The 72089-nt window shown below is 41.1% G+C and overlaps 1 long non-coding RNA gene across 1 annotated transcript; it reads right to left on the reverse strand.

The window, feature by feature from the left end:
- Positions 1-18215: 18215 nt before the first annotated feature.
- LOC123344207 lies at positions 18216-42070 on the reverse strand. The gene is made up of 4 exons (XR_006572488.1): positions 41481-42070; positions 37853-38003; positions 20596-20677; positions 18216-20467 (listed from the first exon to the last, which is right to left on the reverse strand). It is a non-coding gene; the product is annotated as an uncharacterized LOC123344207 (long non-coding RNA).
- Positions 42071-72089: the final 30019 nt, after the last annotated feature.

A 72089-nucleotide genomic window follows, 5' to 3' on the forward strand; every position in this document is an offset into this window, starting at 1 on the left:
TTCACTGAAGTCAACAGGGTGCCTCATGTCAGTAAAGCAATCAGGATTCAGTCGTTATTATTTTGTTAGTTTCTCAACATCTTAGTGGCAATTTGGTTTTTTTAAAGGTGACATTTTTATTGGGGAAGGAGGTTTCCTATCTGATTATGATAATTTTTAAATAAAAGAACTTGGACTAAGTCATTGATACTATATCTTTTAGGATATTTGACAGAATGTGTTACTAGCTAGTTCATGGAGGCATTTCTATACCCTTTCTCTGTCTACAGTAGGCAAAAAGTCACATTTGATCAGGGAAATAAATTCTGAGAGCTTTCACCTTGTTTTTGTTGCTAAGGAAACCACTTCCTTGGCATCAGTGCATTCATCAGGTCTGTCTTACTTTCCACCCAGCTTTAACAGAGGCAGCATTGTGGAGTGGCATTGGGAAAAAAAGCAGAGATAAACAAGGGGGAAAAGATCAACAAAAGTAACTGCAAGTTAATACAAGGATATCTGCTTGTTAAATTGAATTAACTCTTGTTTCTGTGAGAGCAGACTAGAGAGCTATGTGTACGGGTGAGGATTTAAGGCTCCAACCAGGCTAAGGCTAAGTGCCAAAGAAGAACATCAGAAAGGTCAACCCCGCCCCCAGTGTATAACACACACAAAATCCTGGAGGAGGAAGGTAGAACTATGTGATCAGTAGACAAAATCTGAAGACAAATGTTGGATTTCCACACTTCTATTATACTTAAATAACATTACCATTTTAAGATGAGTCCTTTATTCCACTCCCCCCCGACCACAGAATTTGCACAGTGCCATATCAGATGGGGTGTTCCATGAGAATTTGGTAATTATGTGTACTTAGCACTGTAAATGCACTTTTTTGTTGGGGTTTTAGCAAGGGTAACTCAGTTCTTATTCCATGTTTGCACTGTATCAGAAATCTAACCGCTGACACAAAGGAGATAAGTGGTACTGGTAACTGCAGTTGTTGGCTGCCCGTACAATGCCTCAGCTCTTTCCTTTGCCAACTTTATCCCTCACAACTAACTTAGATTTCTCTAAAAATGAAGTGAGAAACAAAACAGGATACACCAAACACCACATTTGGCAAAAAGCTGGGTGACAGATGCAAACTTGTCAAGCAAGCTATACTACTAAAACCAATGGAAAACTGGCTGGATCTGGGGCAAAGAGAAGTGATGGGATACAACCCCTTTTCCTTCTAAGTTGCTTGTATGAATCCACTCCAGGGCAATAGTGACCAAAAATCATTATCATCCTATTGTTTCCCAATGGCCTACGATAAGTTACATGGGTCAATGGTCTCAGTACCATTCCTAGAGGAAGTGTCAAAATCAGATAGGCTACCACCACATTTGGCACTTCTTGCCATTCCTACTGGAAATCTTAGAAAAGTCAAGGACTGAATGAGAATGGAGAAGGAATTGTAAATTCACCACTGAAAGCAGCCCCTCAAAGTCTAGGGTGAGACATATAGTCAATATGATGTGCTGAATTACTGCTGCATGCACTGGACCTGTTCTGTGCAGATAGAAGATTCTGACTTGTGCTTTCACTACAGTGCCTTTCAGGCACAATAGCAATTTCACATTAAAAATATAGAAAATACTGCTTTACTTGGGTGTTCTGTCAGCACAGGGAGAAGACAATAGATTTTGAGCATCAGTTTCTATTAATTCTTAGTAGGAAATACCTTTCACTTAGCTTCCCATATTTTCATACTTCATCACAGTGTCATTTATCCCACATGATGCCTGAGCAAGTGCACTTCAAGAGTGTCTCTTTCTGCCCCCACCTGTACGGGGTAGACAGGCAAGCCTCATGTTGGGATAGCAATGAATTTGCAGAGTCTTCACTTTGCTGTTTTTATATCGTTTAATCCGTAGTCAGTTGTTCTGATGATCTCCAATTCCTACAACTTTGTCCTCTTCATTTTCAAGGTCAAGCACTTAGCAACCTGATCCCTAAAGCTTTTTACTTGATAAAACTATCGTATCATGACATGTACACAAATGTTTCGGAACTTCAACATTCCATGAAAGCATGTTGAAAGCCTTCTTAAGTAGGTCTTCAGAATGGCGGCCTGAATAATTTAAGCATCTTTGTTTTTATGCAGAGTGTTGTGCCTTCTTGTCGAAGACTCTCAAAGCATGTTGAAAACTCAATGTATTAAATATTAATAGTTAAAAAAACGGGGCTAACAAGTGACTTGCTCAAGATCTTACACACATCCTTGATTCCTGATTTCTCTGCTCAGTTATACCACTATACCTGGGTGTATACATACAGTATATTAAAAATATTTTGATTATTTTATAGATCAGGGATCGGCAACCTTTGGCATGCGGTCCACCAGGGTAAGCTCCCTGGTGGGCCAGGCCGGTTTGTTTACCTGCCGTGTACGCAGGTTCGGCCAATCGCGGCTCCCACTGGCCACTGTTCGCCGCTCCAGGCCAATGGGGACTGCGGAAAGTGGTATGGGCTGAAGAATGTGCTGGCCGCTGCTTCCCACAGCCCTCATTGGTCTGGAGCGGTGAACCATGGCCAGTGGGAGACACGATCAGCCGAACCTGCGGACACAGCAGGTAAACAAACTGGCCCGGCCTGCCAGGATGCTTACCCTGGCGGACCACGTGCCAAAGGTTGCCGATCCCTATTATATACACAAGAGATGCATAAGGCTCTATGGGATTAATGTATTATGCTACCATTATTGGACACCCAAGCAATTACTTTATTAGCTGACTTTGACATGTGGCTTATCAGCAATAAGCCAATTTCATGTCTAGTGTAACTCCACTGAACTCACTGGTTTAATTTGTCCTCACTGAAGGAGAACACATTGAGCCTCTGGAGACAACCATAATTCTCCTTTCAAGATGTAACCTGAAAGGAGGACAGCAATAGAAACATCACCTACACTAGAGCACCAGTGATCTTACTGACACAAAGAGGTATAATTTGCACCCTTTCACAAGCCAGGAAGAACCTGTCCTGAACTGCTACATTCTATGGGATCCTATTGAAGTTAATCCCAATGAGAAATGTTTAGTAAGGCTGGGTACATAGATTGGATAAAATATGAACAGACCTTCAAAACCCAAACCCAAAGTGAACCATTTTCGATAACAAAGAAGTAGGGGCACTCTGAGCTATCTTCAACATCCATAAACGTCTGTACTTTCTCTACCAAAACCGGTAATGCCAATATATCATGAGAAGTGCTGTTCTTACAATATTCCTTGCTCAACAATAAATTGAAAAACTGATATTGCATGAAGAATTAGTGTTCTTGCAAGACTGAGTCCGGTTTTTTGTATTCAAGATATTCAAATAGGGATTCCAAAGACAAGGTTAGGATGTTTATCCGAATGGATCAGAACAGATATCCAAACAACAGATTTGTCCGTCACTAGTTTGTAGCCACTGCATTCTGCTGGCTGAGAATAATGTTTCAGCCCTAGTTCAACTCCAAATTTAACTCACTATTTGTTACAAATACTATTAATTTTTAGTCATGGGTCTTATTTTTGACAGGAGATGCTTTTCTTAGATAAGCAAGGAGACCCATTGATCTATCAGTGGGGGAATATCGTATTAGTTGATTTAACAAGCTCAAAATGGATACAGACTAAGTGATTTCAGCTAGATACTCTTAGTTTTAAAGAAAGAGAAAACTGAAAGAAATAACCAAGACAGCATGAAATAAGCTAGATTGTTATTTAAAGTCCTCATAATGTCAGAATACAAAGTGTACAAAACACATGCAGTGAGGGAAAAAAAATCCCTTCTTTTTGATGGAAATTACACTCAGTGGGTGACTAATGTTTACTGTGTAATTAGGCAGCACGAAGCCCTTATTGACCAGTGGATAGATGATCAATTTATGTTCTTTTGGAGATGCATTAGAGCTTATATAAAATACCACATAAAATAATACATATTAAGGAAACCTAATCTCATTGTTGCTTGAATTTGTAGCCTGAATTTGTAGTGCTTTATTGTCTTTGTGATAACCAGTGGGCTCTGATTCAATAGAAAAAAAATATCTTGACTTTTTGTTTTGAGGATTTTTTATTTAAATGCAAATTAAAAGCAAAATATAAAGTTAACTTACTAGAGCCTGAGGTCTGTGTCTTGCAAATGAATTATGTTTTATAGTTCGGGGCATGTTTTCAATAACTAAAACCATTTTTCATCTCATATTTAATCAATTTATAAAAAAAATTGACTAAAACCCAAATATCTGAGAGAAACTTAAGACATGATTCAGCAAAAAAAAGCATCTAGTTTCTATGCAAACAGGACATCCATGAAAGATCATTCAAGCTGATCTTCCAAGAGCTTCTTCAGTCATACCCTGATTCTAATCTCACTTAAATATATTTAATTCTCGTTGATTTATGTAGGCACTACACCCTTGTAACTCAGTCAAAGAGAGCCAGTCCCATGTTCTAAGCAACTGAGAATTTTGGAAGTATGAATATTTACAAATGGAACCATCAATGACTCCAAGATCAAATCGAAGAATGCCCCCTGCAACATAGGAATGACAAAAATCCCCAGTCCCACACCACTGCTACCCACCACCCATCTCCTCACAGGCAAGGGAGGAAAGATGAGCCTTGAAGTGAGCCCTGAAGGCTAATGAACAGGCTGCTTTGAACCAAAGGGAAGTTTAATATGCTCTTCCTGCTAAAGGACAATATGTTGTATTTTAATTAGGCAGGCCCAATGTTTTCCTGAGGAAAAGATGTTCTCCAAGAGATTCATCACATTTAAGGGCTACCCTAACAAAAAAGCAGGCGGGTGTAAGATAAAACAAAGAGGGCCTATTTTATCTCAGACTTTCCTAATAGTTGCTTTTCCTGCTACGCCTCCTTTCACTCTCTTGATCTGCACGTTATGCCCAGTTTGCTCATCAGCTGAATGGTGCAAGACTTATCTCCAGGTTTTGACCAACTTCTTCTTGATGTGTCCCTTTCAATCACACTTACATTTGGCCCTTCATTTACAACAGTCTCCTTGCTCAGGCATCTGCTATGAAGCAACCAGGGGCTAAATTCTGCACCTGTGTAACCCCATTGAACCAAATTTACATCACTATTTTTGTTTCGCATATGAAGATTTGTATGAAAAGAGAAGGAAGACAGCCCTTTCCTGGCCCCATGAAATCATCCCGTTAGCTAGCTTTTACTTAGAAATTTACAGAGCTAAACACTGGAGCTTTGAGCCTGATATGTGTTGCTATTACTTGAAGAGATGGGAAAATAGGCTTTTCTAAATGAAAACTGAAGCTAATTTGATAGATTGAGAATGATTTGAATGAGAGATAAACATCTTTATTAGTACCATTCATAGGTTACAATAACTCAAAATATGAATTTAGAAATGAGACATTTAGTATAAAGAAAATCCAATGTCTTCCACATCTCTGCAACACTGACAATTAAGGTAAATGTTTTTCATCAAGTCTGCAGTTTACTAGCAATCAGCCTACATTCCGGGTCTCTGGGGTAGTTATTAATGCCAGCGCATTGTGCATTCATCACATAACAGACAATGGAGCAATTATCTTCATAATACAATTTTTGTGTGAAAATTAAAATGCGAGAGGCAGTCCCATATTCATCCTGACCTGTCACATGAGAATGGGACTTGGCTTATCGAGAAGAAGCAAAAGTCTTGCTACAGAATCCATTCTGTGCTGTCACACCAAAACAGTATCCCCAAAAGGTTCTAGTAATAATCTCTTTCATGGCACCAACCTCCAAGAAGCAGAGTGAGTTTTAAAAGGCATAATTTAAAGATCTCCTTGCCCATAGATGGGTTTGCTGAGAGGATTTTTTGCTTCAGCTCCAGCACGTATTCTGTATTCTAAAGCCCTTCAATAAGCTCTGAAAGTCTGCATTAGATGCAGGCAGTGACAAGTATCTCGTTTTGTGGGAGCAGACTTTAACTTTAAAAAAGAAAAAGATTCAGGGAAGCCTGAGATAAATAAAAGTTTAAATTCTTACTGTTAAAGCTCTTTTACTAAAACTTTCTCTGCAGTCTTCATGAGGAGAATTGTAAAGCATTCCAGAGTCTCTTGTGAAAATATCACCCCCTCCAATACATACCACTTCCACAGTACTTTCAAACCAAATGTACGGCTGTTTGTTCTGGTAAATATATGATACTAAAAAAAATGTTGCTATGTGCTGTGTATGAATATATTAAGATGCCTAGGTTACAGAGACTGGTTAGGAAAATTGGTGCATTTGTAGAGCAGATCATGGATAGAGTCACCTTGATACATCAGGAAAAAGAATATAGTAGGAAAAAAGTAAGTTTGACTAAGTGCTGTTCCCTTTTTTATAATTTCATTCATTGAATCAGAAAGAAGAAAAATATATAGTATCGCTTTAGTGACCAAACACACACCATGATTATTAAATTTGAATAAATTAACTATCAGTTTACAAATAACTCATAGACTGCACAGTATTCATAAGTTGGTCACATAATTATGAATAATGACTAAATTTGTGAAAATCAGATTCCATTTGGAAATAGTTTGTGAACAAGAAAAAGAACAAAGAAAAGTTTTTCCAGAACTAGTTATAGGGTGAAGCCAGTGGGAGCCTTGCCATTTTCTGTGGATCCAGGATTTCCACCCATGGATATTCCACTCTCCCATTCTCAGCTTATTTCCTGGATAAGCAGGGGGGAAGGAATTGATCTCTACAGAGGTAACATATATTACTTGTGATGTTAAAGCAGAATCTTTAGTACATCTTAGAGAGACTTTGCCACTGTAACACATGGAAACAAACTTAATGCCAGACCATGTTATTCTAAACCATTAATAGGAACTTGCATGTCATTAGCACAATGAACTTAATTGTTCACGAATCGGTACCTAGGTCCATAAATGCCCAATTGTCCTACCTAAAAGCCAATGTGAGAATCTGTATGGTGTATTTGGCCATTCTGCTGAAGATCTATATACTTGACAATTAGGTCCACTATCTTGGACAAGGGATTTCCAGTAATGACAGCAGGGTGATTCAGAAGCATATGAATTTGAAATATTTGTTACATGTTTCTACCTGTTCTTTAGGTCTGTCTTAATAAGTGCAGTGTGAGCCCACTTGTTTCAGTCCGCACATTTTGTATTATGCTTTGCATGAGTTATATTTACTGAGGTAAATATCAACTTCAAACAAAGTGAGAAAACACAGCACTGTACCCTTTCTATACATCTTGCTTACAGGATTACCTTTGATACAATCACTGCATCCAAGTCTCCAACTCCATGTTTTTTACTGTAAGTGCAAAACTGTTCTTCCTCCATACTATTCACCATCTTCTATATTGGCGTATCTTCTTTAAGAATGGTCATAAAGTGGTGCACTTTATTTAAGGACTATCAATTCCGATTTGTTTTGAGCTGTGGAAGGCCTTACCAAATGGTGCCATCATGCCGAGATATCAAAGGAGGGCAAAAAGCATGGTGTACTTTATGCAAACACTATTCTCATTGAAATGTTCCATGCGGCTCCTAGTGATTTGATTATGAGACACTTCACTATTGATCACCTGACTGCCTGTATGCCGCAAAAAACCCACTTGTACCAGTTTGTAATTTAGCTTCCACGTGATCTGAAGCCACACAACTGAAACTAGCAACAGGAATGGAGGGGAGGTTGTTAGACAAACTCAGGAGTCGGAATCTCACTCCTACTCTGGCCACTTTATATTAGGTAAGAGGGTCAGGGCAGTGTAAAGGGGCTGTAAAAACCCTTGATCTTTCTGGGAGATAATTTTCCCCCAGTACAGGAAGTGGAGGAGACAGCTGCAGGCTGTTCTCCAAGGACCTCCGCACAAGTCCCAGCATAAGGGACATGCGAGGTGTGGGGCCACAGCAGGTAACACTGCAGAGAAAGCCAGGCACATGCTGCTGCAATGTAGCCCTGGCGACCCCTCTAAGTTACACTACAAGCCACTTTAGACCCTCCCCCAAAGCCCAGAATCAGGAGGTGCAAAGATGGTTGAAAGCCACCTGTGGCCTTTCACCTTCCCCTGGTCTCAGAGATTTTGCTGTGCCTATTAGACAGCACAAAATCTCATGCCATAGAGGTAAAGACATATATCTGACTGGAATTTGGTATGGTATAAAAACTGAATCAGCATGAGTATACTGAAACTGGATTAAATGTAACTTCTAGGGATATGTTATCTATGTATAACGAAAAAACACAGAGCCACCACAAAGATACTATAAGCCTGCCTGTAACAGAAAAATGTGTTTGGCAACTTCTTTGTTTGTTTGTTTTTAATATTGTATTGAAGTGGGTATGTCCCCATAAAGCAATAGTTATGGAGACAGGAAGTTATCGTGTCCTTACTCCATTGAGCTAATGCACATGTTGGTAAATTCTGCTGGAGGGAACACACTGAGGTCACAGCCTCACCACAACTACAGGGAGCCCGAGGATGAAGAAAATGAGGTGAAGAAAAGCAGCTGCTGTTGAAAATGTTGTGCGGTAACCACATGACTGAGCCATAATACACACTACACGAAGGGCGAACAGGTCTGAGCATAATGAAGTCTTAGAGTGAATGGCCCTTTCACAACTGGGTGGTCCCTCTGGGATAAGAAGTTAGTAATCTAAACTATACCTTACTATTAAAATGGCTCATGCTTTAAATAAGTTGTTGTCTTAGTCATTAATTAAATCATAAGACCACTAAATAAACTAACTGACAGCTTTGTCAAATAGGGATTTAATTATAAAGCTTTAATCTTGGCAATGCCACTTGAAAAGAAACTTTAAACTGTGACCATAAGTGTATAGACTCAATAAAACTCAGCCTTTCCACTTATTAATAACACTTCCCGTACTTAAGGGGTTTCCTTTCTTAAGCTGTTTGCACATTTGACCCATTATCCATTTTGTATGTACTTAAGAGAAATATGCACTCCCCAGGACCTGATCCAAAGCCCTATCGAAGTCAAGCTGAGTTTTTCCATTAACTTCAGTGGGCTTTGGATCAGGCTCTAAACAAAGTTGTTCAATATCACTCGTTTTCTAATGGGGGGAAATAAAGAACAGTAGTGTGACTGCTTTTCAGGGAACAACACTCTATGTACGCTTGACCACGAAGTCTTCATATCCATCTAAAAAGTATGCTTAGTCTGTGGAATGGCTGAAACAGCGAGATAGTAGAATGCCTCCAAGTAGTCTCCCTTTATCTTTGCTTCCTGACTCTTTTCTTTTAATTTGCTCATCTCTGAGATTTATATTTCAAACCTTATTTTGTATACAGTATTTAGTGGTGGCTAAGCCACCTTCAGTCATGTGGAGTGAGACAGAATCTTTAATAGAAGCTGATAGTTTGATCTTTTAAATGTTTTTTTGATGTTTTTAATGCCATTCTAATTTATTATTTTCAGCTTCAAACAAGAAGAGTTGTTCAAAAGGCAATTAAATAGGAGTCTGACCATGTTTTGCGCTAAAGATGTTCTAGCGGATGATAAAAGATTTGACAATGCTGAACTTTTTATTCACATATTTATTGTTGAGTGTAATTAGCCTACAGGCTAGAAATTATAAGACTACATAGGTTTTTATCCAAATTCTCAGAAAGGCTCTGTAGCTATATCTTGGCTGAGCATTTATTGATTTAGTTAACAGGACAATTTTCAAAACAGAATGGAGATTCCTCTTCAGCTCAATTGGTGGGGATATTCTAATTTTAGAGGTCCCTATTTAATCCTTAGATATGGCCTCAGAATGGAAATTCAAACCAGGTATGTTATGGAATTTTTTTTTCACACTCCTACTTCATACCTTCTAGAAGGCTATTCTAGAACCATCATTATGTACGAGGTACATTCAGCTGTGCCACATACTCAGTAATCTTTAATGAAAATTCCCCATCGATATAAATTGGGGATGCCCACAACTTCTTTTCTTACAGGACATTCTTTGCAACCAGAGCATTTTACTTGCCATAAACCACAAAGCTCCATGAGTCTGGGAAAGAACCTGGTAATGTCACAGGTAGAACTGTGTGAATAAGTGAGTTTTTAGGCAGTGGCCAAACTGAAAAAAAAATCCAAAAAAGATTGTTTAAGGTCAAACCAAAGGGAACTTTTTTTTTTGTTTTCTCAATTAAAAAAAATTGCTTTGGTCAACCCCAAATGAAATGTGTTTTTTTGGAGTGGATAACCCTATTTAAAAATTAAGTGTGGGCAAGTTTCAAAATGAAATAAAAATGTTTTATTTTAAAAGTATCAAAAATAAAACACTTTGCTTCTTTCCCCCAAAATGAAAAAAAGAAATGGACTGAAATTATAAGCCAAATTGAACATGAATTTACTCAATTTCCGTCAACCCAAAATTATATTTTCCAATGAATACAATATTTGTCCAAAAAAAACATCTCACCCAACTGTAGTCACAGGTTTCATTGTACAAGGACAGAGCTAATGGGACAAATATCAGCTTTGTTTTAGCAGCTTTCCATCAGTAAATCATAGACTCAATCATGGAAAGGACTGTGTAAGCTGGGACACCATAGATCTTGGCTACTTAAAAGGAATTGGAGGTTTAAAAGCAGCACTTTACTGAATTCTCTCTCTTTAGTTGCTCTGATGCATCTGCTGGAATCAGAATCCTCCTATGTGGAAAGTGGTTTGATGAATATGAATGGAGATGAGTGAATCTTGGGAGCTGTGGAGAATATGACTGACTGGTGAAGCAGTGTCTGGTCTGATACAGGTTTTTAAGTGGCCCTGTTGAAGACTCTCTCCCTCTCTCTGGATTGGACCAGTGAGGATCAATGATCATCGCCAGACATTCTGGTATAAGAAGACAGCTTTGCTCTTCTATCTTTGCATAATTTTAAGAGAGTCCTGAGCTAGGGCAATTTAGAAGACAGGGTCTGCTACTTTTAAACAGAGCTCCACCAGCTCATCAACTTTGTCCTGTAGGAACAGGCAATTTGAGTCATTGGAGTTGGACAGGTCTGACATTATTCTTGAGAGTTTCCAGTCTTCCACTGATGATAAGCTGAGTGTTCAGAAGTGGCTGGCTGGGATTTTCTCTTCCTAGAATCTTCTCCATTCTTGAGACAGTTTGGACAGAGGGAAGTGTTGTAGGACCTTCTGAAAGTAACATGAGATGTTGGTCTTCTATGGGAGCCTGGGGAGGATGGACGGGGGAACATTATCTGAATTAACTAGAGAACAAGCTAGTTTTCAGGACTGTGTGAAAGTTGGGGCTGCCTCTCATTGTGACCCCTCCTAGATGGGGGGAGGGATAGCTCAGTGGTTTGAGCATTGGCCTACTAAACCCAGGGCTGTGAGCTCAATCCTTGAGGGGGGTCATTGGGGCAAAATCAGTACTTGGTCCTACTAGTGAAGGCAGGGGGCTGGACTTGATGACCTTTCAGGGTCCCTTCCAGCTCTATGAGATAGGTATATCTCCATATATATGATCTGAAAAGAGCAGTTGGGCAGCAGGTGATAAGACTTAGAATGAGATAAGGACTGGGCACTGGGGCTTTTGCGCTCTCTGGTACATTTGGACAAAAAGAGCCTGCCACAAAAGCAGTCAGGGTGCAGGGTAGGGCATGGCTGCACACCTTGAATATGGTCATTCATATGGCTAATAAGAATATCCTGAGTTATTATTGCTATTTCTATTTTTTTTTAAACCTCCTGTTTCAGGGCTTAAGCCTATAGCTGTTAGAGCTCAGGATGAAATCTACTATGAATAGCAGATCAACCCACATTTTCCTACTGAAGAGTTCTTACATCTTGCTCTGAAGTATCTGGTGTTGGCCACCGTCAGAGACAGGATACTGGACTAGATGGACCTCTCATCTGATCCAGTCTGACAATTTGTATAATACTGGGATACTGAAGCCTAGTTTATTCTTATGGGGAAAAAAGCATGAGAAATTGCCTATTGGTATCTGCAAAGACAGATGCTGCTTCAGAAGATAGGTCATAAAGCCTTGCAGACAAACATACTGGAGGGCTGGAGGAAAAGAAAAGGCCAAGAAACCTGAATGGGAAAGAGGGCCCCCGCAATGGAACCTGTCTGCCTTTCAGAGACAGAAGGCTAGGTTCTAAATGAGGCTTCTCCACTTCCAAGTCATGGAATCAAGATCAGGGCTCCATTGTGTTAGCTGTTGTTGAGACACAGAGCTGCTTAAGAAATTAACTTTTCCAATCTAAAATTAAGTATCTGAAAGAAACTTCTTAAATTAAATTTTGGAAAAATGATTTAAGAATCTTCAAACAACTGTAGACAGTTCCGCACATCCACATATTTGCATGATATTTGAAACAAAAAAGTGATATATGAACAAACTTCTGCAATACCTTTCCCCACACTGACAGACTGGTTTACACAAACAGGAAAAAAACCCCACAGACTCTTTGAAACTCTAAAGGATGGAGATCTGAAAAGTACTTTGATTTTTCCCCTCCTTTCTTTGAAGTTTTTGGCAATGACTGGGTGGCCAACTCAGACTGATGCATGACGACCTTGACCTGACTCTGAGGCTCTAGATAGACATCTTTTTTCTGCAGCCCTTTGGCATAGCTTTATGAAAAGTTATGCTCTTCAGTATTTAATTTATCATCCACAGTTAGATATCTAGGAAACCCCTTGCAGAACCTTTCTACTTCAGATCTACAGATTTCCTCTGCAGTGAGTCACTTCCTAAGCAAGTCTGAATTTTGCTGATATTGAAGCTGGCCTTAGCATGTTAAAACAGTTGCAGTGCCTTGCCTGGAGTATCATAGTTGTAAAAGTAATCACATCATGTTTGTTGAAATATTTATTAACTGTCTACTGATAATGACTGGGCTGGAGGCATGATAGAGATTCAATATCTAAATATCTTGCTTGTTTAACTCCTGATCTTGCAACTGGTGGTGCATGGGAACCCCTCTGCTTGTTCACAGATCTTCACTGACATCAGTGGGACTCTGCAATGGTGCAGGAATCCCTTGCAGTCATCTGCGAGACTGGAATCTTATATATTGAGAAAAAGAAAATGTAAAGCCTAACTATGTGAGCAGTCTTGTTGATTTCAGTGAACTATTCATGTGCTGAAAGCTAGACGTATGCTTGAGTTCCTTGAGGAAGCAGGCCTTAGTTTGTAAGTTCTTTGGGTCTTTTATGACAGGTTTGTACAGTTCCTAACTCCCACGGGGTCACTATCCTTATCAGAGGTCTATGAACTGCTGTAATATAAGTGATTGATTTTTGTTCCTCATGCTCCTATGCTAAAACCTCCCTTCTTCCCTTTCCAACATTCAGACCTACAAAGAGCTTTCAAAAGGCCGCGCAAGATTTTCACATGCTAATATGTATTCATGACACTTTCTGCAAAACATCCCTGTGTACAAAATTTCATGCATATGTATGTTCCTGAAAGGCAAATAAAATGAGTCTGAAATACTGTTGAAGCAAACGCACATTGATTAATTCAATGAATATTTGAGAATATTTTTAATAATATGCCTTTAATCAGCATAAGTCCTCTTTGTAGAGTTATATTTAGAAGAAAACTAAAATAAAAAGTTTTTCAACCATTTATTACTTTTAGTGACCTGCAGAATAAGTTTGGTACAACAGTGGAGGCAACCTTTATGGATCACTGCATATGAATTCAGTGTAATTAGTTTGATAAACAGATGACATTTACAGTGACATGTGGATATTAATTCTATATGACTTATTATACAAAGATTGGTTTGAAAAGCCTGGCAGAGTTTCCTTTCATACCATGGCAATGAAGTTGGTAGTCAGGTACCCACTGTTTTGGGGTTATTTAAAGATATTTTAAACAAGATTTGAGATTCCCTTTCCTTTAGACATATTTGGGGTTGAATTTTAGTGCACATTAAAAGCAAAGTTCCACTAACAGATACAAGCTTTTCAACAATATTTCCAGCTCTGCTCAGCCTTGACTCATGCCAGCAACCTGTTCCAATATTAGGCATCTGATGTGTAGACTCCCAGATGTCCCAAATAGCTCATGCCATTAACAAACATTTTGAAAAGCAGTCATTAATATGAAATACATTAGTAGTCTACTTTTTCTGTATCTTGTCTAAAGCCCACTGAAATAAATGGAAATATTCCCATTCATTTCAAAGGACTTTGGATCAGGCGTTCAATGAGGGTGTGATAGCAAGTTTGCCTTGTATATTTAGTATTAAAAAAAGGGTTTTTGCAGCAGGGCAAATCATTCTGCCTTTTTAGGCAAACAAATTTCTGACATTTTTAGCATCTTTCTCTTAGAAGCTGTTAAAGTTTTAGATATGCAATTTAGAGCAAACAGAAATGGCAGTCTGTATCCACAGGGCCAGAAACTGATCAGACAAGAGATGAGAATTCAGCAGAGATTTTGCCCTTGCAAATATTTAACCCATTTTTAATGTTAGGTCGTTAGAGTAGAGTAAAAGGAAAAATCAACTGTTAGGTTGTGTCTGCAATTAAAGTTTTTTGCATTTTTTATCTATTGTTAAGTCTGCTTTATAACACTTTCTGAAGTCCAGCAATACCAACTAAATATCAGTTCTAGAAGAACTTGAGAGTGATGAAAGGTATTCTTAACATTAGATCATATGGTTTTCTATTCAATCTCCTTTATATCTAGAAAAAAGAGGCTCCAGAGCAGCCAATAGCCTAAGAGTTAGGGCTGTTTGGGAGACCTAGATTATAATCCACACCAAGGCCTCAAACCCAGGTTTGTTACTAGCCAGCTACATGCCCTGACCACCAGACTATTGATTGTTCAGGGGTGAGAGCTCAATTTCATCCCCTTGTAAAATGAAAAACATTTCTGAAATGACTAAAATTTTCATGAGATGTTGTGATGGCACTGGGGGAACTGGGATCACTTTGTTACCCCCTGCCTCCAGCTTGAGGGAGACTTCCTTGTACTTAACTAGGTGTGAGCTCCCTATGCTCTTGTCCATGCTATGTCAGTCCTTACTTGCTTTGCAGGTTAATAGGTGTACCCTAGTCCCCAAGTTCTTTTGAAGCATTCCCCTCTTGTGTCCAGCTCCTTACCCACTGAACACTCACAGAAATAATAAGTCCACTACCCACCAGGGAACAATGAACATACCAGCTTGTATTATTCAACTCAGGATCAACCCCTTGCTTAATATCACAGCACTTAGGCCTGGTCTACACTAAGGGGGGGCGGGAATCGAACTAAGGTACGCGACTTCAGCTACGCGAATAGCGTAGCTGAAGTCGAAGTACCTTAGTTCGGGTTACTCACCCGTCCAGACGCCGCGGGATTGAAGTCCGCGGCTCCAAGGTCGACTCAGCCACCGCCGTTCGCGGTGGTGGAGTTCCGGAATCGACCGGAGCGCGTGGGGAGTTTGAACTATCGTGTCTTGATTAGATGCAATAGTTCGAACTCCGAGAAGTCGAACTCTCCGCGTCGACCCGCGCGGTAAGTATAGACATACCCTTAGATAGATGTATAGTGAAAACAAGGATAAGCTTTCTACTGAAGATTCAAGTGATAATGAGTAAGGATAATGGAAACAAAAGGTAACATAAAACAATCATAACATGCTTTCTAGAGACTAAATTTAACTTAAACAGGCTAACGTCCTGTCTAATGAAGTTACCTCACCCAAAGCCTTTTGCAGCATTTCCATCAAGATAAGCAGAGATCCGGTTTTCTTGAATGTAAATGCACTACCCATTTACTTCCTAGGTGCAGGATGCGGGTTTTTTTTTGTTTGGTTGGGTTTTTTTGCATTCTACTTATATCCCCAAAGTTCATTATCTGTGCTCAGAGACAGTATAACTCCCACCACTTGTTTTTCCTGTGTTCTTTTCCCTGTTGACTTTACATCTCTTTGATAACTTCATTTGCGAATGGGCATCCATTGTGTTAGCTCACAATGCTTAATTAACATCTGGCAGAGAAACAGATGAACAAATATATTTTGTCTGACAGAAAATCTGTGTCTCCACCTCTGCTGTGATACAGAATTTAAGAACATATTTTCATACATATATATATACACACACAAATACTATGTAAGAAGTTGTGTGTGTGTGTGTATATATATATATGTCACAATGATATCAATGACCATTGTGACCCTAGCTTTCATTTAAAACCTCACATGACATTCTTTGGTGAATCAGAATGTAAATATCAGGATGTTCTTGCTAAAGTAAATTTTTTTTGCATGAAGGGACTTCCATTTTCCAGCCAGCTCTGGTTTGCAATTACTCAAAGTAGACTAAATAGACAACCAACAAATAACCATTTGGGAAATCCTGGATGGGCTGGATGACTTCAGTTTCCAGTGTCTGTCTACATTTGCAGAGAGGCTAGACTCCAAATTTTTCCATAGTCATTAAATGGCTGGTTTCATTACTGGATTCTGTCTTAACACTGCTGTCTGCTAAACGCTTGGCTAGAGAAATATGCAGATGTGTAAATTTCTTAGGACTTGAACCCGCTTCCATTTAAATTGAGGACAAATTTACCATTCATTTCAAAAGGTACAGGACTGATACACAGAAATGTAAACTAGAGCAAGACTTAAAGGTAGATATAAAGGAGATTGAATAGAAAACCATATGATCTAATGTTAAGAATACCTTTCATCACTCTCAAGTTCTTCTAGAACTGATATTTAGTTGGTATTGCTGGACTTCAGAAAGTGTTATAAAGCAGACTTAACAATAGATAAAAAATGCAAAAAAATTTAATTGCAGACACAACCTAACAATTGCTAGATGTTAGGTTGTGTCTGCGGGATGTTCCTAGGATGTTCTTGCAACCTCCTAGGATGTTCTTGCAACCTCCTTGCCAGGCATCTTTAGCTGCCTGGATTTTTTAAAAAATCCGTCCCATAGTGACTAGCATTATATCCTACCAATTCTCTGGATAGATTTCCTGGATATTTCCCTTTCACAACCTCATATCACATTGCCAATATTTCCCCAAAATGCTGTGGACAAAAGTACAAAAACCTTTTAGAACAAGGAAGATGCTATTATCTTGTAATTGCCTTATACACCTCTTTTGGGGATTTAAACCTCTCCAGATCACATGATTTTACAAATAACTATTAGAAGATGCCAAAGTCTTGGCTTTGTACCTTATAATGCTCTTACCGTTGTGTGAAAGGTTTTAGTTTTATTTTGTCAAATACATTTTCCATATTTTAACCAGTTCTACCCTTTTCCCCTTGTATCTTATATGAAATCAGATGTAGATATCTGGGACATTATAAATAATAGACAGCTTTGAAAACTCCCCTGAAATTCAGATCATACGCTCTTTAAAGTCAATGACAAACTCTCATTGACTTTACTGGTGCAGGATCAGGACCTACGTTCTGAATGCTGTATTATAAATTCAGCCTCAGCAGAGCTTTGTTGAGAGAAACTATCACCTTTCTGCTCCATGGTTGAATACCTTTTTGTACATACCTCAGAGTGGCACTGGCTATTTTTTTCTGCCATATGAGTTTGCAGACTTATCTAATTTGCTGTTATCATGTGGGTCTGCCAATTTTGTTTCCCATTAAATTTATTTCCCCTCCCCCCATATTTAATTAACTGACATTTCAAATCTCATTTTGTTACTTTGTCCTATTTCTGAGCTCTGTTTCCCTTTGTGTTATTTCACTGCCCTCACTAATGCGCCAAACACCTCCCAGTTTAGTATAATCTAGGAATCTAATTAGTTTGTTGTTTATTCCTTCTTCGAGATAATTAATGAAGATATTAAATAATTTGGGTTCTAACACAGATGTCTGTGATAACCCACGAGAGACCTCCCTTGCAACTCAATACACTGGTGAGTATTATTAATCTTTTTTGTGGCCCTTCTGGTGGTTTTCATTTCATGTGACAGTGTTCATATCCAAGCTGATATGAATTAATTGGTCAGGTAAGAGTTTATGAGCCAAAGTATCAAATGTTTTATTAAAATCCAGGATGTAGTAAATTTATTATCCCAACATTAATTAATCTATAAAAAAGTAATTCAAAACAATGAAGTGATAATTGGTTGGAGAACAGTAACCTTTAGAATGACATTGTTTAATTATCTAAGAACACAACAGTTTTGCTAAGTCTATGTTCTTTTTAAAACTTTGTTGCCACTCAGCAGAAACAACTTCAAACATACTGGATCACTTCTTTAATCCTATCAATACATAGCACCCTAAAATATTCCTAGTTTAACTGCATATGAATCTTTAGAGAATTACGTCTTCTTCTGCTCTAGTGCTGTTCATAGTGCTAGCTTCTGATTATGTTTCTTGGAGGAAAGGGCTACACAAGAGGAAATAGAGTCTTAAAGTTAAACAGCAGATACAGTCTATATGGCTCTCACCATCACACAACTTCAGCAGCTTTTAAAAGAATGTATAGATGAAAAAAACCTTTTATATAGTTTCTTGTATATACTATTTCAAGTAACATATGATTCACTAAGTAATCATGTTTTCTACCTGTTGTGACCACAGTTAAGACAAATGTTTTTAGCCAAAATAATTTCTTGCTAGGAGTGTCTTGTGCAACAAGACAATGGTGTAAATTCAAAATGATGTCTAATTATACCACTAGATGGAGCTGTCTGTTTGATATTAGTCCACCCTGTTGGAAACCCAAATAATTTTTCACTTAAGCCAGGCCATTACTTGTTACATTTGAGATATCAAAAAATAAAAAGGAAAAATAGGGGTGGGGGAGAAAACTAATGTAAAGATTTAAACTGCAGTGCAGCAATGTCCACATTGAACTGGAGTGAACAAGTATTGTGTGCATTTATATATAGTGATAACCTTTCCCATTGATAATTCATGAGGCTTATTTGGACTTTCCTAGCCTACAAATAAAACACAACAAATTAATGTCCTGCTGATTCTCTAGCACAGCATGGACAGTGCTTTTTTCCCATCATTCCTCCACAGCTCACAGATACCTCAGCAAGGAATTTTGAGTAGTAAAGTGCTCTCCTCAGCTCTGGTGACTTTTTGATATAGCTGATCCTTTGATCTTCACAGCAAGTATAGTTCTTTACTGCAGCTATCACTTCTGGGAATATATATTATCACCTCCATCATGCAGGTAACCATAGGTACTCAGCTTTCAAAGGAGAAAATTAAATGGAAACACATCATCTGAAGTTCTCTGCAGGTAGGGCTAGGAAATGAACATTAGTAGTTTGAATTTGTACTAAAAGAGGTTCCAAACAGTTGCTAATTCAAAAATAATTAAGTAGTCATTTTTTGTGTTGAGATTTGAACTCAATCTTTGGGAATATGGAGCCCTTGGAGGGAGTGGATTTTAGGCAGTCTTATGAGGTCATGTAGGATTTTCTGTAGGATGCTTGGGTTCATTGCAGGTTTAAGGGTACAAATAGGCTGACTGGTTCAGGAACAATAAGAACCATATGAAATCAGATTAGCTTTCCCACAAACTGAACCCAAGTCATTTTTCAGATTTGGATCAATTCACAAAAGAATTCCTCAACCTTCTTTCTGGTACAGATTGTGTCAGGGCGTGCATGGGTGTGCAAGAAGTCTCCCTCTTCCCCCAATTACACGCCTCTGCATGTGGCCAGGCACTATAGCAGTTCTTGAGCCCAAGGCCTAGAAAGACTCCTCCTGGCTAGCAAAGACAATGGTGCTAGCCTTCCTGCTGCAAGCTGGGAAGATGGGGATATCCTCAGCTCTTTCCTCTACATTCTGGCTAGACCAGCATTGTTGGGAGATACTGTTAGGGTGGCACCCCTTTACATGTGACACAATCCATATCGCAGGGCTGTGCTTTTAACACACACTCCAGTGTTCTGTCGCCCAGCAAGGCCACAGTTTCTACCTTGTCGTCCTACAACTTTCAAATAAGGCTCTTGTCATTCTCCCCCAACCCCTCAACAGGCCCCAACTCCTGGTCTCACGATCACCAATTCTATCCCACAATGGCCCCTCTACCTTTGAAAAGCCTGTTAGGCTAACAGGAGGCCTTTTTTCTGATGGGCACAGAAGTAACACTGAAATCCAATTTCATAAGTCTCAAGGATAAACATACCAGAATGGGTAAGATTTGAAATCAGCTGCAATTGGAACCCAGCACAGAGGTATGTTTCATAGCTACTGGGTCTGGTGTTGGGATTTTTAAGTGTGGGAAAGAGGTATTAGGAAGAGCATATTGAAAGAAAGAAAACAGCTGGGGGCCATTCAACTGCAGGGAATAAAAGGACTTGGTTTTTGCAATCCATCTTAGTCCATCCGCACAGTACAAGACCTAGCCGAAGAACACTTAGTAATAGGCTAAGGATGGATTTGAACACTTGGCTTCCTTTTCACTGAACATATACAGAAAACAAGCATATCTGAGCCTGGGGCAATGCCTCCTGTCATGCTAAGTTGATCTTCATGCACAATCTGAAAAGAAGAAACCAAATAATAATAAAAAAATTATTCCATTGCCTGTTGAATGCACAACACCATATTTATGTGCACTCTCTTTAAGTTCCTAGAAATGTATGAAGGCAGCATGTAGCACAACATACCTAGATATCATTTTTACTGCCATAGTCCAGGAGTGTTCTTACTCGTACTGCAAGTGCTTGAGAATTTTCATTGCCCGTGTTTCTATATAAACAAAAAGATGATAAAAAATATTTGTGAACAAAACCCTCCACAGCATTCTATGGCTATAGCTCTGAACACTCCAAGGCTTGGTTGCTATGGAAGTCAACAAGTCACCACTGGAATAGACTACTGGCTCTAACTACACCCATTCATACACTACTGTGGAACATCGAGTTATGCTTCCCTCCAGGCGTACACATGGATGATAATCAACCTAGCTCTCAGAACGCCTCAACAGGACAAAGTCCAAGAAAACATTACTGTTTCGGAGTATGATTCAGGGGGGGTCAGGGAGGTTTGAAAGACAGGAAAGTGAGATTTAAAGTTTCACAAACAATCTGAATCCTAACCTTGTATCCTCTCTGCCCTGTTCATCTAACCAGACATTCATGATGAAAATTACTAAGTATTCAAACAACTTTAAAAGCTTTTCAAATAAGTGAAATTAATGACATATTGAAATTATATTACAGGCTATGCACAACTCAGCCTGTGTAGAATGATTAGGTTAATTTCTCATAGTTTGGGGAAGGGTGGATGAAGTAAAGATGCATATAAGACTGGTTTCTGGAGAGCTGGCTTTTAGAATTATATGAGGTGCACACAATAAGGTTTCTAGATTATAGGGTGGCTGGAGCAGAACAGATTACACAGAGTGATGAATTGCACCAAGAGGGTTGTTTTTACAGGGGAACACGGAAAAGAGGAGAGAATGGTGTGGTTTGCCATCAGCTAGAGTTGGGTCTGTGGTTAGTATGAGATAGGTATGAAATTGTTCTTATTTCTGTATGGGAAATGAAGATGAAGTATGGTAGTTGGCATTAAGAGGTAGGAAGGCAGAATTTGGGTGTTAATATAAGATTAGATTTAAGGTTGTGAAATCATTACTGAGTTGTCTGGCTTTCAAATATTGATTACTGTTATAAGTAAAATGATCTAATGTTTTAAATTAACTATTTAAGGCATTAACTCTAAATTTACCTACATTTTTTTGTCTAGAATTGCCTTAGTTTTCTCTATTAAAAACCAAAAAAAATCAATAGATGAAAACTAAGAGGCTGCAAATGCTTATAAAGCAACCAGTTCTGCAAGTGGAATTTAGATTTTTCATGGTCTTCATGAATGGGAGGCAGGAGAATATGATTCCTGTGCTCTGGTACTGACAGAGTTACAGCAAGTGCAGAGTGAATTGGGAGGTAGTGCCTGGGATCTGGCACTAAGGGGGTTACAGCCTTGGGGGATGGAAAAGGGAAATGTGAAGAAGGATCGTGGTACTTCCACTATGACAATGACAGAGTTACATCCGATGGGGAGGAAGTACAGGTGCCACCTTCATTTCAGTGTTGAAAGGCTTGTGCCACATGGAAATGAACTGAATGGTGGTGTGATGGTCTGGCAATGAAATCTATGTATTAAATGTAGAGGTGGATCATGGCATCTGCCATTCCTTAGCTTGTCCCAAGGCCATAATTAGTGGAGTAGAGGATCAGCTCCCTCTTCCCCATTCAAGTCTTGCAGTTTCTCTACTTACCTTCCCTACAAATTTCTCTGCCTCTTTTCTCCACAAACAATCTCATTCCCTTCCTTAGGGTAAGTAGGAGCCCAGGTGCCCATAGTAGATTTCAGTGATGGCAGAGATAGCACCATGCCACACAAGTGAACGTACATGTGGTAGTGGATTCTAAATCCTGAATTACTTTAGTACTGCTCCAATGGGACAGAGGTCAGTTTATTATGGTGCACACAGAGGTCACAGCTATGTCTTCAATGAGCACTGTGACTTTTATTTCCCCTTTAAAAACATTTTAAGATATGCTCTGGGCTCAGAGAATTTTTGCTAAGGAGAAAGATGTATCCCACCTGCTGTATGTGAACATTTTGTCTCAGCCTGACCACAGTTTCAGGGGTAGGAAGATTGTGCTGCTGAAAGAGTACAGTGATATCCAAGTTCTCTCTCTTGAGAGATGGGGCAGTTGTTCAGGGTTGGGTGTGAGCACTGAATTTCTCCTAGGCCTTGTCAGCATGAGAAAAGTCACACCAGTTTAACTTAATTTGGTTCAGACCTTTGTGGGGACATTCTTAGTTCAGTTTAGTTTAAACTGATTCCTAACTGACTTGAACTAAACCAAAATACGCCTGGTTTAAACTGAAATGAGTGTCCACACAGCCTTGTGCACTAGTTTACCTAAATCCATTTAAAAATCACACCTTAAGTTAAACTGGTGTAACTTTCTTCTAGAGACAAGGCCCTAATGATAGCACTAGCTAGAAGAGCAGGGATTCCCTAATGAAAGTTCATGGAAACGTTGATGAACCAGTGAGCACTTATTTTTTTCTGGCAGGCAGTCATGTATCTGTGAAGATTCCACCAGCCTGGAATACCTAGATAGAAGCATGTTGTACGCATTAGCAATAATCAATTCAACTACTCACGATAGCATCTATAAGATAAGATCCCAAATTTGCTGTTGTGCTCAGCGAATGGACTCCTGTAACTAGGCACACTGATAGCGTCCATATTTATTTGCTTGATTTTTTTCAGTCTAATTTTATCAACATACCAGTTTTCATTTTATGAACAAACTATACTCATTTGCAACTGGAAAGTCAAGTTGCATTCTTTCTAGCCTGTATATCACCATCAAAGATTCTGCAGCCCACGTTTATTTATTTCCAGGGGTTCCCACAATGTGCCAGACACTTTGGTAAGAGGTCGTACGTTCTCTCAGATGTCACAGTCCACACTCATGAGACTGCCATCATTTGTACTGTTGCAATCCAATTATTTTAATGTAGAGTTTTGCCTTGCTTCTGGACCTTAGTACAAAATTAAATAGGTGACAAATCACTAAAAACAGAATCCACTTCACTCTTTGAGATGTGGTTGTTCTACTGTATTAACAGCAGAAGAACAGTGAAAACTTAGTACCTACATTTAAAAGATCTCATTTGGAACACATGAGAACAAAGGCTGTGGATTGATTTGTTTTCTGACTTTTTTTTAACAATCAATTCTCAGAGTAGAATTGCACTTAACTCTGGAGTCAGTCCTTCTCAAATAAATAAATACAAATCTTGATTAAGGGCAGAAATATTTCTCAGTAGGATCATTCCCTTAAGACTTCAAGCTGGCAAGGATTCAAGAGATTCCCCTCTTTGCTCCAGCGCTTGCTAGCAGATTCCTGGAGGATAGCCCATTATAGGTTACAAGAAGAAAAGAGAGGTTTTTATCACTGAGCTTAAATGGATACAAATGAAAATAACTTTCAATTTTGCAAATACATTGAACCCTCCAGCGACAAGGGAATAGCTTTCTGTGGAATAAAACGTTTATGAAAGTGGAGGGAGAGGGGCTTTTTTACTGCTATTACATTAATGTAACGTAACAAGCTTCAAACGCTGGAAGTAGGTTAATAGGATTAATGTTTAGTTTTAGGTGATTAACACATACTTGCAGTGCAGACTTCTGAGTGAGAAGAATGAAATTATGAAGGTTTGTCTCAAACTGAGTTTCTCTTCATGGAAATGACTTTTCATAAACCATGTAAGTAGTAAATGGCTATTGAAATATTGAGCAATTCAGTGGAGCTTTCCTTTATATTTCAGGGACCAAATTCGCCCCAGGGTAACTCCCATTGACTTCATTACATTAGGTTAACACCAGAGATTAAATTGGCCCCAGCTGTCAGCACTTAGGTCCCAATCTGAAAAGTTATTTAGGTGCCTACATACCCTTGGGGTATCTTTGTATATATCTCTGGGCCTTAGCTATTATAGTGATTGGCACTATATAAAGACACAAGATACATGAAATCCTGAAATCTAAAGTATTAGTGAGAGTTTCCTGGTTACTTAAGAGGGAAAAATCCAGACACGCCGTGGGTGGGCACAGCTCCCAAGGAAATGTGAGCCAAGTCCTGTTTCAGTTCCATAAACTGGCATGTGTTACATGCTAAAGGATAAAAATCTGCTTTCTGTGATACTAGTGCAAAGCTGAAGTACCACCACTGATTTAATGAAGTCACTTGAGAGTTACACTAAGGTAACCAAGAGGAGATGTTGGCCCTTTGTGCAAGTAGATGAGAAAATAGGTGTAAGGGGTAAAGTAGTGACACTTGCACCAGTCTGGAATTCACTTGACACACAAATGGTTGTAACTTGCGTCCTGAGGGTGAGAAAGGAAGCTGTGGCAGGAAAACTACTAACAGGAGTCTTTAAAATAAGCAAAGTCTCCACTTTATCTTACACTTCCATATTAGTTACATTTCCTTCAATGTTCTATTCCCCCATTTCTGCACCTATAGCATGTCCGTTACACTCATTTTGCTTCATTTTAAAATAGCCATTATTGCAGTTACTGCCAAGAGGGGCTTAGCCCTTTGGATCATACCAATCATTTCCTCATCTATTGTCTCCACCCTGTGTGTTGAAGACCTCCTCAGTGTGACAGAATCCACAGTACTGTTTTGAAGACTGACTTTCAGCTTTATTTTCTTCCCCCGCCCCGCCCCCGTCCCATGAATTCAGTCTATGGGTTTAAATAAAGCAGGATTCCCTTTTTCCTGATCTCAATTCCCTAAAATTCAATCCATATCCCCTCTTCATAGCGTACTATTTGTTTCTAGATTGTCTGCATCAGCCCCTTCTACTCCTTTTGGGGAATGTATTGCTTCAATCTGTTCTCCAAATCTTTTTCCCTTACAGTGTTGGATAACTTTCAGTTTGTGCAAAAGAATAGTACTCAATACACCCCAAATAATTTTCTCCTCATCTCTTCAAACAGTGCTTTGTAATTTTATCCTTAGAGTCATCTTTGTGGTTCTCTAGATCTACTGAAAGAATGAAAGCTGCATAGAATCCTCAGAAGGCCTAAGGTCTGGCACTCTTCAAACTTGGGCTAAATGAAGTCTTTATTCTGTGCTTCAAATTCTTCCACACAAGAAGGATTTAAAAAAAAAAATCTGTTATAACATCAAATGAGCAGCATTGTCTTGTTCTAGTCCTTCCACATTTCAGGATGTTGAATAAAATTCACTGACAGAACCAACTTTACAACTGAAAAATGTTTTGTTAATTAATGCACACTTCTCATTAATCTTTTATCATGCCCCATAAACCAGATGTCCTGATCTAGACATTTACAGTGCCTCATTGTTTTTTATTCCAGTGTGACTTGTCAGACTGGAATATTTATGAAAGCTATAAGTATAAGATTAGAATTATTCACAAATCCAGTTTTGATTTCCATCTGTTTAATAATGCATAAATCCTAACAAAATAAACATTTGATTTTGACAAACTTTATAGTTTCTAAAGATTAGGTGTAAAAATAAATCAAGCTTAACTATTAGAGACCAGTATAAATAAACCAAACCAAACAAGAGAAAAAATTCTAAATAATCTAAGTAAACTTCAGTCCTGCAAAGACTGATATACGTTTAGCTTGATGGAATGAAAGTAATACCATTGCAGCCAAAGGAACTACTCAATGTTATTTCATTCCTTTCTTTCACTATGATTTCTCTCAACTTTCTCTCTCTACTGCACAAGATGTTTCCACAGAAAATATAACTATTTTCCTATTTTTACTTTTAATATTTAGTAGAGAGCTTATGAATTTAATACAAATATTTGATTTATAACTTCTATTACATTTAGTACCTACATCAATAAAAAGTCACTCTTAGGGCTGGTCTACACTGGGGCGGGGGTGGGGGAGGAAAATCAATCTAAGATACGCAACTTCAGCTACGCTATTTGTGTAGTCGAAGTATCTTAGTTCGACTTACCTGGCTGTCCTTACGGCGACTGCCGCAGTTCCCCTGTCAATGCTACTTACTCCTCCTGCCAAGGTGGAGTATGGGCATCAATTCACGGATCAATTTATCTCATCTAGATGACATGCGATAAATCGATCCCTGATAGATCAATTACTACCCGCTGATCCAGGGGGTAGTATAGACGTACCCTTAGTATTCAGTGAGTTCTCAGGAAATCTGTAGATCACAATTGGGGTAAACTATGCATTTAATTCATAAATGAGACTTTCCACAGAAAATATCTTCTATTAGCATGGAAGATGCTGTTCTTGCATACGCTGAATGCATAAATTGTCTGCCATTCTCATGCTCAATCTTTATGGAAGCAGATTGTAGTGTATCTGTAGCTGTTATATCCTTGGGGCAGCCGGTGTAGGAAGCAATCACTTGAGGCCAGAGAGCAGGCAGCTAACCAAAACCTCCATTTTATTTACAGATATACAGAGAGCTCACTCAGCTGGTTGAAACCGGCTGAGCTAACCCATAATAATCTAACTCAGTTGCCATAGCAACAAAAACCATGACAACCAAATACACAACATATTCCTCCCGCCCTAATAAGAACATCCCTTAAATAAAACACACACTAGACTAGAGAAGGAGGGTAGACTGCCTCCATTCCCAGCTAAACCCTGGGGATTATTTTGCCCCATAACCGTGGGTTCGCCCTAGCTAAAGATCCAGCCGATGAGGAGGCCTTCTGTCTCTAGGTGGATTACGGCGAACTTCTGGTGTTATTGCACCCGAAAGCACTAGGGGCTCAGGGTCCGCAGCACGAACAGGTGAGGAGGTGGTATCAGCTCGTGCTGGGCAAAGGGGTATCTCAGCCGCCGGCAGTAATGGAGGAGAACAGTCAGAAACAGGTGACTCGTGATTCGGTCCCTCACCAGAAGAGGTGAAGTCAGACCCCTCAACTGCAGATGGGTCCTGAGGACTGGCATGACCTGGCAACAGCTGATCTACATGTCGCCGCCAGGTAAGATTCTCTGCAGTCCGGACTGTGTAGGAAACAGGTCCTGTTTGAGTGATGACTGTGGCCGGAACCCATTTAGCTCTGGAAGTATAATTCCGAGCCAAAACTGGCTGTCCCGGGCTAAAGGTTCGGTCTTTTGCTCTGGGTGCCCGTCTGATGACTTGATATTGCTGCTGATGTTGCACAATTTGTCGGGGTTCAGAAGGTTTCAGCAGATCAAAGCAAGTGCGCAGCTGTCGTCCCATCATTAGAAAGGCCGGAGATGCGTGGGTCGTAGCATGAGGTGTGTTTCTGTAGGAAAGTAAAAAGGTATCCAGACGCTTTTGAATGGAGTGTTGTCCCCTTGCTGATTTCAAAGCGTTTTTCATTGTCTGCACAAATCTTTCAGCTAATCCGTTGGTGGACGGATGATATGGTGCTGACGTGATGTGGTGTGTCCCATTTGCCTTCATAAAATTTTGAAACTCCTGAGAAACGAACTGCGGTCCGTTGTCGCTCACAAGTTGTTCTGGCAGACCAAAACGACTAAAGAGTCCTCGTAGTTTTTGGATAGTACTCTCTGCAGAAGTGGACTGCATTATAGAGACTTCTGGCCATTTAGAATGGGCATCTATTGCCACCAAGAACATGCTTCCTTCAAGGGGGCCAGCAAAGTCAACGTGAATACGTTGCCACGGGTTTTCAGGCCAGTCCCATGGGTGTAGGGGTGCCCACTGGGGTGCATTCCTCACACCCTGACATGACATACAAGCTTTTGCCTTCTCTTCAATAGCGCTGTCCAGTCGGGGCCACCAAAAATAGCTTCGTGCAATTTCCTTCATGCGCACTATTCCACAGTGACCGGAATGTAGCTGTTCTAACATCTGTGATCTCAGTGGTGGTGGAATAATGACACGTCTCCCCCACAACAAACAACCAGATTGGACCGATAACTCCGTCCGCTTGGACATGTAGGGAACAAGGTCGGATGAGACCGGAGAGGTTTGTCGAGAATTTTCCATGCATCACCAGGTCCATAACGTGGGACAATACTGGGTCAACGCGAGTTGCCTTCTTTATCTGAGTAGCAGTGATGGGTGTATTCTCTACCTGTTCAAAGTAGAAGATTTCCTTTTGGGCACTATCTTGGTGTTTGACCGGCAAAGGCAACCTTGAGAGGCCATCTGCATTGCCGTGCAGAGTGGATTTCCGATATTTGATTTCATATGTGTGTGCTGAAAGTAACAATGCCCAACGTTGCATACGACTAGCAGCTAATGGGGGAATGCCTGTGTAGGGTCCAAAAATTGATGTCAGAGGTCGATGGTCTGTGAGAAGAGTAAATTTTCGCCTAAACAGGTACTGATGAAACTTCCGAATTCCAAAAACAATTCCTAATGCCTCACGTTCGATTTGGGCGTAGTTAGTTTCTGCTTTGCTTAGAGTGCGTGAAGCAAAAGCAATAGGTCTCTCTTCTCCTGAAGGCATAATATGTGACACGACTGCTCCCACTCCATAAGGGGAGGCATCGCAGGCCAATTGCAGTGGTAAGGATGGATCAAAGTGCGTTAGAACTTCAGAATTTAGCAATGCATCCTTAGCTTTGTTAAACGCAACATCACAGGCTTCAGTCCACTTCCAGGCCTTGTTCTGCCCAAGGAGCTCATGAAGTGGTTTTAGCAGTGTGGCTAACTGTGAGATGAACTTTCCATAATAGTTCAGGAGTCCTAGAAACGAGCGCAGCTGGCTTACATTTCGAGATGGGGGAGCCTCCACAATAGCTTTAACTTTTGCAGGGGCCTTATGAAGACCTGCAGAATCAATGATGTGTCCCAAATATTCAACAGAGGGCTTGAAGAATTCACACTTGTCTTTGCGAACTCGTAGGCCATACTCTTCCAGTCTTTGTAGGGTAGCCTCTAAATTCTTTAAGTGATCCTCTTCATTTCTTCCAGTGACCAGGATATCATCCAGATAGCACTGAACTCCTGACAAGCCACACAAGATCTGGTCCATAGCCCTCTGGAACAGGGCGGGAGCAGATGTTATTCCGAAGGGTAGGCGACAGTATCGATAAAGCCCCTTATGAGTCACAATAGTCAACAGCTCTTGGGACTTTTCATCGACGTGCATCTGTAAATATGCTTGACTCAGATCAATCTTACTGAACTTTTGTCCCCCAGCCAGGCCTGCGAAGAGGTCATCGATGCGGGGAAGCGGGTATTGCTCTGCACACAACACTGGGTTGACAGTGACTTTAAAATCACCGCAAATCCGGAAAGAGCCATCTTTCTTCACAATTGGAATGATAGGAGTGGCCCATGAGCTATGGGTAACTGGTATTAGGACTCCATTGGTGACCAGGCGCTCCAGGTCTGCTTCAACTTTTGGCCTGATGGCATATGGCACAGTTCGGGCTTTCAGATATTTTGGTGGACTGTCAGGTTTAATGTTCAATGTCACAGTGATTCCCTTCATATTTCCCAAATCATCTCCAAAAACAGCAGCATGTTTCCTTAGAATAGGGGTTAGACTGGTTTCTTCTTTAGTCATCCGGTGCACTTCTGCCCAGTTCAGTTGAATCTTCCCAAGCCAAGACCTACCCATTAAGGCTGGGTAGTCACCTCTCACCATAAACAGTGGCAATTTAGCCGCCTGTCCATTGAGCTCCACCTTAACATCAATAGTGCCCAACATGGGCACAGCTTCACCTGTATACGTCTTCAGAACAGTTTTTGTTGCCTTAAGCGGAAGATGCTGTAGTTTTCCTTATACACAGTCTCAGGAACCAGCGAGACAGCTGCACCGGTGTCTAGTTCCATGCGTATAGGTTTGCCCTCCAATAAAGGGGTTACCCAGTATTCATGTGAGCCCGCTGCCAAAGACAAAACATGCAGTGGCACTTCCTCTTGTGAGGAGGTGTCACCTTGATCATCCTGGGTCTGCTCTAGGGTATGCAAGGTTCCTCTTTTTGTCGGCCAGACCACAGGCCTCTTTTTCTTTTGTTTACAGGCATACTCAATGTGTCCCTTTTTGCCACAGTGTCGACACACCAGGTCCTTACACCAGCATTCTGATGCCTGGTGACCCAGCTTACCACAGCGGTAACATTCTTGACTCTGCACCGTTTTGTGGGTCAGTTCTTGTGACACTTTTTGCACCCTAGGGGATGCACCGATGTATTGTGCCTCCCTTGTAGCCAGTTCCATGGAGACAGCAATATCAACAGCCTTCTGTAATGTAAGCTGAGCCTCTGTCAGTAGGCGCTTCCGTATAGCTTCACTGCAGAGGCCACACACTAACCTGTCACACAGGGCATCATTTAACATCTCTTTAAATTCACAGTGTTCTGCTAGCTTTTTTAAAATGGCTACAAATTGTACAACTGTTTCATCTTCCTTTTGGTCTCTTTTGTGGAACCTATATCTTTCAGCAATTACCAGTGGTTTTGGGGAGAAATGAGACCCCAGGATTTCCACAATGTCACTGTAAGATTTAGTCTCAGGCTTAACAGGGTGTAGTAAGCTGCGTAGCAGAGAGTAGGTTTTAGCCCCTACAACAGTTAAGAATATTGGCACCTTCTTCGCTTCTGTAATGTCATTTGCAATACCAAAAAGCTCAAAACGCTCAGTATACACATGCCACTGCTCTGTATTCTCATCAAAAGGCTCCAGGGGCCTGGTCAGAGTAGCCATGATTTTTAGTTTCACTTTCACAGTCAGTGCAAACAAGCAGCTTTTTTTTGTTTGTTTGTTCTTTACCTTAACTTCTACTTCCTTCTGTTACTGGAGCAGCACCGAATCCCATCCTTGTCGCCAGTGTTATATCCTTGGGGCAGCTGGTGTAGGAAGCAATCACTTGAGGCCAGAGAGCAGGCAGCTAACCAAAACCTCCATTTTATTTACAGATATACAGAGAGCTCACTCAGCCGGTTGAAACCGGTTGAGCTAACCCATAATAATCTAACTCAGTTGCCATAGCAACAAAAACCATGACAACCAAATACACAACAGTAGCAATCTGTTTTTCTGGTCCTTATGATGTAAGCCCTCTATTTAGAAAAATGTTATTACTCCCTTTAAGTAAATGACATGAGTTTCAGATCTAACAGTTTATTTAACTGAATGTCAGCTCCACAGTAGATTTTTTTTGCGCTGTTTCTCTTGGGGTTAGTCAAAAGACAGATAAACCAATAATAAACTATATTTTGATAGTTCATCCACCCAAATGTTGAATTAGCAATGACACCTTCCTTTGATTACAATGAAAAATATTTGCACTTCTCCACTGAGAGTCTTGTTGCCAAATATACCAGTGTCCATCTGTCAGGGTGATAATGTGACCACTCTCAAGCTAGTCAGACAATCTAACTATGGCACAGATGACTATTGCTGCTATGTACTTGTGATGAAAAATTAAATGGTAGAGAAAAGGAATAGACAGTTCATATTATAATTGCCAGCAAAGCAGGTTGTATTACAATTTAAGAAACATATGAAGACAATCTGTTCAACTGCATGTAACAGAAGAGCATGGCCTGTAGCTATGTTTGAATAGAGACAGACAAATGCACTGAGGAATGAGCTGAACAGTAAAGAAGCATTGCCCCAAATACAAATTCTGTGCTCATTCCAAGTCTACAACAGCGTCCATTGGTATAATATAATTAGTGATATGTGAATTCATGGGCTCTTAATAAAGTCAATACTTTATTTTGTTTATTTACAATGTTTTGGAGAAGATATAAAACCAAAAGCCTGATCTCCTGTTGTATATGAAGTTTTCAGGTCAGTTTTCCTAACAGCAGGGTTGTGTGTCACTTATCTAGTTACCCCAATAAAATACAAGTGGGTAATTGCATTCTGCCCACTTGCTGGGGAGTGGTGAAGTGATCCCTACATAGAGTGTAATCATATAATTAATCTCCTTATTTATTTTCTGGCTTTGGAAAAGCCCCTCCAATCACCATCTCAATCAATTCTTTACCCTTTTTATCTTTGAAAACAATACCTCTACTCTTTTCTTTCTGATCTCTCTTTTTCTGGTTTCCTACTATTATGATTTAAAAAAAGAGCTGTATTACAGTAATTCCTGGAGGCCTCAACCAGGTCAGACCCCATTTTGGTAGGCACTGTGCAAATGTACAGTAAATGTCAATTTATGTCACTTTAATGTTTCTCATTTTCCACCTCCATCCTAACACTGACTTCAGTCCTGAGGCCAGAATCTCTGCTATGTCTGAGTCACGGTGGCACATGATTGGTTGGTGACGGGAGGAGGAGAAGGGTAAAGGTAGCTTCCAACATCCTTTATGCTCCAACTATCTAAGGACCTAGTTTCTTCCCTTTAGATATGTATAGGGCCTGACTCTACTCACTTACACCACTTCTAGTTATTTAACTTAATTGGGGTTTCTCCTAATTTACACAGCTGCAAAATCAGGCCCATTTGAACAGTTTTGAGAATATATAAAGCTGTAATCGTAGAGTGAGAGCTTTCTAAATTACTCCTTGCTGTGCAGTTAATTGTCTATGCATACTTCCATCCCAAGCTAGGATATAATATGCCTCCTTATAATCATCTCTCTATATTATTTTCTTTGTATCACTATTTCCCCAAAGAAAATAGATTATAGATTGCCGCTGTTGCATTTTAATTGAAAATTGCCAATGTGAGCTGTTAAAACACAGACTTGCCCATGTTTATGCATCCTCAGACTATCATGGCACTCACTTGTTATTCTGCACTAGTGTAGCAGGTTTATATGAGGCTGCTAAAAACATGTCATTATTTGTGAACTTGTTGGTTTAAACAGATGTTTGACAACAAAGGTGCTTATTAGCAGTGACCCTACCTGGCTGAGATACCAAATTTCTGGCTATGGAATCATTCTTCAAAGTTTAATTAAAAAAGAAAAGAAAAGAAAAAGAACATTGGTTCTTTTTTTCTGGGTAATACTATTGAGTAACCAATGCAGTTAGAGGGAGAAATGAACCAAGAATAAAATATTCCACACATAAGAAGCTGCTGAGCAGAAACATAACTATCATATAAGGGAGAAGGCCGGAGGCTGTATGACAGGGGCCAAACATAAAATAAATGTTATTTCAGTTAGTCTGAGTTGATGCAGTGATATGGATTTGGAAAATTGGAATAACAGAGAGGCTATTGTTTTTCAAGATGGAAAACCACCTCCATGAGCTCCGCAGCTCCCAGCACTGATGCACTGTCTACACTGGCACATTACAGCGCTGAAACTTGCAGCACTCAGGTGGGTGTTTTTTCACACCCCTGAGCAAGAAAGTTGCAGTGCTGTAAAGTGCTAGTGTAGACAAGCCCTAAGTCTGCCCCCATGGCATGCGTGCCTCCTCTGAGAAGTCTCTAAAATAGTTGATTTGTGTGTTGATGAGCTCTTAGCACTGTCTGGCTATCAATGGCTACTCCTTTGTTGTAACTGAAAGGCTGGTTATGGGTGTTCCCAACCTCACAACATATTTCAGTAACGCACATAGCAATACTTCATATACAATGATAACACATACATTCCAACAGGATATTAATGTTCAGATCACAACTTTTAAAATGATACCTCACAAGGCATACTTTGTACAAAACATATCACAATCATGTCACCATGGTGAATATGGGGGTTCCAGGGTGCTACTCTGAGGTAGAGAGGGGAAACGCCCTTCCAGCTGCAGTGTAGATGTACCTCCACAGTTAATATCCAAACCCCTTCCTGGAAATTAGCTTTATTCAGAGAGTTCAGAAATAAACTGACATGTTGTGATTAAGTTTCACCACAACCTCCTCCTGCCTTAAAGTTCTGTCAGGCCAATGAGACACTCCCCACTGCCTTTATATCCTAATCAGAGCTAATTAGCCCCACCTGCTAGTATGAGTCAAAAATAATTACACTGACTTAGTGTTTTAGTACCGAGCCCTGAGTGACTCAATGAATGAACACTGCATTCCTATTCAGGATCTTGGTGATTGTGTCCCCTCCCTCCTTACAGTAAAGAGAACACGTTTATTATTAAAACAACTGCTTGTGCTGTGGAATTTTGAGTTATCCATCAGTCAGTGCCTTCCAGAAAGAGGGAGGAGTGAAAGGAAGAACTTTCAGGTTTAATTGTGTATTGTTATTTCCCCGTAGACAGCATCATGAGACTGCCTCACTACAGCAAAGAGACAAAAGAGCATTTTTTACAAAAATATTGTATGTAGGCGTAACAGCTTCTGGGGAAATGGTCATCTCTTTCTGTCTCCAATCCATACAAGACATTAACATTATAACAGACAGGGAAGGAGAACAATTTTATGTGCATGTACAACTTCAATCAAAAAGCAACAATTATTGAAGTGGGAGAAAGTAAACTGTTTAGCATATCCACAAGGGATAGTGTAGCCACCTGTATTTCCTTGCTTTGGAGCACCTGCATTAAGAGCTTGTCTACACTTACAATGCTGCACCGGTGCAGCTGTGCCACTGTAGCACTTAGTGAACATGCAACCGTGGCAGGGGGTTTGTAGCTTGATGTCAGCATCACAGTGTGAGAGTGAGACAGGCAGTTGGTTGATTCAGAGGGCTCAGTGGTCCCACAGTCCAGGCTGCACCCTGGGGCCCCCATCACACTGCAGGGGTACATCTACACTGCAGCTGGGAGTGTGTTTCCCAGCTTGGGTAGACAGACATGCACCAGCTCTGCTCAAGCTAGTGCATTAAAAATAGTGGCGTTGCTGGAGATGACAGTTTCGGCTTGCCACCTGAGTAAGACCTGCCCAGATACCTAGCTATGTACTCAAGCAGCTAGCTTCAAACTTCCACTATGCTACCCTCGCCTATGCTGCTATTTTTAGCACACTAGCTTGAGCAGACCTAGCATGTGTTTATCTGTCCAAGCTCGGAAGCACGCTCCCAGCTGCAGTGTAGACAAACCCAGGGTCTGTGTTCTCGGTTGAGGACCAGGTTGGGACCTAGACCATTTGCATCTCTCAGAGAGTAAAAGCTGAAAGCCCCTACAGTTTTGCCGTACTAAGTGTAAGGGCCCACACCTGCACCCAGACCCTGCTCTTTGCCCTCAGCTTATTCAGTTAATGAATGTAGCCTCCTGATTGGCTGAAGATTCGATCGGGCACATTGTTAAACTCTGCAGCAGGTCTTGGTCCCTGGCTGCTCAATAGTGTTCCACACCTGCAGCTGTGATCCTGCTCCCCACTCCCTTCTTGCTCTATTCCTCACTCTGGATCCCTGCTCCTGCATCTTATCCCGTTTCATTCCTGATGTCCAGCTTCTGATGCCTGCTCTCAGATCTGTCTCACTCTCTGGACTTATTTGGCTTCTAACTCAGCCACTAGGCTGGCTACCTCTCTTCCAAACATTAAGCCAGACTCCCACCCTAACCATTAGGCAAGACCACCCAGAGCCCGGTCTTTATACTGGGCAGGCTTCACTGAAGCTACCAAGCAGTAACAATAACACTCTGAAGCACTGGGTAAAAAAGTCCATTTTCCTTTTTAAAAACATACCACCGTAAGAAGATAAAGTTATTAAATGTACTTTTGTTATCATCTGAAAGGTTTCAGTTTTAAGAGGGAATTTTATTTCTTGCAGAGTTCAACAACATAATCTGTACTTCTTTTTCCTTTATTTTTTTTTAAATGAATCCTTAGACTGAAATTGTATATTGCTTTGTGCAGTTAAGGTCACAGAACTGGCCACCAGACAACATTAGAGACAAACCTACCATGGGAGAAGCACCTTTCCCCCTCTAGTTTTACAAGCAGTAAAAGAAAATATGAACACAGTAGGAGCTATGCTAGCATTTTTCATCTGGTTTTTTTTCCCCCCCTTTTCTAGTTATCAGTTCAACTGAAATGAGAAAAAAATGGAACAGAGCACAAGCTCAAGTATCAGACTGACTTGGCAGCACAACGGTATTAGAACCTGGTGCTGCACTTTCCATAGCTGATTGTGCAAATGAAGTTCTATTTGATTAAGGCCATAATGTAATGTAAACACAGGACCTGTGGGACAGGAGCCCACAGGCTCAGTGTTTATAAGCATGTGTGGGAGCATCTACACTGAATATCAACCCTAGGTTTAGAATTTCTGGACCCAGGTTTCATACCTATGTACAGGCTTCTACATTGCACTAGGCAGATGAGAGCCATACCAGCCTAGCCCAGGCTTCCGAGTGCTCTCCCCAGCTGTAGCCACTCTGGCCATTTGTTTGTAGTGCACTGTGTGAAAACATGACTGTCCATCCTGAGGAAGTTTCAGCCTGCCAACACATCCTGCCAAACCATCGTTTGGTAGTGGGAAGATGGGAAATATATTTTGTGAAAAATGCACAACATAGTAAAAGAGCACATTTTAAACAATATGTTATGCAGGTGAGAAAAAAAAAAGACTAAAATTACAGGATTTCTCATCCATGTAACCCACCTGTTAAAATGCATGTGTTCCACTCTGTTTTGTATTTCCACAACTGAAATACCAATATGTCAAAATTGCAGGGCAGCTGGCTGAGGCAGGAGCAGATGCAGGCATGACGGGGGTGCTATCCAGACCAGTGAGAGATTGAATCACCACTTGCCCTGCAACCCTGGGTGCTTCACAATGCTACGTGAGCATCCCAGGTTGGGAGCTACAGCAGCCATCCTACCAGCATGCAGGTCACACCCTGATTGGTGTGTGCTAGACATTTCTGGTTCAGCAGCTCTGACCCCAGCAGTCTGTCTGGAGCCCCACTCTGGCTGCCACCAGCCTGGGTTACTACTTTCAGGGTGACCACAACACACTCCCAGTCCTGGATAGGGCATCTGCTACCATGTTGTCTTGCCTCTTTATATAGAAGAAACCTGTCTTGTCACCTTTGTCCGTGTACAGTCCCCAGGATATAATATCAGAGTACACATCATTTCACCCACAGAGTTGTTACTAACATTCCACAGTGGCATTAGTGGCCAATGTGTTCTTATATTTCAAACAATATATTACATGCCACCTTTTAAATAAAATCATGGCACCAGTGTGTTAGGTGCAGATGAGTACATCAGATCTTACAAGAGTTGCTGACAGAGCAATGAACCACAAATGGGTCTGTCACAACAGGCTGGAGCAGGGGCTGCCTTAAATGGAAGAAGGCACAGGCTAAAGCAGAAGCAAAAGCAAGCTGGAGCAGGGAGAGACAATCTTGTCAGAACTGCTAGGCAATAGGAGTGCTCCCAACCAGATGGTGACATTGAGCAGAGTGGAGAGACTGTTTCCATTAGGAGCCTACATACATGCATTGGGATCAGTTGGCTGAACTATGGTTAAATGCTGTGGGGCCTATCACCAGATCTGTAGATAATTGCCGCTGATGACTCATCACACTCTCTGGGTCAGGGATAACTCACCAGGCTTTAAAAGGCTCAGGCTCAGAGATAACTCAGGGATGACTATTCACAAGATGGCAAATCCTCCCTTTATGGAAAGGTCTTGTAGAGGTCAGCTCATCAGTTTATATACATCAATGCAGTTCCTGCATCGAAGTCTCCAGCAGAGAATCTGGCCGAAAGAAACCAAACGGGGGTCTATAGAAATTTACCAGAGTTCTACAGACTTACTCTACAAATGTATAAAAAGTAATGGGTAATAGCTTTACTATCGTTTTTATAAGGGTCTTGCAGCAGAATGGTTATGGTTGCACTGTGCAAGGGGCATAATTTGAGGGCAAGGCATGAGGCCTGCCTCTAATGGATTTCCTGTATAATCAAGCTTGGGAGTAGACACTGAAAGATCTGCTACTACAAAGATCCTTCCAGTCCTTCAAACCTCTTACAGCCATGGCTTTGTGACTAGAGCTGCTTGACAAACTGAGATTTACATTTTCAAATGACATCAAAAAGGGTGTGGGAGGGGGAAAAAAAATCACAGGACCTTTTTACTAATGTTCTGATCACCTCTAGGTATGAAAGTTGTACTCTCTCCAGATAGGAGGAAGCAGAAGGAGAACTCTCCCTCTTTAGTCAGTATGTAATGATGACTGAATATCTGTTCATAGATTTTGATCTTCAATAAAACTTTTAAATAGTTGCCTCTTTGCTTTAATTTTACTTTAGCTTAAATCCAGTTTGGAGTTTATATAAAGTCAATTAAACTAGAGAGAATAGAATGTACCAGATGATGTTTGAGGTTTGTAATTAGGAATATTCTTGGAGCTGTTATTTATCATTACCTATAATTTAGAAACTGTTTATTATAAAATGATGGTTCAAAAATTAAGTGCTTTGATGCTTTGGCACGTACTGTTATGTTTATTTCTAGACAATATGTACAACTGTGATTGGGCTGCTATAGGAAACTGAACAGAATGTGCATCTTTGATTCTGAGGCCACAGAATGTAGTCAACAGGACTCACTCTTGCCATGTTACTTATACAAGATATTACTAAAACATAAACAATCGAGATGTGTACAGGCCTAAGGCCATGACTCTGCAATGAACTCTGGGCATGATCCAAAGCCCACTGAAGTGAATGCAAAGACTCCCACTGACTTCAATGGGCTCTGGATCAGACACTATATAGGCAGCCCCCTGAGCCCATGCTAAGCTCCATTCAAGAAGATAGAGAGCTGCATGGGCATAGTGTGTGGGTCTGCCTGTGTGGAGCTCATGCCAAGATTATGGCCCTTCTTTGTAACCAAGATATTTTAGTATTCTAGCTCTGGCCATTCCTTCCCCCTTTGTTGGTTGTTCATGTTCCTCACCAGATCAGAACTGAGTTTTTAAGTAGGTTGGGGCAGGGACTCTTTCATTTTGGGCATGTGCCTAACACACTTTTGTACACTTGAAATGTAATAGTAATAACAATATGGTCCCTATTCTTGGGCAGTAATCTGTATCAGCAATGACCACAGAGTGGTTTGTAGGCACTGCAGACTACCCCCTCCTACAGAGGATAACTGCCCCTACTCTGCCATATTCCCATATTGGGCAATCAGCTTCATGGAAATCACAATACCAGAGGGACTCACTAATTCCTATAATATTTCAACACTATTTGTTTGTGAGCCTTGCCCTTTTCCCTCTGCAGAGCCAGGGGAGCTCATGAAAACACAGATCCACTTGCAACATTGATTCAGGACAAAAGCTGCTCTCAAAGCATTCTGATTGGAGACCAGTTTTGATTCCAATTGCCATAACAAGACCTCACCTCCTCAGAAAGTAGCCAACGGAGTCTGGGAAAGGTGCCTGGAAAACTTACAAATGCCTAAAAGTTATGTAACCTCCCCTTCATCCCAAATCGAGAGTAAAAAGCTGAGAGACTTAAGTTTGGTTTCAATGTACATTTAGTGCTAATATGAAGTGCCAGATTAACACTGGAAATTGTGCACCCTCTATTTATGTATGCACATGTGGCTGGCAGCAGTGTAAGCTCCCTCACTATTAACATGGACAAATATGCTTTTCTATCTGAACATAAGAACATCTGAGGCTTTACACCACTTCTATCAGCGCTGTATCTGAGGGGATGTGTACACTGGAACTGGAAGTGTAATTTCCAGCTCAGACAGACATACACACACTAGGTCTGACTGAACCAGTATGCTAAACTTGGAAGCATAGCTGCAGTGGCACAAGAGACAGGATGGGCTAGCAGCCCCTAGAACATAGCCAGGGTTTCAGGCGGGATAGTACTCAGGCTGCCCGTGCTGCCATAGCTACACTGCTATTTTTAGTGCTCTAGCTTGATCACAGCTAGTGAGGATAGGCCTACTTGAGCTGGAAATTACACCCCCAGCTTCAATTTAGACATAAAAAGGGCTGATAAAGTTGGAAGAGTAACCACAGACATATCACAATGTGACAAATCCTCTTCGGTTTCCCACACTTATAACCCTGCTACTCCACCTCTGACATGGAAGAACTGTTGCCGGTCGTGTATCTAGCTACCAATTCATGGTTTTACTATGGCACTTATCTACATTGTATCTAAGCCCTGTAAAGTGAGAGTAGTTCTGTTTCCTTGCCCATTCAGCCTGGGCATCTGCTCTGAGTGTCAACTGAGATACCTGATGGTGTGTGTGAGGATAGTAGCTTTTATTTTTCATACGAATATCCATTTACACTAAAGTGTACTGATATCAGTTATTTGCCAGACAGACAACCAAACAGCAGTCCAAAGATAGCAGGACTTGCTGAACTGGAGTCTGAACTGAATTAAAATAGTGACCTAAAAGCTATACCCCAAGATTTCAATGAGATGGTCTGCATCATTTCTTTTTATTTATATTGAATTGGTTACTTAATCAATTTTTTAGTTAAAAACCACAAGATACGAGATCTGCATTCAAGAAGACTATGTAAAGGAAACTGCACTCAGTGCCTCACAATGCACCCAGAGAGAGTGTATATTGTATTTATTATTGCCTACGTACTGTGTAAAAGCACATCTTAGTATTCTCCGGGGAATGCCATTGAATCTAGAGTATCCGGTGTTTTTTTTAGTTTTCCTATTAGAGATTATCTACTACTCTTATAATTAAGATAAATTATATCAAATCACTGTTCAGAAGAGACTCTCTTTCAAAGAATGCACCATAATTCCTCCCATGAAATATACATCACATAGTTTAAACAGAACCTCCCACAAGCAGTCACCTATAATACTTTCATTTATTTTGCACTCTATTAAGATTATTTTTAAAGAGCCAATGGGAGTTTTGGCTGAATAAGAGCCAAGGGTCCACAGGTCATCATGTTAAAACAAATTGTCTCCTGATTGTGTTACAATGACACTTTCTCAGTGCATCAAACTGTTAATTACAACACGACCAGGAGACACTTTGATCTAGAGAATATCATATATTTTAAACAGTACTCAGTAGCAGCTGCCCTTAATGATTTTTAAAATAAAAAATTAACTAACTATTATATTGTCATACAAGGACATGTCTGTAGCTGTAGTGCATAGCCCACTATTATCCACTAACGTATCATAAAATAAGAATAAAAGACCCTCTAACAGGGTCTTGACTCACCACCACTGGCACTTCCTGCTGGTTGCTCCAGGAATTAGCTCTTGTCAGCTGAGGAGTGCCCTCCACGCATGGTGTCTCACCCATTGTCTGCTCTGCTGATTTGGGAACCACATTGCTCCCCACTCGGTGGTGTCCAGCAGTGTCCACTACTCCACTCTCACTCCCCTTCTGGGGGTGTGGGGTAACAACAGTCCTTCAGCTTGCACCTGCCTCAGTGGCCAAGCACAACCCCGAAGTCTAGTCTCTCACCTCAGGAGCAAGTTGCAATCAGTCTCAGCCACACTCCTCCATGGCCAGGTGCAGTGCAAGGGGTGGGGGGGAGTGGGGAACCCAGGCCCTCCTGCTACTCTGGGTCCCAACCCAGGGATCCTCTAGCAGCAGCCTCCCTCTGTTGCTCCTTTTCTCCCCTCTTGTATGCCTATCATCCCTAAGTTACTTCCCCTTTGGCCTGTGCACCTTCTTGATCCTTTTTAGCAGGGGCCACAGCCTGGCAAGTAACTGGGCTGGAGCTCTCCTCTGCTCCCCCAAGCCTGCCCAACACTGCTCTGTACAAGGTGCTACCTCCTTCCCTCAGGAGCCAGTCCTCCTCCCTTGCTAATCAGGAAGAGACTACCCTCTCCTTTGCTAGGCAGCCTTCATAAAGGGCCCAGCCCGGCCCTGATTGGCTGCCTCTTTCTTTGCCCTGATTGGCTCTCCACAGGCCTTTGCTGATTGGCTGCTGGTCTGCGCAGCCTCTCTGGACTGTTCCAGACCTTTTTCTCATGGAGTGGGGCAGCCATCCCAGTACAAGTCCCTTACAATTTCCTCAAGTTTCCAAAAAATAAAAACTTATTGAATTAAAAATTTCTCAATATTTCCATTTTGCAGGAAACTTCAGAAATTTGTGTTTTAATTTGGAATAAAACCAAATATTTTTTTCAATGTCAAAATTTCCCATGAAATGGAAATTCTGACTTTTAACTAGCTCTAGTAATGGACAAATCTTGACCTCTTCCCTCTGTACACCCATAGTGCAACTGATTCATTTCTGATGCACGAGTTGAGCAGGACTTGGCGAGCCAGTTCATGGCATAGACTCTTATGCACTATTCAATCCAGCTCCATGAGGGCTCCTTACACATCCCTTCTTGAAGCTCAGCTGTGGGATAGGGCAACACAAAGAATGGAGGCACAGGACCAGGGCTACAAGGCAGCTCCCCCAGTCATTTTTCTCAGAGAGTCGGGACGCATGAGAAAAAGTACTACTGTGAAACATGGATGTTATATTGTGCCATCTCTACGTCCCATGGAGGACTTAGCCCTAGGACTTTAAGAGGTACAAGTAAATGACAGGAGCATGACCACAAGTAGCAGGGTTGGATGTTTGGTCAGCAGGACTCATGGTCTGGGCTTGCTGCTCTAGTCTCTCTTTTAGTTCAATGTGCCCTGAGCCCCCTGATTCAGCTGTCTCAACTTCCTGGTTGCTAACCCCTGGTCCTGTCCAAAGGGCTATGGGTCAGGAGACCTAGGGTGGGTAGGGAGACCTAGGCCCTCCTGCTCCACCAGGTCCCAGCCAAGAGCCCTAAGAGTGTGATAGTGCAGGATGGCCTACACTGAACCCACCTCCTGCTCACCTTCCATGGGCCACTTTCTACCACACCCACTGGCTCAGTTTGGGGCATAGCTAGTAGTTTAGTTATTGTTATTTGCTTCAAACCCCACAGTCTCACAGCTGATGCAGGCAATGCTCTGGTGCTTATGCACATGGTTCTCCCTACCTATTGGGTGATGCATAAAAGGAGTGGGGAGAGAATCACAATTGGACCTCCTCAGTAAGGGCTCCCTCTCCTACTATTGCAGGGCAGTGCTTCTTCAAGAAATAGCTTCTTTCCCCCCCCCCCCCCCCTTGTCTGGGCAGCTCTCTTTGTACTACTCCTTTCCTCAGGAGCATGCTCTGCAGTGCCTGAGGGGTGGAGCTTTCCTGGACCAATACTGACCCAGCCTCTCCCCAACCTCAGGTGTGGGGTTTGTAAGCCCCATCACACTATGGAAGCCGATAGTAGTATTAGTGACATCCAACTGTATACCAATTTGCCTCATTATGATTAAAGATTTTTTTATAAAATGAACAGCTTCATGAAAGAAAGAAAGAAAGAATGAATGAATCTGGCTGATGATATCTCTGACTATGTAGATATCTGATATAACTGCTGATATAACTGATATAAAGTCAAGACTCAAATAATCAGCAAATTAGAGTAGAAGCAGTATCTTTCAGCCGGTGCAGTTATACTAGAGATCGAATCTCAGTGTCTAAGATATGGAAGATATTTAAGCTTTAACTTTGTAATGAGCTCTGTGAAGGTAGATCCCCAAGCTCATGAGAAGCACAATTGATTTTAGTGTAGGGTGACCCTATGTCCCCATTTTCCAGGGGCAGTCCCCAGATGGGCACTGTGTCCCTGGGCAAACAATGTTCTTGGAAGAGTCCCCGGTTCAGGAAACTCATCCCTTATTTTAAATTTTTTTCATTTGGTTGATAGTCTAATGCATAAATGCATTATACATTAGATGCACAATGCATTAGACAGAAAAATCCAAAACATTTCTATGCATAATTGTTTTGTATTTAGTGTATATGTGCAACTGTTAAAATATAAGCTGCTAAAAAAAATTTGCCCCTCTACACTCGGTAACTAACATTTTCAGTCTTGGCTACTTTCCTGTACTCCTACCCCTGTGTTTCTCCAGATTGGGTTTATAAAATATGGTCACCTGTTTAGTGGGGCTCAGTACAGGCATAAGAGTCAATCCATGTGCAGTTTATTGCAGAATTGGGATCTTTTAATCTCTAGCCACAAAACACACCTAAGTTCTGTAAATATTAGATATATGTAGAAAATTTCAGCAGTGAAACAGACTGAACCATCCATTTTCTTGGATTTTCAAATGTAGGTATCAACTCACATTTTTCCACAAAAACAAAATGCATTTTGGCAGCTGAAAAATTAAGTTACTTACTATATGCACTTACTATATGTAACAGCTGCCAACCCAAAGTTCCTAGAGTACCATACTCTACTACATATGCAATTTAGTTGGTGATGTAAGCATGATTATATATATCACACTCACATATGAAAAACCCTTTACTCAACCACTGAAATACAACCAAAGGAGGTAACATGTGGCATCTGTTTTAACAGTACATAGCTGTTATAACATTATCCCACAATTTAGGTCAGGTGATAAAGATTGAATCCTATATCCAACAGTAACCGCAAGGGAATTCAGTTTGATAATAGATAATTGCCTATTTTGGGATCTGTCCGGTGCATCAGGGCTACCATTCCTATATTTGCAAAAAAGTGTTCAAGATTCCGCAGTAAAACCCATGCGCTCACATAGAAAGCATCTTATTTCCTCCATAATTATTATGGATCTTTAATGATCACTAATGGTCAGGACTTTGCATTCTATCTCCTGCCCCTTAACACAATGCTGAGATGTTCAGAGCTCATGAGGAAAAGTGCCATCTATTAAATCACTAATAACACTTCCTCTTTGCAGCCCACTAGGCCTGATTTTCTACTTCCTTGAATGCTGTTTAGAGACACAAGGTGGGTGAAGTAATATCTTTTATTGGACCAACTTCTGTTGGTGAGAGAGAGAAGAGCTTTTGAGCCACACAGAGCTCATCTTTAGGTCTGGGAAAGGTACTCCCAGTTTCACAGCAAAAGTGGGGGTTAGTTGATTACAGTTATCTAATCCTCTCTTGTTTGTCCTATGGCTGCTATGGCCTTGAATGGTCCCTTACAAAATGTGCTATCTACTTATGCTAAACAATCTGTTTCACTTTGCATTTTGCTGTGAGGATGGGAGTACTTTCCCCAGACTCCGTGTTGCTTGAAAGCTTGTCTCTCTGTCTCATCAACTGAAGTTGGTCCAATAAAAATATTACCTCACCCATCTTGTCTCTCTAATATAAAGGGACCAATATGGTTACTTACAACGGCACTGCATTGCAAACTTTTTAGTCATTTAAACTTGTGCAAAGCCTGGGAAAACACTACCACCAGTGTGTCAAGTGAATTTTGATTAGATAGCGTTTTCCCCATGTGTAACTGACTGCAAAAGGTACAGGACAATGGAGGCCAACTATGTTTTCTTTGTAACTCTCCCATAAAGTTATTAATCATTCCAGCCATACTTAACTTGGGAGATTTGGCAAGATCACACAGTCTGAATGTCTCTTTGGCCTTGATTACAGTAAGCTAATGAAATGGTAAAACTAGCATTTGAGACTGGGCTTGTCAAAGGAGTCTAAGGGAGTACAGTGCAAAACTCCAATGAAAGTCTTAGAGCAGTTAGGTTACAGGCAGATGCATTATAAATGGAGTAGTATCTTCCATTTTAATGTAATGCTGATTCTTGATATATATTTTCTTATAGTCAGGATTAAAGCTTCTTCTGAAAAGACTTGCCACCTAGAATCTAATAATTACCATTTTGAAATAGATGAAAGCATCACATTAGGACTGACACCATCTGACACCATTTCATTCTTTAACTGTTATTGGAAAAGTAATCATGCCCACCTTATGTAACTTGTGCACATCTGAATGATTGCAAGACAAGCAATCATTTGTATACTTAGTAATTCTGATACATTTCTAAGATTTTCCCCCCTTTTCTCTTGGTTAGTTATAAATAGTTCTTTTAGAGCAATCTGTAATAGCTATTCAAAAATCTGAAATGGAGAATTAATTTGCTAACAAAAAGAAATACTTTCTTGTTTCTTTTATACCACACTCCAGTCAAATTGGAATAATTTAGATTTAAATCCCTTCTTGTCTTTTAATCTTCTCTCTAAAAGTTGAGTAAGGAATTGCAAAGAAAGAATGAGACAATATTAAGAAACTTTAAATAACCAAAGGACATGAAGAGAAGAAAATCTTTAATTGCTTATACACCAGTGCTAGGCGCTTGAGTAATGAACAAGATGAATGATGGGGTGATTCATATGATTGAAATGTTAAAATCAAAGGTGATTACCTATTTAGGAATGATTGAGTGGACAAAGGGGGAGTGGAGTGGCAAGAGATAATGCACAAGATGGAGTAGTAGTTAATGTCTGCTATAGACCTTCAAATTACACTACGGAACAGGATGACCACCTACTTACACATCTATCTCTAATATGTAGGGGGGAAAGCTGCATGGACACGGGGGACATCAATTTGAATGACATATACTGAAGATCTCATTCTGTCAGTACTGAAATATCCTTGGAATTTCTAAACATTATAGGATGTCAATTTCCTAACTTAAAAAGTGTTGCATGCAACATGAGGGAATTCTATGTTAGACCGCAACTTGACAGAAAAGAGGAACTGGTTACAGAACTAAAAAAAAATAATGGTAGCTTAGGCACATGATCATGACCTGATCACATTTATAATGTGCAAACAGAATAAAGTCCATGCCAGTGACACACACACACACACACACACACACACACACACACAGATTTAGAAGTTCTAATTTCACTAAGCTGAAAACAATTATGAGCCAGATCATCTGGGAGTAAAAAAATAAATCAGGAAAATCTGAATGATAAGTGGGAATTGTTTAAAAACACTTTCCTAGTAATCCAAAATTCCACAATCAAAGCAGAAGGCTATATTGGTTTTAAATAACCTAACAACAACTTGGTTTCAGAGGAATTGAAGACAGCTATAAAATATAAACAAATGGAAGAAAGAGAAATTTGACGGATAATGACTATAACTTAGAAGATAGGAACTGTAGAAAATTGATAAGGGAAGCAAAGGGACATAAGGACAAATGTCTGTCCAGCAGCATAAAGGAAAATAAGGAAGGTTTTTATTAAGTATATTAGGAGCAAAAAAAATTCTAATAATGCTATTGGTCTATTACTAGGTAGGAAATGTTCTAGTGCTCATCTCTGTCTGGCAGTGAAATGGAAAGAAAACCAGATCCACAATAAAAACTTTAGGAGTACTTGTGGCACCTTAGAGACTAACACATTTATTTGAGCATAAGCTTTCGTGGGCTAAAACCCACTTCATCTGATGCATGCAGTGGAAAATACAGTAGGAAGATATATATACATATACACAGAGAACATGAGACAATGGGTGTTACCATACACACTATAACAAGAGTGATCAGTTAAGGTGAGCTATTATCAGCAGGAGAGAAAAAAAATCTTTTTGTAGTGGTAATCAAAATGGCCCATTTCCAGCAGTTGACAAGAAGATGTGAGGAACCGTAGGGAGGGAAAATAAACATGGGAAAATAGTTTTACTTTGTGTAATGACCCATCCTCTCCCAGTCTTTATACAAGCCTAATTTAATGGTGTCCAATTTGCAAATTAATTCCAATTCAGCAGTCTCTCATTGGAGTCTGTTTTTGAAGCTTTTTTTTTTGTAATATTGTGACTTTTAGGTCTGTAATAGAGTGACCAGGGAGATTGAAGTGTTCTCCAACTGGTTTTTGAATGTTATAATTCTTGACGTCTGATTTGTGTCCATTTATTCTTTTACGTAGAGACTGTCTGGTTTGGCCAATGGCAGAGGGGCATTGCTGGCACATGATGGCATATACCACTTTGGTAGATGTGCAGGTGAACGAGCCCCAGATGGTGTGGCTGATGTGATTAGGTCCTGTGATGGTGTCCCCTGAATAGATATGTGGACAGAGTTGGCAATGGGCTTTGTTGCAAGGATAAGTTCCTGGGTTAGTGTTTTTGTTGTGTGGTTGCTGGTGAGTATTTGCTTCAGGTTTGGGGGTTGTCTGTAAGCAAGGACTGGCCTGTTTCCCAAGATCTGTGAGAGTGATGGCTGAAGGTGTAGAGATCTTGTAGGTGTTTGTCTCTGTCTGAGGGGACAAACACCTACAAGATCCCTATCAAGCGTTCCTACACATACAATACCCACCTGCTGAAGTGAAGAAACAGAGTGACAGAGCCAGAAGAGTATGAAGTCATCTACTACAGGACAGGTCCAACAAAGAAAGTAACAGAACGCCACTAGCCATCACCTTCAGCCCCCAACTAAAACCTCTCCAGTGCATCATCAAGGATCTACAACCTATCTTGAAGGACGATCCATCCAATAAAGACTGGGAATGGATGGGTATTTTGCAAAGTAAAACTATTTCCCCATGTGTATTTCCCACCCCCCTATGGTTCCTCACACTTTCTTGTCAACTGCTGGAAATGGGCCCTTTTGTTTACCACTACAAAAAGTTTTTTTTCTCTCCTACTGGTAATAGCTCACCTTAGCTAATCATTCTTGTTATAGTGTGTATGGTAACACCCATTGTTTCATGTTCTCTGTGTATATATATGTATATATCTCTTCCTACTGTATTTTCCACTGCATGCATCCGATGAAGTGGGTTTTAGCCCACGAAAGCTTATGCTCAAATAAATTTGTTAGTCTCTAAGGTGCCTCAAGTACTCCTGTTCTTTTTGCAGATACAAACTAACATGGCTGCTACTCTGAAACCTGTCAATAAAAACTTTCTTCTACCCTTTCTGAATTTCCACTTTGTGTTTATATAGCTTCCATCTAAACATGGCACACACACTATTCCTGTATCTGAAAAGAGTGTGGCCCAGGGCCGCCCAGAGGATTCAGACCCGCCGCAGGTCTTCGGGGCACTTTGGCGGTGGGTCCCAGGGCGGAAGGACTCCCCCACCATGGGTCTTGGGGGACTTTGGCGGCGGGTCCTGGGGCGGAAGGACCCCCACGCCGCGGGTCTTTGGAGAACTTCGGTGGCGGGTCCCGGGGCAGAAGGACCCCTCACCGCTGAATTGCCGCTGAAGACCCAGAGCGGAAGAAGCTCTGGGGGCCCGGGCCCTGCGAGAGTTTTCCAGGGCCCCCAGAGTGAGTGAAGGACCCCGCTCCGGGGGGCCCCAAAAAACTCTCCTGGGGGCCCCTGCGGAGCCCAGGGCCTGGGGCAAATTGCCCCACTTGCCCCACCCCCCCGAGCGGCCCTGGTGTGGACCCTTCTCGGGGATTCCTGAAGACCAAATATATGACATCTACAATGCTCCTATGGTAGTATCCAATAGCTAGGGAAGTTAGCTTCTTAAAATCCACCTAGTACATTTCACAGTATTGTCAAGTGAAGGATTGTGAAAGCCTTCAACCAAATATACAGTTGAAATCTTATAGTTATACTGTTAATATCCAGAATATAAAGTTACCTTGCTTGCCTAGCATCAATAGATTCTGGGTTAGTTGCTGGCCCCCCAATAATGCTGCCTTGCAGCAAGTATGGATCAGTGGTCTTATCTAAACAGGTAGATTAACTCTCAATTACCATCTGCTTGCCATTACTTGATAATTGAGCTCTTGTTGTGTATGTGATGCTAAAAAGACCCGCTATGAATATTTTGCCTGAGGAAAAGTAAACATTAAGGATAATATGGTTGCTAAGGAAATTCAGTGTAGGCTAGAAGACTACTGTTGATACTATTGCCCTTTATGCAATATAATATTTTTTCACATACTTATTTTTTTCTTAGATTCAGCAGATTATCTCAGCAAAGCATTATTTATTTTGTGTTTTGCATTTAAACCACTCATGACCTTACCTGCTATGACATTTAATTAGTCCTGCTTTATCTGCTGGCAACATGAATGTATGTGTGTGTGAGAAGACATACAGGATATCCAAGATCCTTATTCACTAATCAGGATTTTCAGCTGGTCAGCTTTCTCTTATTATTTACTTGTATAGCACCTAGCACATGGGACTCTGATCTTGATTTGAGCCTATAGGCAGCACCACAATATAAAGAATTATTACCAATGCCAATAATAACAAAGCCTGACCTCATGAGATAACCAAATCAATTTCCAGACTGATCTGGAGGAGAGTGGATTTTATTTGAACAGGAATTCTCAAACTTTTGAGGTCTGTCAATAATCAGTTGGCATGGCAGCATATTGGGAAGAGTTTTAGTGCTGAATACAGAAAACAACAAAGAAATCATTTTCAGTTTTTCATAAATCAGTGAAGAGCTAAAGCCCTTCAACACTAACTGGATACTGCATTCTTTGTCACAATTTGAGTTTAAGCTGTCTTCTGGTACGCTTGCCTGAGCTCCTTCATTTTCACATGGCACTGCTGTGTGTCCCTGGTGTAGTCTTTGTCCGCCATGCTCCTATGCGATTTTGGCATAAATGTCAGTGTTTCTTCTGCTGGTTCGGAGCTCTGCCTGCACAGACTCTTCTCCCCACACATCAATCAGACCCAGGGTCTTCTGTATGCTCAGTGCTGAAGCACGTTTGCAGCCCTGGGCAGGCATGGTCAGCTGTGCTGGTGAGCTCTCCATGCTGATCAAACAGGAAATGAAATTAAAAAGTTCCCAGGGCTTTTCCTGTGGCTGAAGTGCAGTGGAGTTGAAAGTGCTACCCACTGGAGGTCACATTGGAGCACTCTGGGACACCTCCCAGAGGCCAAACCCATCGAATTACACAGTGTTGTGTCTACACTACCCTAATTTGATCCAGGAAGGTCAATTCTAGCGTTACTCCTCTCGCCGAGGTGGAGTACAGGCATCGATTTTACAAGCCCTTTAGATCAGCGGAAAGGCATATGTCAATCTAATGTCGTAGTGTAGACCAGGCCAAAATGTTCTAAGATTTAAAATAGCTTCCCACTTTTATAACACAAGACTCTAATGTCTTTTGGATGCTGAATGAGTTAAATGCTAATAGATACTTCTATAAGGTATACCTTTGTTGTTTCAAAGCTGACATAGAACAGGGCTGAATTAAAATATCTTTAGGGAGCTGTCGATGATGTTCATAGGTTGTTAACTTTCTTTGTCACTCAGTTTTTCCCCCCAAGATATTAATAGCCTCTGGAAATGAAAATATTTAATATAACTTGTAAATCACATTTGCCAGTTTTTGCACATAATGCATCTTTTCAGTAGGACTTTGTTTCTAAATCATTTGCTTATTGTGGAGTTTTAGCTAACTGAGTCTGGGCTATAGCCAGCATCTGATGATGTATTTTTAGCTCTGAGAAAAGGCAAATAATAAATGTCATTGTCACTAACATAATAGGAGATATAATCTCACTAATGGTCATAAATTAGATCCTTCCTATTGACTAGTGAAACCCCTTTGTCAGAGGAACAAAAAGTGGGGAGTCCTGTTCTAACAAGCTTTCAGAAAACTTTTTCCAGTAGCTAACAGGAAAAATATAGTCTCACAATTTGTCTTGCAAGCTTGTCATCTCTTGCTATAGATGATCATTTGAAAATTTTGCAACAAAGCGCTTTTCATTTTTGTGATGTCTTTTAATAGGACTATTTAAAATAATTACAAAATCTAAAATTTGCTTGCTTTCAAAACAAGGAGGAGGTGTTTCTTTCAGATCACATCTGGAAATGAGATGAGGTATTTCAAAAAGAGGGAAAATGGTCTCTTATTTTCAGGCAAAAGACAGCTTAGTTTATGAAAGTTTTGGGCTGATCCTATTGAAAGAAATCACAAAAAATAAAAAACTTTCACATTTTAAAATTTGCATATTGATCAGAACAGCTCAGCTCTCTGTGAATCTTAACAGAGCAAGAAGTATCTCATTAAAGACAGTCCAAACTTATTTCTCTTCTATGAAGCTTCTAGTGGAGAATTCTAGAGGTAGACCCAAACAAAACCCTGGCTCCAAACAACCCAGAACATTAGCAATGTTTGTGATTAGATCTGAATTTTGTGACTTTTAGACACATTTTTAATATTTTCCAATGCTGTAGCCAGTTTAATTATTTTCAGATGTCTGAAGTGATTGGACATCTCTCCAAAGACTTCACCACACCTATTTCATCTTATTAAATAGATTCATTTATGCTAATATTATTGTATTGGGGCAAAAATAATTTGATCTATTCTGAATATTGCTTGATGGATCAAATGTAGCCCTTCTGTAAGAAGACAAGTCTATTGAAGCCAGTTGATTTACACCAGTGATTTAAAATACTTTCCAAGAATACAATGAGACTTCTTTCTGACAAGAAAATGTTTACTATTTAGGATAAAATGGACATGATTTAAGTTGCATCACGTTCCCTCAACCATGACTTGTTATTTCCATTGGGCATAGTAACTGGAACTGTGACAATATCCTCATCATCGTCAGCGATGGACTACCAATATATATATATAGTAACTGGAAAAGTCCATGAAATTTTGCAGTGGGCATCAAAATGGTAATTTATTTCAGTTGATAAAACATGTGTTCCCACCACTGGATTAAATGACAGAGAGCTCCTGCATCAGTGAAGCCAATGAGAATTTGCACAACATAGTCGAGACTGACTGCCAAATAAAAGTGCAGTGGTCACACACTATTTCTTCCATTTAGAAAGATTTTACCAGTTTGATAGAGATTTCCTATACCTGCTGAGGGAGATGGTGGAACTAATATTTTGTCAAAATGGAAAAAAATGTCAGTGCAACTATTGGATTCGATAGTAAATCCTGTATTCATGCAATAATTCTTTGGGAATTTTCCATTGGCAAATGGGGTGCTGTTTCTTAGCTATCTGTTACTTTCACTCTTAGTCAGCAAACTGCATCAGTAAAATATTTAGGAAACAAACAGCCTACAGATATGACAGTGAATATTCACTGTCAACACATTCATTCAATTGCTGTAGGGCATGATGCATCACACACAATTGCATACTTCACTCTTATTTATAGCTCATTTCATCCTCTTATGTCAACATGATAATTTTACCAGTGGAGAAGAAGTTATGTTAGGTTTTTAAAAGCCTGAGTTTAGAACTACTTCAAGAAAAAAATAAGGGAACTACAGCCTGTTGCACTTGCACATGTCAATGAGACTAGCATTTGTGCTTAGCACAATTAAGCTCTAATCAGGATTGGGGCCTTTGAACACTACTGTAATACAAATAAGTATTGATAATACTAATTCCAAGTGTGGCCTATTCAGGTAAAAGATGCAGGGCTAGGCCAAAGGAATGTCATCGTTTGGTTGTATTGGAATTGGTTTAAATCGTGATATACCTTGCCTGTTCTCTCTGAAAGTCATTTGGCCAAATACATATTAAGAGTTCATCAGAACATGGGAATAATTTTCACATCTCTCAAAAAATTATTTTTATTTCTGCCCCACCCTCCTGCCATCTGTGATTAATGTGCAATAGGAATTATAGACACAGTTTTGTACTTCAGTGCATTTTTTTGCCTATCATATTCACTGTGTGTCAACGGGAATCCATTCTTTTAGAGACAACAGAGTTGAACTACACTATGTGAATCTGAGAGGGGAAAAGCCTTTAGAGCAGAGGTTCTCAAACTGTGGTCCATGGACCACCAGTGGTCTGCGAGCTCCAGTCAGGTGGTCCACAGATAGTTTCCTCTAAGGCAGTGGTCCCCAACCTTTTCCAGGAGATGGGCACCAGATGACGAGCCACTGAGGACCGTGGCTGGTGGACAAGCATCCGCCGAAATGCCGCCAAGAAGCGGCAACATCAAGAAGCATTGCCGCCAAAATGCCATCGAAGTAGTGTCATCAACAGGCGTTGCTGCTTTTTGGCAGCATTTCGGCAGCAATGCTTCTTGGCATTGCCGCTTCTCGGTGGCATTTCGGCGGATGCTTGCCCGCCGGCCAGTATGCAGGTGCACATAGATGCCCCGACAGGCGCCATTGTGCCCGCAGGCACCGTGTTGGGGATCACTGCTCTAAGGTGCGTGCCTGGGTGGCCGCACACAAGAGAATGAAGGGCCACCAACCTTTTTAGTGGAGCCACACAGGTGTGAATCTGAGAGGGGAAACGCCCTTGTAGGGAATAAGGGGTAGGTGGGAGGGGGAAGTGGGGTAAGAAGAGGGGGTGAGGGGAATTTGGGACATGCAGGGCTGCAGTGGCCAGAGAAAGGCGACTTTCCCCAGCTCCAGGGCTGTGGCTGCTGGGCAGAGACCCCTCTCCTTCCCAGCCCCAGATCAGGGACTGTCATAGCGGGGGAGATAGGCCAAATCCATCGCATTAGAAAGGTAGGACTACTGATATTAAAATACAAGTTGTGTGCTTTTATTTGCAGAACAAAAAAAACCATTAATTATTAATAAGGGTTTTTTTTTATATAGCGTTTTTATCGAAAGCACTTTACAATAGTTAGCTAATGGTACAAATGACATTTGGAAAGATCATTAAGGGGTCCACCGAGACCCTCAGCAATTTTCAAGTGGTCTGTGAAAAAAAAGTTTGAGAACCACTGGTCTAGAGAAATCAGCAGAAATGTACTTTTGCCAGTTTTGTATAAAGGTCCCAAATCCCATTTTTTTCCCTCCCAGCCAAAAGGCTTATCACCAGTTACAACTTTTTTCTTTACTCTTTTTTCACTACCCTGAGGGTGGGACATGCCTCCTCCAACACTCCGGAGCCAAAGCTCTGTTCACCTAGTGGTCCTACTCTGAACTGGAGGGTAGCAGCTCCAGTTTCCAAGATCCTTAGAATCACTCTGTGGTTGCCATGGAAATGCTAAGAGATCATGTTTAAAGTTTCTGCAGCAGTCCTTCTTCACAGTATAGTCAAAATAAATTCCCTTTGTCAAAGTATATTATGCCCTGTAATTCTCCCTAACTTCACTAATCCTCTTACCTTCCCCAAATAATACAACACACTTTTTAGCAAAACCAACAAAAATAAAGTCCTTATTCCCCACTTCATTACTCCAGTTTTATATCAGCACTACATCATTGAGCACCTGGAGGAATATTAGTTATCAGACCCACAAGGGATGGGAAATCTTTAAGATGGCAACAAAAGATACAATTTCAAAGCACCATAACTTTGAAATTCCTTTTCTGATTTCCAATAATCCTTTACAGAAAAACACTATGTTGGGATGAGATATGGCATGAGAAATTTCAGGAAGATCACTTTTTTTGCGGGGGAAGGGATGGGAATATGGAGGGAAGTGGTGGTTACAGATGATGAAGCAAGCTTCTCATTAACTATGATGTGGCTACTGCTGCTCCATAATAAGGACTATCCTGCTTACCATTTTCTACCTTTGTAAAGTGCTTATGTGAGTTATTAGGGCAATACCAAGAAACAAGAACTGCATGGAAGGGAATCTTGGCTTCTCAACCGAAAAACAAAACAGGAGCATTCTATAATTTTAGAAAGAGCCTGGACTAAATTTTGAGGAGCTATGCATGAAGGAAGAGGTGGATCCTTAGGAATGTATCCATATGACAGCTATGCAGATCAGGGAGATTTAACATTAGGGGCATTTGGGAAAGTTTTAGCAAATGAGGGGTTGTTATTTAGTCCCCCCCCCCATTTCCCTCACTACTATAGCTGGGGAATGGTAATAGTTTAATTGATTAGAAAGGGGACAGATAAAACTGAGGCAGTTAAGAGGGTGGTTTTGGTACCCCATAATTTATCTTTCTAGGTGGTGATGGAGAGGCAGAGTCAGCTACCAAATAGTTGATATTTACTTGAAAGTCCTGTTGACAACTAGAGGTTCCCAAAAGTACAGACTTCATCCTTGTGTAACTATCCACATCTAGAGCAGACACTTGGCAAGGGATACCTTATAAATATGCATAAAAGTAGTGGTTGGTTTTAAAACCTTGTCAGTGTTCAAGGGGAGTATGATGTCTGCTGTTAGAAGAAGCTGGACCTGATTCTGTTGACCACAGCACAGTGAAAGATAAGCAAACAGCAAAGGAATATAAGCTTCTCCCAGCACCACAATGGAAAAGTCCACTCGATGTACCATAGCATGGGCAAACAGCTCTTCTGGAATAAAAACAAATAGAAACATTCAGCCAATCTGGAGAGAAGGATGATCTTTGGGGTTAAGGCACTGGAACTCGAAAAACCTGAGTTCTAGTTTTGGCTCTGTGTAGAAGACGCACAACCACCAATAGTGCTGCCTACTGGTCAAGCAGTGATTGGCAGGATGTCTCACCGTTGAAGGACAGTCTTGTCCCTCAGCATCCTCCCACCCCAGGGGTTTTCAGTCCTCCCCTTTAGCACAGGGACTTTGAGGGCAGGGACCTTGAACAGTCATAGTCTTTTCCAGAAGGCCTCTCACAAGAGGAGAGGGCTCTTGTTGTTGTACTGTCCTCTCAGAGTGGCCACCCCTCTCCACCAGGGCCCAGTCATGGGTAACTACACCCAACGCCATGAGTTCCTGGGCAGAACTTCCCCTCAGATCAGCTGTCTGCTCCCTTCTACTGCCTGCCTCTGAACTGCTCCTTCCCCTTTCTAAAGCCATGCCTCCAGCTTGTGCAAGCTCTGCAGGTGTGTCTGCATGAGGCAGCCTGGTGCCAGAGCTGTTCCTTAACTCCTTGATCTCCAGTGTGGGGTCTGTGGGGTCATCACACTCTGCCTCAGACTTCTTTGAACAAGCCACTTCATACCTCTGTGGCTCAGTTCCCCACCTTGTGTTTGTAGATTGCATTCTGTTCTCCTGCCCTTTATCTGGCTTACATATAAAGAATGTAAGCTCTTCAGGGTAGGGCTGTTTCTTATTGCATTTGCACAGCAGTTAATACAACAGGAGCCCAATATTGATTGGGGCCTTTAAGGACTACAATAATAAAAATTATAATCTGATTGGTTGAATATTTGCTGGGGCAGTATTTTAAATATATTAATTTCTAGTGTTGCCATCAGGTTCTTTGGCAGCTACTGTAACCACTTTGACCTTTAGTACAGTGTCTGACCTAAGGCAATTAAATGTTAACAGCCTCACAGACCAATGTCTCAGTGTGTTTGAATATTATCTACTTTAAACTACCAGCTACCTTGAATTTGTATCAAGCTGGCGTTGATTTATTTAGACATTTAAATTCCAGAAATTCCATTCGTAGCATTGCTCCCTTCATTCCTGCCAGCTTAATCATTATATGCAGTGTTGTCGCAGCCATGTTGGTCCCAGGATGTTAGAGAGACAAGGTGGGTGAGGTAACAACTTCTGTTGGTGAGAGAGAGACAAGCTTTCGAGCTGACAGAGCTCTTCTTCAGCACATGAAAGAAAGTTGGTGCAATAAACAAATACCTCATGGCCACCTTGCAAGCTTAATCATTGTTGAGCAAATGAACGAGTTGTCTTGATTTGTCAGTTTGATTCATCTCTTGTTGTCATTGGTTACATTTCCTGTAAAACTACTAATTGTGATCCCACATGCACTATGAATTTTGCCTATAACTTCAGTAGGAGCAGGGAAATATAGATATGAATGTTTAATTATGTTAAGTACATTTCTCTAAAAAAAGTTTTAATCTATTTAATATTAGACATTGCCTGTGGTAAGCCAACCCCTTCCTCCACACTGGAGAAAGAAACCTGCAGAATTCCTCTAGAACATTTTGTCAAGGGTAAGGGCAAGGTATGATCGTCCAATGGAAGAAGAAGGCAGCCATATAAAACTTGAACCTGCCTCCCACTATAAGTTCCTTAGGGATCTGCTGGTGAAAACAGAGAAGGGAGCTCTGTGCCTTTGCACCAGCTCCACTATCCTCCTGCCTAAATCAGCCCGTAGACACCTCCTGGAAGGGGTCCCCTGCAGAGGGGATAAGCTAATGCAGACTTAGGCTGCATTAACTTTCCTGCTTATTCCTCCATTGGTAGCTGAAGGTGGGAAGAAGAGAATTAAGTGGCCCCATTCCTAGTCCAGGAATGGTGTCAGCAAGGATGATCATGGGCCTATGGAGATCCAAAAAGGGAAGTCATCTCTTTGTACAGATCTTGGATAATTATGAGTAAGTTGCTGCTGATGGGGTCACACACTTGTTATGCTCAATTTCATGCTCATAGAAGATATTTGTTCCTCATCCATGCACAAATTACATTTCATTTATTATACTAAATCTGAACACAGGCATCATAAAACAGTGCTTTCTGGCCACTGCATCATACAGCAAGATATATGCACTGACAAATCTTGTGGCTTTTCAAAAAAATTGGAAAGCATTTAAAGAATGACTGCTCCAGATCCCTACACCACCTCAGATTTATATTGGTACCTATCATACTGCATGTAACTGAAGTGAGGCATGTTTTTTTTTAAAAGGGTCAAAGCTCAATGCCATTTATTACATGTGCAGTTTGCACTCAAAATCTGTGTCTTTAAGATGAGCTATAGGTAGAAATCAGAGTAATTTCAAGACCTGATTTCCCTCTATGGTCAGGTAATTAGAGACACAGGCTTACAGGTTTGTTCCTGCAAGGCACAACAATTACAGGTGTATATTTTTCAGATGCAAACAGCTCCAAAAATTGAACCTCGCCTTGGAAAACATGTCTCATTATGGTAATGTACCTTTATAAAATCTCTTTTCCATTACATCTCAAGTCTTAGCACTGCTGATAGGAACTAAGAGGTTAAGAGATCCTGCAGAGCTAACACTGATTAGCAGGGGGAAACCTTTTAGAAAGTACCAGTGCTTTTGTTAAAGTGACAATACTTGAACTTTTCTCTCTTTTTTCCCCCTTGATGGTTGCAAAGAAAAAAAAAGAGATTTCAGGCCTCTAAGCCAGGGGTCTCAAACTCAAATGACCACGAGGGCCACATGAGGTCTACGTCATTGGCCTGAGGGCTGCATTACTGACACCTCCCCCGTGCCGCCCTTGGCCCCGCCTCCACTCCACCCCTTCCATGAAGCCCTGCCCCTGCCCACCTCTTCTCACCCCTTCCCTTCCCCCATTCCAACCCCTTCTCCAAAATCCCCACCCCAACTCCGTTCCCTCCCTGCCCCCAGGGGGTCCAGGAGGGGTGTGGGGTGTGGCAGGGGGGTCAGGGTGCAGGGTATGGCAGGGGGTCGGGGTGCAGCAGGGGGCTCAAGGCAGTGGGTTGATCCAAAAGACATCTCAATACAAGAAAATGCATGATACTCAGTAATCTATATTAAAAAGAACAAAGGGCTGAGTCAACCTGGCTAGGCTATGAATTTGTAGATATAGGGAGCCTACAAAGATCAGACTTGGAATAGAATGCTGAACCATCCCCTCTCAGATGGGATCAGGGAAACACTGCATATATGCTTCCAGGGTGGATTAAAAATACAAAGACAAACAGAAATGGCTGCAATAAAAGCACTTCATTATGCTGATAAGAAAAGGGATGATGTTTTCCTCTGCTTGCTGTTGCTGAGGCTACATTTTTGTCTTCCTATCAGCAGACCATAATAGACAGGAGGTTTTTCTGCTGTTCCCTAATTAGTGATGTATATGTTCTTCTGGGGGACAACTCTAAGAAGAGCACCCTTTCCCTTGACATCACTGCAGTATTACAACGTAAGTGCAGTCTAAGTGAATGTCTGTACCATGGAGACTATACTGGCATAGCTATGTCAGATGCAGACTAGTGTAGACATAGGTGCGGGAAGTAGAGGTGTGAGGGGCGCTGCAGCACCCTCAGGTTTTGCGCCTGGCATCCTAGCCGCTGACCCTGTGCCCCTGCTGCTCGGGGTCCCGGCCACCAGCCCAAATGCTCTCCAGGGGCTCCGTTGCCGGCTGCAGGGTCCTGGCGGTTATCTCTGTATGCGGGGTCCTGGCTGCAGGCATCATGCTCAGGGCTCCGCACCCGCCCCTGCCCCTGACTGTGGTCCCAGCCTCAGCTGCCTTACCTCTGTCTGCATCCCGCTCCCCCTTCCTGTAGCCAGAGTCCTCCTCCTGGATCCAGGCCAAGGGGCAGTGAGGGGCATGGACAGGGGTAAGAGGGGTGCAGCTCAGCCATCTGCACATAGATGTCTATACCTCTTTTGGTGTTCCTTAGCTGTGCTTGTACACTATCTTCTCCCACAGGCAGGAGTAGCTCTCTATGTGTGGAGCTAACACAATCAGATTCTCACAAAGGTGGGTTGGTCAGTGTGCACGCCAAGGTGGGTAATCAGGAAAAGGCATTTCAAAAACACACTGCAGTTTTTAAGGGAGGTGGGTGGTGGGCTTCCAGTCTCTGTGACCTCTGGGAAGTGGAGTTTGAAATTGTGGTTGGAGCAACCACTGTTGCAGGGACAAGGGCATTGGGGACAGCTGCAAGAGGACTTTTAGGAATGACACAGTTAATGCCGTGTTTACACTCGTACTGCATAGACTGATTTAGGCTGCCTGTGGCTCTGGGGAGGTGGGGTTATTGCATCACTGTAACAAGGTGCTTATCTTGGCGAGAGACAAAATGAGGTGTAGACACATGCACAATGGTTGAAACAAGTCAACTTAGGTCAACTGAACTTTGTAGTGTAGACCAGGCCAAGGTTCCCCTCTGCATGAACTAAAGTTTTGAAAACTAAATTAATTAAATCTGGATACATGAGAGTAGGTCCCCATGTCCAACCAATCTGTGCTCAGCAGAGGACTTGAGGGGTAGGTGGGAACAAAGGTGGTCAGGAAGCTTGAGTGGGGGTTTGGGTCCCTGCTTCACTAGTCTGAAATGGGAACAATATTTCATATTAGGGTGACCAGATGACAAGAACAAAATATCGGGACAAATGGCGTCCCGACCATAAATCGGTCAGTACGCGGGACAAACAACTAAATATTGGGACAGTCCTGCTTTTATCGGGACGAATGGTCACCCTATTTCATACTCATGCCTAAGAAGGGTTGATAGTTAACCTCTTAACTCACTGCCTGCCTCCACCTACAATAGCCTTTGCTCAGTGATAGAGACAGTGGCAATATATGAACTGGTAACATTGCATTAGTGACACATCTGGTATATGGGACAGCTCTGGCAGTATTTATAGGCTTTACTTCATGTACTTTTGTCTGAGTACTTTTCCCAGCAGAACCAAAGCACTTCAGCAAGTTCTTTGCAGGAAAGAGAAACTGGAGTTTAAAGTAACATGGAGCTCTAAGATTTTTAGAAAAAAACACCCCTTCCCCCCTGGTTCTTACTTTATATTTACTTATCTTTTGAAGGAAAACACCAAAACAAATAACATGATATACAAGGAATAGTTGAGGAAGACACAGTAAAACTAAAATAGTTATGGCAGGCGCCACTAGATGGCACTGTTAAATAGAGCCTTACAACTTTTTTCTTAGCATGGAAGCAGTGTACAGTCTTAGGAGTAATACTGGTAATTTTGTTGGGAGCATGTCTTTTCGTGGGGGATGTTGGAGAAGCTATTGTACACAACAGAAAAGTTTGCTCCTGCCTTAATCTCTCCAACTAGAGTCAATCGGAATTGGGCCCTAGAACTTGGGCTGAGATCCCTGAAAGTGAGTGCCAACTACACATACTATACATAGTGTTGCAATACAATGTAAAAATACTCAGACTCCACGTCACTGATTTTTTCTCTGCCAGGAGAAGAGGCCGACTTGCAGGGCCCTAATATCTGCTCACCATTCAGAGGGTCAATATTATATTAGTAACTGTTGATTATTAAAGTTATAGTAGGAATATATATCTGATGCAACATGTAAAGAAACACATTCAGAGCAATTTTGGCACCAGAGTGACTTAGGCGAGTGCCTGCTGTGACCAAATGAAAAAAAAATAACCAGGAAGATGACTAATAAAAGATGTGAAGTTAGATATCATGTAATTCTTTCAGATGGTCCCAAAGAGAATGATACTTCTTCCAGTTATTTCTCCAAGCTAGTGTCAGCTTTTCCATGGTTCTGCCTTGGACAGTTTGTACAACTAATCAGGAAAAGTGGGTGAGGTTTCCGACCTGTAAATGCATGGAACTCCTTTCCTTTAATGATTCATAAGCCCACACCCCTTCCCTCCTTCAAATCTCTCTACAAGACCCATCTCCATTAAAAAAATAAACCTATTAATGGTGTCTCAATTGAGGAACAGCTGGGGACACTTGGTGCTCGATCCATTTATAATAAATCACTGGCAAATGTATATAAAATTGTATATATTTTGGTGTATTTTTTCTCTCCACCTTGTCACATGTTTTCTTAGTTTCTTGTTGGAGCAGGAATAATGCAATAGTAGATTCCTGCAACTGTATCGAGCTCCTGGCAGCATTAGGACCTTTGATTGTAGTCTCTTAGGGGGGAAGCATCATGTCTTTATATGCTTGCACAATACCTATAGTAGCAAAGTGTGGTCTCTGGATATTGCTGTGTTTATAATAATAATAATTATAATAATAATACATTAATAATTTGCTTTGACACTAGCATGGCTATCTAGAACTATTTTCCTATAAGTCAGCTAAATCAGTACTTCCAAGTATCTATTAAAGCATGCAATAAAGGTAAAATAAACTTCCTTATGCATGAGTACATTGGAATGGTTATTTGGCAGATGTTCATGCCACCTTACTGAAACATAACCCTTAAAACGCTATAGTAAATTATACTCTTACAGCAGGAGGTTAATTCAGGAGTTAGCTATTAATACCCAGGCCCTGCAGAAAACTCCTAATCCACATCAGTGAAACAAGAACAGAAAAATTAGACACAGTTAGATACCTGGTCAGGGCCCCTGTGTGCAGCATCAATACATATATTTTATCACTATTTGCTGCTAAAGCAAATACTCTCTAAAGTTCATTTAGGTGTTATGGTCAATGTTCAACTCAGATTTGTGTAAAAGTTCATCAAGTAGTCACTTATCACTATGTGGCATTAACACTTCAGGAGCTGAATCAACAGCAAGAAAGTTTAATTTCTGCCATTCTAGTCTCTAACTATTACAAAAAATATAAAAATGACTGCTTCCATTTACCCTCCCCACTCCCCACCTTAAAGACAAGTTCTTGCTGCTAGTACATTTTACATTGCACACCAATGATTTAATTGAAAACAAACATGTCTGAAATTTTAATGATTGCTTTTCATGAACACGGCCAGTGTTTTGGCTGCACAGGCCAATTTTGTTCAAATATTTTCAGATTTGTCTATGAAAAAATTAGTAACTCCCAAAAATGTGCTAAATATTATAAATGATTATTTACTCAATAACTCATACTAGAAAAAGTGTTCTTTAGTTGTTATTTTCCAGTGTAAAACTCAATGATCCAGTCAGGGAGCAGATATAATACCACATGACATAAGTGATCAACCATTGCATCCATAGTTTATGAAAACAAATTTTAACCTATTTGGGGAAAACTTCCAAATAACAATCACATCCGAAAATCAGGACCAGTCATTAACCATTCATGAACAGAAAAGAAAGGGTAATTATTTTGGATAGGTTATTCCAGGGGTAGGCAACCTATGGCACCTGTGCCGAAGGGGGCACGTGAGCTGGTTTTCAGTGGCACTCACACTGCTTGGGTCCTGGCCACCGGTCCGGGGGGCTCTGCATTTTAATTTAATTTTAAATGAAGCTTCTTAAACATTTTAAAAACCGTATTTACTTTACATACAACAATAGTTTAGTTATATATTATAGATGTATAGAAAGAGACTTTCTAAAAACGTTCAAATGTATTACTGGCACGCAAAACCTTAAATTAGAGTGAATAAATGAAGACTCAGCACACCACTTCTGAAAGGTTGCCGACCCTTGGGTTATTCTAAATGAATGGTATTATTAAAAATGAATTTGATATTATTTGATTTGTAGGTTGCTACTTAATTTCTTTTGTAAAGAATAGAGGAGCACATTTGTCCAACAATTTGTTCACAAAATTCTGATCTATTCTCTTTTAAGCAGCATATGTACACTAATTAAGGCCTGCTTCCACAGATATTGAGCACCAGCACTTCTAACTGAAGTCAGTGGGAGCTGTTAGTGCTCAACAATTCTGCAAGGGGCAAATCCTGCCCCTCATTCATAGGAAGATCCTGAATTCACTGAAGTCTGTGCATAGGGCTCTGTGTCTGTGGCACATCACAGTTCTGCAAGTACTGTTTTCATCCCAGTAGAGAGGAGGCTTCCCTCAAGCGGCAAGGCTGGTGAAGCTATAACTATGCAGAGCCACCAGCTAGGTGCTACTCTGTGACCTCAGGAAAGGATTCAATTTCCCCACACCTGTGAGCCTTCCAACACATGGGCCATATACCTGAGCAATGTTTGGGGTCCAGTATTTGGCCGTAATAGTCTTGAGAAACCGTGGTGATTTTGTTGACTAATAAAGAATTTTTTTAAATAAAAGAAATGTTAAATTTAAGAGACAGATACTAAGATGGTGAAAAATACAGAAATATAACTGAAAGAAACAGTGCATATGCAATGTTATCTTCCATCGGGTAAGCAGCTGGACATGGCATGACAGATGTTTATCATGCTGATCACAGTATCTTCATTACTTTGTGCTTCCTCCAGTCTTTGTCATATCCACCTCGTGTGTGTCTCATTTTCTAAGAGAGTTGAATCAGATGATAGACAGTGCCTAGCACAAGGGCATGGGGCCTCTAGGTGCTACACAACACAAATAATAATAATAGCTTATACACATCATTCTTCAATTTCCATTGTCCTGTTGGTCCACAGTTACCTTTGGACAACAAAAGTGGATAGGAGTGGTCCACAGTACCATAGTGATGAGCCTATATATAATACATAAAGTAGTAATTAAGAGTGCTACAGAGAGAGAAGAAATGCCACCATTTAATGGTTATTTCTGCACAAGAAGTTCCACTAGGTGGGCAAGAAATATGGGTTTACTAATTCACCCCACGTATTGTCATGACAGATGGCTTTGTCCAAATAGTTTGCTATGTAATAATCTGGCTGTTGGGTTTTCTGGATAGCTTTTCAGGAGCTCGTTTTGTCTCCTATGTACCTCAAAAGGCTAGCAGATAGATAGGAAGGAAAAACAGCAGTTGATGGCCCGAATCTACTTTCTTGTGGGCTGCTGAGTAACTTGTTACAGTTGCTGAAATCTGTGCCCCGTGGAAAAGAAATGTAGTTAAATGGTATTGCTGCTATATCCATGAAATATTTAGTACAAAACCCATAAAAATGAAACTTGACGTGCACCAAGTTATATATACAAATACTATATAGCCATCCTTTAATCTCCCAACTTTATTTCCCCATCATTTGATGGGCAGCCAGCTCAGAGAAGGACCATCAGTGACTTTCCAAGAATTGCCATGTGTCATTCTCCTCCTAGAGTAAATACCTTCTGAAATTCAGTCTTAATGAGCTCTCTCTTTAGGTTGGTCTGTTGGCTGCCAGCTCTATGCACTCTCACTGAGTCAGTCTTTCATGTCAAATGAGCACTGAAGGAAAATACTTTAAATACTCAATAAAAACAAATGACCTTTTTATTTCCCTATAAATAGAACCATTTCTCTCTCCATTTGTAAGTGCACGCCATTGACTACTTACCATATTATATGACATTTGATACCGAGGGACACTTAACATGTTTACTTCCTGCCATTCTCATTGTTCAGCTGGTGAAAAAAAGTAAAGTTCACTTCTCCCCTGCAGTCATTTTACTGTTTATGTAGTTTAACAATTCAATTTTATATCGCAGTGCCTTTCCTTAAATCTTTTTCATACTAATAGCTAGCTCATCTGTAAGGCATATGTGTCTGTAAGATATAAGTGTAGTGGACCTGGAGGCACGTATCTAGGGCTGGCTCTGGCTTTTTTGAGGCCCCAAGCAAAAAAAAAAAAAGTGTGTGTGGGGAGTGTCCGGAGCAGCAAAGCAGGGGAAAAAAAATGGCGTGGCTGGAGCGGCAAAACAGGGTGTGTGTGGGGGGACAAAACAAAAAAACGGCGTGGCTGGAGCGGCAAAGCAGGTGGGGGGGGAACAAAACAAAAACGGCACGGTCGGCAAAGCTGGGGAGGTGGGGAACAATGGTGCGGCCAGCAAAGCAGGGGAAAAAAACAAAACAAAAAACCCGACAGGGCGGCTAGAGCCAGGGAGCAGGGGGACTCCCTGTGCTGCAGAGTGCGCGCCCGGTCTAGTGGAGGGGACGGGGAGGGAGCGGGGGAGAGAAAGAGAAGGGGGGCAGCCAGCGCTTTAGCGGAGCGCTCGCCACGTGGCCCTGACTGCTGCGCCACCTGCCGGGAGGGCTCCGCACCGCTCCGGTCGGTGGGGAGGGAAGGACGTGGGCTGCCCTGCCGAGTTTGCTGCAGGGTGCTCCCCTCCTCCGTGCTGCCGACCCCTACAGGGTGGCCAGAGCAGTGAACAAAAAAAAAAAAGGCGGCCGTACCGCCCTAGGCTTGGGCAGAATGCCGCCCCCTAGAATCTGCCGCCCCAAGCACAAGCTTGCTCAGCTGGTGCCTGGAGCCGGCCCTGCACGTATCAAACTCCTGCAGGCTGGGTCAAATCCTGAAGTCTTATTCAGTCAAAACTCCCTTTGAAGTCTTTAGGAGTCGTGGCTGAGGACTTCAAAATTGGGCCCTTTGACATCAGTCAGGTACTTTATTGGGTGGTGAAGACGTTTTCCCCTATGAAATTTTCTGCTTTTAAATTATTCTGGGGGCAGGAACATGCATGTCTCTAAATAAAAGTACTCCAAACCTGGAAGTTAAATGGAACAGATCACTGGATGTCTTTCCCAAACTGTTTCTGAAGATAGATACCTTTCAGTTTCACTGTATTTCAGAAAGAATGGAATAAACTTCCTGTCAAACTTACACGGGGAGGTGAGTCAAAAAGGGAAATAGCAGTGGTAGTGGCTGAAGGGTACTCCTTTGACCCAAGAAAAGAACATATCAGATACGTTTAGCTGAAGCTAAACAAGAAAAACAGAATAAAAATTGACCTTTTCCCCCCTTCTCCATCCAGCTTTCTCCCTAACTGGAATACACTGACATTCTTAGATAGGCTTTTCTCATTGATGCCCATTTTTAGTACCTTTGGAAATTAAAGTGAAATGTCACATAAGTTCCAGCTTCCTGTTTATCAGTTTTGGCATGATTTCTGCAATGGCAGTCAGACTGCCCTTGTGGAAATTGGAAATCCCCACTGGCTACCAAGTGAGCCAGACATATTTTCTAAGGATTAATGAAATGGCCAAAGGTTAAAAAAAGTCAGCATTCATTTATTTCCAGCAGTTCTGGATTACCAAACCCCCTGGGACTTCACAGCTCCAAAAATTCATATGGGAAGCAAAACACTAATGTGTCTGCAAAATAGCCAGAATCCCAGGTAATGTTCAGACCCATAACTCAGGCAATTCCCCAGGGAGAGCAGAATCGTCCTCCAGCTGGCAGAGGGGAAAATTGACAGTCCTCTCACCATAGGGTAACCAGATAGCAAGTGTGAAAAATTGGGACAGAGGGTGGGGGGTAATAAGCACCTATGTAAGAAAAAGCCCCAAATATCTGGACTGTCTCTATAAAATCGGGACATCTGGTCACCCTATCTAACCTACATTGCTCCACCACCATAGCTAATTGAACTTCCCCGAAAAGATTTCACAAGTGTGGAAGAACCACCTGACTCTGCAGTAAAGCAGAGTGAAATGTTTCAGTTGCACAGTGTATTTGCAGAAAAATGCCATTTCAGTCAACCCAAATTATTCATGAATTGGACACAAATTCACCAAATAATTTCAGCAAGAAAAAATATGTATTCAGGCTAGATTCACAGAGTGGCCAGAAGAGAAGAAGATGGTGGTGTTAGTTGCCACAGTTCATGGGTTAACTGCACCTCTGACCCATCCATGGTAACCATGGCACAGCTTTATTCTCGGGCCCCCTTAGGTATCCTCTCTGTGGGTGGGGACCCTCATCTTTTCTCCCTTTAGACTAGGGATTTAGGCTTGCAGTCCCACTGAAATTCACTGTTCTTAACCCAGCAGTCTAACCCCTACTCCTTAGTCCAGAGACTGCAGTTCTGCTCCCTCCCAGGGGCTATGACAATGGTTACCAGTTTGTTTCATTCAACCTGAAATGGTATTTCTTGATTCACTAAAATTTATCGACTTCAGTTTCACCAGTTTTTTCCCCATTATTTTTCAGAACTGTCCATGAACCAAAAAAATCAGTTCTTCACCCAACTCTCCGCCGCACCCAGCTTCCTCCTCCAGTCTTAGCTCGTACCCTGCTTTTCTCAGATTCCTTTTGCACATGGAGAAGGCTACCAAGTCTTCCACCAAGTGCCTTATATTAATCAGATGCACAAATAAACATCAAGGAAATAAAACTTGAATAACTCCATAGATTGCAACCAGAGGAAAGAAAGCGTAGCCAGAATATATACCTGCTAAGTGGCTTTTACCCTTTTTTGTGAAGAATTACATGCCTGTTCACAGCTTGGTTCTAAGAGAATGTTCTGTTCCATTAAAGGCATTTTTTCAAACCAAAGACTGAAATAGGTGCAACTAAGCTACAACCTAAAAGCCACCAAATGGTTGCTCCAGAAACTTCTATTTCGCTCTTAGACTTACATTCATACCATAAATCACTAGGTAGTACAATACTTTTACTTGCAATATGGCTTTGCCATCATGAGACACCTTACTTAAAAGTTTTTTCAAATTCTGAATGGCTTATCAATGTATCACTCTCCTCTCTATCCCAGCTCCTTCCCACTTTGTTTAAAGGCATAATTAGAGCATGCTACTACTCCCTAAAGGTGCTTTGTTTTGCTCAAAGATAGCTAACTGAGAAACGTGTAAAGAATTTAGTTAGTAAATAATTCATGGGCTACAGGTTTCTGCATGAGCTAGTTCAAAGCTTTCAAGTCTGGTATAGAACAACACAGAAGTTGGAAAAACACAGGATACAGAAAAGGTTTAGAAGATATTATTGGATTCCTTTTCATAATTAACACAAAACAATCCAAAAACTAGCAGTTTAAATTGAAAAGTAAATATTTGGTGGAAATAATAGTGCTGAAAGGTGTTCAGATCAGAGGACTTTGAAGTGGTAATCAATGTAAATGATTAGTTTGAAATAATCAGGAGGATTAAAAGAATATCAAGATTTTTTTCAGGAAAGATTGAATGCACCATCAGAAATTAATCTGCTATTGAAAAATATTGGAAAGTAAAATACAGACTGTATTCATTATTGCTTAGTAACTTGAACATCAAAAGATATTTACATTAACTGTCACAGGGGTAGCCGTGTTAGTCTGTATCTGTAAAAAGCGACAAAGAGTCCTGTGGCACCTTATAGATTAACAGACGTATTGGAGCATGAGCTTTCATGGGTGACGCATGTGTCTGATGAAGTGGGTATTCACCCACGAAAGCTTATGCTCCAATACGTCTGTTAGTCTATAAGGTGCCACAGGACTCTTTGTCGCTTTTTATATTAACTGATTATGCACATTGTCCCACTAAATCAGCAATCAGGCAACCCCTACACTGTTCTAAAATCATTCTTTAGTAATGAAATGCAAAAAGGCCTACATGCATCTGATGAAGTGAGCTGTAGCCCACGAAAGCTTATGCTCAAATAAATTTGTTAGTCTCTAAGGTGCCACAAGTGCTCCTGTTCTTTTTGCGGATACAGACTAACACGGCTGCTACTCTGAAAGCTGAAATTAATCTTAGTGTAATTCTACTGACCACAGTGGAGTTGTGCCCACTTATACCAGGGCTGAACTTTCAGTGTAACTTTGTGAGGCTTCTCTGAGTTAACTGTAGAATTTTTAACACTTTGGTTTTTATTACCCAGCTTGTGCCTAACTTTAAAAATATGATTGGCCCCACATTTGAGTGAGACTATTTGCAAAGGTTTACTAGCCATGCCTTAGTGCAGCAGGCTGGACTCAATGACTCTGAGGTCTCATCCAGCCTTACATTTCTATCTATGACTGTATAACCTTTATGCACATGACTCCAGTTAAAATCATGCTATATAGAGGAGCACTGTTTAGCTATTATGCAGGTTTATGCTTAGGAGCAGCAGGAGGTTTTTGTTTTTGGATTTTTTTTGCGCAATGGGGTCTGTTTGAAAGTGGCCGAGTGTTCTCATTCATCCTCTAAGCCAGAGGTGTGCAAACTACGGCCCACAGGCCACATCCGCCCTGTGGGACCGTCCTGCCCAGCCCTTGAGCTCCCAGCCAGGGATGCTAGCCCCCAACCCCTCCCTTGCTGTTCTCCCTCCCCCACAGCCAGGCAGGCAGTGCTCTGGACGGCAGAGCTGCGGGCTCCTGCAGAGCAGAGCGGCAGCATGTGTAGTTCTGGCCAGGCAGTGTGGCTGCCAGCCATGGTCTCAGGGGGCAGTCAGGAGACAGGGAGCAGGGAGCGGTTGGATAGGTGTGGAGTCCCGGGGGGACCTGTCAGGAGACGGGGGGGCAGATAGGGGTCGGGGCAGTCAGGGGCAGGGGGGTTGGATAGGGGGTGGGTCCCGGGAGGCGGTTAGGGGTGTGGGGGGGTCCTGGGCAGGGGCAATAGTCTTTAATAACATGATTACATACTGTTTTTTCCCCCATTGGATAAACTCTTCAGAGATCTTAAGTTGCCAAATTCTAACAAATGTCTACTGAGCATGTATGAATTGAGATTTTCAGAAGTCCATAAGTTTTCATGGGATAGCACATCCCTGGTACCAGAACAACCAACTTCCCAAATTTTAAATCCTTACTCCAAAGCATGGAGGGGAGACAGCTTCTTAATTAAAATGTTAGCAAAAATTAACATGGTCAAAAGAATGTATTTTCAACCAACATTATTCTGAGAAACAGCTAAACTCTTTTTACTGAAATTTTGTTCAGAAAAATTCAGCCTAAGGCAGATCCCGGCATGGAAAATTTTAGCCCAAACAATTCAAAGTTTGGTTAAGTTATGAACAACTAAAAAGTCATATGGGGAAAGTATCAGGCTACCTTAAATACAGGATGCTCTATCTTCTCCATCTATAATACAGTAAACAGAAAGAAATAGATCCATCAGAGAGTAACAAATTTTGTACCTCATCTATTGTGTTTGACCCTTTCTTAATAATTATAATAAGAAAGAAAACAAAAAGGATCAAGGAGAAATATAGCTCTAATTTATTAAACTTGGAAATATCTTTTACAACTGAAAATCAGGCATATTCATATACCTTTTCAATAACCACCCAAGTTTTCCAGGCTTGACAAGGAGATTAAATCTGTGTGCCAATCAAACCAAAAGTGTTTTCTCAACTACTTCCATTGTTGACATAACATAGCACTGAAAAAATAAAAAGGGTACATGTTGTGAAGGTTCTCTTTTTATTGATCTGATTTGCTAAGTAACAGAGCCCTGGAACATAGATTTTAAAGGGCTGTGAGCTTTCTTTGTTTTTCTGTCAAGACTCAGTGATCAGACAGCTGTTGTGCTGCATGTCTTATTCACATGATCACATCCTTAAATTCTGGGAATATAATAGTTGAATGAAAATATTAAGGGTGTAGCCCAGTGGTGTAGTTTGCCTTCATTATATTCACGGCTACCGTAGCCCAGTGGGCTAGTTTGCCTTTATTATATTTACTGCTTTGCATTATATTCTGCTTAGCATTATATTAAGCAGTGATGCAAGAAACCTACAGGCCTGTATCTTGTAAGACATTAGCTTTAGTAAGTTAGCATAAGGCTTGAGGCTATGATTATTGATCAGATAAACTTTCCACAGATAAAAGGCCCAATGGAAACCCCCAAGTATTTGGTGAGCTGAAAACAGAGTTTAAGGGGAAGTTCTGACCACAGGTACATGATTCAACCACAGAAGTGTTCTGACAACAAACTGATGTACATAACAGGTACATGAGATACATTTAAGGCTAGCCT

Source organism: Mauremys mutica, chromosome 1 (assembly GCF_020497125.1).
Source record: "Mauremys mutica isolate MM-2020 ecotype Southern chromosome 1, ASM2049712v1, whole genome shotgun sequence".
Classification (NCBI taxonomy): domain Eukaryota; kingdom Metazoa; phylum Chordata; order Testudines; family Geoemydidae; genus Mauremys; species Mauremys mutica.